At 39.9% G+C, this 72,089-nt stretch overlaps 2 protein-coding genes and 1 non-coding gene across 3 annotated transcripts; 1 reads left to right on the top strand and 2 right to left on the bottom strand.

Moving 5' to 3' along the window:
* Positions 1–12,385: 12,385 nt before the first annotated feature.
* Positions 12,386–13,700, bottom strand: LOC130981159 (chlorophyll a-b binding protein CP26, chloroplastic-like). Its single transcript, XM_057904780.1, has 4 exons — positions 13,499–13,700; positions 12,981–13,065; positions 12,832–12,882; positions 12,386–12,455 (listed from the first exon to the last, which is right to left on the bottom strand). The coding sequence occupies exons 1-4, from the start codon at positions 13,698–13,700 to the stop codon at positions 12,386–12,388; spliced, it is 408 nt and encodes a 135-aa protein (XP_057760763.1).
* An 83-nt stretch (positions 13,701–13,783) lies between these two features.
* LOC130981165 (uncharacterized) lies at positions 13,784–48,371 on the bottom strand. The gene is made up of 11 exons (XM_057904786.1): positions 48,205–48,371; positions 44,808–45,057; positions 15,904–16,361; positions 15,479–15,503; positions 15,286–15,364; positions 14,892–14,974; positions 14,696–14,801; positions 14,527–14,600; positions 14,143–14,232; positions 13,933–14,012; positions 13,784–13,825 (listed from the first exon to the last, which is right to left on the bottom strand). The coding sequence occupies exons 1-8, from the start codon at positions 48,369–48,371 to the stop codon at positions 14,554–14,556; spliced, it is 1,215 nt and encodes a 404-aa protein (XP_057760769.1). The 3' UTR covers positions 13,784–13,825; positions 13,933–14,012; positions 14,143–14,232; positions 14,527–14,553.
* On the top strand, positions 34,039–34,146 carry LOC130951302 (small nucleolar RNA R71). Its single transcript, XR_009073917.1, has one exon. It is a non-coding gene; the product is annotated as a small nucleolar RNA R71 (small nucleolar RNA).
* Positions 48,372–72,089: the final 23,718 nt, after the last annotated feature.

Below are 72,089 nucleotides of genomic sequence, written 5' to 3' on the forward strand. Positions count from 1 at the left end.
TATGCTGAAGCGACGTCGACTATAATGTAGTCGATGCTTAATGTTTTAGATTGCTCGCCTCTTCCAAAGGTAGTGTGTAGCGAGATGTATCCTAAGGGATGGATCGGAGTATCCCCTAGTCCAAATAGGTCGGTGGGATAGGCCTTTAGTTCTTTTTCTTCAAGTCTGAGCTTGTCGAAGGCCGTTTTGAACAGGATATCTGCTGAGCTTCCCTGGTCAATCAGGGTTCGATGTAAGTTGGCGTTTGCTAGGATAATGGTGATTACCATTGGATCGTCGTGTCCGGGAGTTATCCCTTGAGCATCTTCTCGGGTAAATGAGATAGTGGGTAATTCGGGCAGGGGACTGTCTTCTCGGACGTGATAGATTTCTTTGAGGTGTCTTTTTCGCGAGGATTTGGATGTTCCTCCGCCTGCAAAACCTCCATTTATCATGTGAACATGTCTTTTAGGGGTTCGCGGGGTTTGTTCGGCCCGATCTTCGTTGTCTCCCCGCCTTCTCTTCCTGGTCTCTTCTCCTTTCTCTGCTATGTATCTGTCGAGTTTTCCTTCTCTGGCTAGCTTTTCTATAACATTTTTTAGGTCGTAGCAGTCGTTAGTAGAATGACCGTAGAGCTTGTGATATTCACAGTATTCGGACCGATCTCTCCCCACTTTCTTGTGTTTAAGCGGTCGGGGCGGTGGGATCTTTTCGGTGTGGCATACTTCTCTGTAGACGTCTACCAGCGAGACTCGGAGGGGGGTGTAGTTGTGGTACTTCCGTGGCTTGTCCGAGTTGGGTTCTTCTTTCTTCTTCTGTTCCCGATCCCGATCTCGGAGTGGGTAGGTTGATTCCTTCCTAGAAGAGTCTCTTAGCTGGGAGATTTCCTCCATGTTGATATATTTTTCTGCCCGCTCCTGCACCTCGTATAGGGAGGTCGGGTATCGTTTGGATAGGGATTGGCTAAACGGTCCCTCTTTTAGGCCGTTTGCTAGTCCCATGATGGCTGCTTCAGTGGGCAAGTGTTGTATGTCCAGGCAGGCTTTGTTGAATCGCTCCATGTATTCTCGGAGAGTTTCTTGGTTACCTTGTTTGATCCCGAGTAGACTGGGGGCATGTTTTGTCTTGTCCTTTTGAATAGAGAATCTTGTTAGGAATTTTTTGGTTAAGTCTTCGAAGCTGGTGATTGATCTTGGTGGCAGGTTGTCGAACCACTTCATGGCTGACTTGGTGAGAGTGGTGGGGAAGGCTTTGCACCGAATCGCGTTGGAGGCGTCGACTAGGTACATTCTGCTTCTGAAGTTGCTGAGGTGATGACTTGGATCGGTGGTGCCGTCGTAGAGATCCATATCGGGTGGTTTGAAGTTTCGCGGTACCTTCTCCTTCATGATCTCTTGCGTGAAGGGATCGTGGTTGCCTTCGGTGGTGGTGCCGCGTTCTGTCCGGTCTTTCAGGTTGGCCTCTATTTTCCGCAGTTTTTCTTCTAATTCCCTGCGCTTTCGAGCTTCCCTTTTCAGATCTTGTTCAGTTTCTTTCTGCTTTTTTATGTCCTCCTCGAGTTGTTTTAGTCGGTTTTGTTGTGCTCGGACTGCTTCTAGAATTTCCGAGTTCTTCTCTTTTTCGAAAATTTGTGGATCTTTGTTTGGGAGTGATGTTTTTGGGCGATTCTGTTTGTTTCCTCCTGGAGTGCGTGGTGATAGAGGGCTGTCCGGTCGTTCTCCGGTGTCAATTTCGTCCTCTTGTTCAGATGCAGCGTGGTCATTGTTGAGAGGGTCGTCCGCCATGGTAGAGAGATGACTTCCAGGGTCCCCGGCAACGGCGCCAATGTTCCGAGGGTTTGCCTGAAACGTGTAGCTCGGTCGTCTGGAGAGGCCCGAGGTGGGGGGTTCAGTGACCCGAGCTTGATATGCAGAATGGTTGGTGGTTGTATGACACTCCGATGCTTAAGTTAGCATGGGTCCAAGCAGATATGTGTAGATTTGAAATGGAATGCCATACCTGGGTGCTCCAGTGTATTTATAGTAGTTGGCGGTGATCTTCCCTGGATAAGATATTCTTATCTTATCTTATCTTTGGGAGTTTTATCTCTATCTTTGTGGAACCGCCTTTCCTAGGCCTTTTCGGCCTTTAGGTTTTGGGCTTCGTTCCTTTTGATGGGCCTTCCTTGTTTATTGTCCGAGGTCCGACCTTTAGGTGTGAGCTTTAGGACAAGGTCGGACCTCTTATGGATTTGCCGGGTTGGAGGACCTCGGTCAGGGTATGAACAGTATCCATTCTGGCGTTTAACGCCCAAAATGCTACCTTTTTGGGCGTTAAACGCCCAGCCAGGTATCCTGGCTGGCGTTTAAACGCCAGTTTTTCCTTCTTCACTGGACGTTTTGAACGCCCAGCTTTTTCTGTCTAATTCCTCTGCTGCATGTACTGAATCTTCAGTTCCCTGTATTATTGACTTGAAAACAGAACCAAGATCAAATAAACAATGCATGCAAGACACCAAACTTAAAATGAGACACTGGACTCAACAAGAAACATAAAATATTTTTGGTTTTTATGATTTTGTAATTTTTTTGGTTTTTTTCGAAAATTAAGTGGAAGAAGAAAATAAAGGTATCAAAATTCTTAATGAGAATTCCAGGAATCATGCAATGTTAGTCTAAAGCTTTAGTCTAAAGGAATTAGACATGAATAGCCAAACTTCAGCCGGACATTGCATTCAAGAGCTAAATTGATGATAATCAATCAGTTTTGGTGATGATAAGAACATCACCTTGAAACACTAGAATTCATTCTTAAGAACTCTGAAAAATACCTAATCTAAGCAACAAGATGAACCGTCAGTTGTCCATACACGAAACAATCCCCGGCAACGGCGCCAAAAACTTGGTGCACGAAATTGTGATCACTACTTTTCACAACTCAAATAATCCCTAGTAATGGCCCCAAAGCTTGGTGCTCAATACCATGGCATAAATACAACTTCGCACAACTAACCAGCAAGTGCACTGGGTCGTCCAAGTAATAAACCTTACGCGAGTAAGGGTCGATCCCACAGAGATTGTTGGTATGAAGCAAGCTATGGTCACCTTGTAAATCTCAGTCAGGCAGACTCAAATGGTTATGGGTGATATATGAATAAAACATAAAGATAAAGATAGAGATACTTATGTATTTCATTGGTGAGAGCTTCAGATAAGCGTATGAAGATGCTTTGTCCCTTCCGTCTCTCTGCTTTCCTACTGTCTTCATCCAATCCTTCTTACTCCTTTCCATGGCAAGCTGTATGCAAGGGTTTCACCGTTGTCAGTGGCTACCTCCCATCCTCTCAGTGGAAATGTTCAACGCACCCTGTCACGGCACGGCTATCCAGCTGTCGGTTCTCGATCATGTCGGAATAGAATCCAGTGATTCTTTTGCGTCTGTCACTAACGCCCCACAATCGCGAGTTTGAAGCTCGTCACAGTCATTCAATCATCAAATCCTACTCAGAATACCACAGACAAGGTTTAGACCTTCCGGATTTTCTTGAATGCCGCCATCAATTCTAGCTTATACCACGAAGATTCCGGTTAAAGAACCTAAGAGATAAACATTAGAGCCTTGTTTGCTTGTAGAACAGAAGTGGTTGTCAGTCACTTGTTCATAAGTGAGAATGATGATGAGCATCACATAATCATCACATTCATCAAGTTCTTGAGTGCGAATGAATATCTTGGAACAAGAACAAGCTGAATTGAATAGAAGAACAATAGTAATTGCATTAATACTCGAGGTACAGCAGAGCTCCACACCTTAATCTATGGTGTGTAGAAACTCCACCGTTGAAAATACATAAGAACAAGGTCTAGGCATGGCCGTAAGGCCAGCCCCCAGTGATCTAAGAACCAGATGTCCGAAGATGAAAATACAATAGTAAAAGGTCCTATTTATAGGGAACTAGTAGCTTAAGAATTACAAAGATGAGTAAATGACATAAAAATCCACTTCCGGGCCCACTTGGTGTGTGCTTGGGCTGAGCATTGAAGCATTTTTGTGTAGAGACTCTTCTTGGAGTTAAACGCCAGCTTTTGTGCCAGTTTGGGCGTTTAACTCCCACTTTGGTGCCAGTTCCGGCGTTTAACGCTGGAAATTCTTAAGGTTACTTTGAACGCCGGTTTGGGCCATCAAATCTTGGGCAAAGTATGGACTATCATATATTGATGGAAAGCCCAGAATGTCTACTTTCCAACGCCGTTGAGAGCGCGCCAATTGGGCTTCTATAGCTCCAGAAAATCCACTTTGAGTGCAGGGAGGTCAGAATCCAACAGCATCTGCAGTCCTTTTCAGTCTCTGAATCAGATTTTTGCTCAGGTCCCTCAATTTCAGCCAGAAAATACCTGAAATCACAGAAAAATACACAAACTCATAGTAAAGTCCAAAAAAGTGAATTTTAATTAAAAACTAATAAAAATATACTAAAAACTAACTAAATCCTACTAGAAACATACTAAAAATAATGCCAAAAAGCGTATAAATTATCCGCTCATCATCTAGCAAAGCTGAGTCACAATCTTAAAAGGTTTACCCAGTTATGTGTCTGTGCCATTTATGTATCCAGTGGTAATACTGGAAAACAAAGTGCTTAGGGCCACGACCAAGACTCATAAAGTAGCTGTGTTCAAGAATCAACATACTGAACTAGGAGGATCAATAACATTATCTAAATTCTGAGTTCCTATAGATGCCAATCATTCTGAACTTCAAAGGATAAAGTGAGATGTCAAAACTGTTCAGAGGCAAAAAGCTACTAGTCCCGTTCATCTAATTGGAGCTAAGTTTCATTGATAATTTGGAATTTATAGTATATTCTCTTCTTTTTATCCTATTTTATTTTCAGTTTCTTGGGAACAAGCATCAATTTAAGTTTGGTGTTGTGATGAGTGGATAATTTATACGCTTTTTGGCGTTGTTTTTAGGTAGTTTTTAGTAGGATATAGCTACTTTTTAGTATATTTTTATTAGTTTTCAAGTAAAATTCATATTTCTAGACTTTACTATGAGTTTGTATATTTTCTTGTGATTTTAGGTATTTTCTGGCTGAAATTGAGGGACTTGAGCAAACATCTGCTTCAGAGGCTGAAAAAGGACTGCAGATACTGTTGGATTCTGACCTCCCTACACTCGAAATGGATTTTATGGAGCTATAGAAACTCAATTGGCGCGCTCTCAAGTGCGTTGAAAAGTAGACATCCAGGGCTTTCTAGCAATATATAATAGTCTATACTTTGTCCGAGTTTTGATGACGCAAACTGGTGTTTAAACTCTAACTTCCTGCCCTATTCTGAAGTTAAACGCCAGAAACAGGTTGCAAACCAGAGTTAAACGCCACAAACAGGCTGCAACTTGGCGTTTAACTCCAAGAGAAGTCTCTACATGTGTAAAGCTCAATGCTCAGCCCAAGCACACACCAAGTGGGCCCCAAAAGTGAATTTCTGCATCACTTACTTATCTCTGTAAACCCTAGTAGCTAGTTTAGTATAAATAGCACTTTTTACTATTGTATTCGTAGGCGAGGAGGCTGGCCACACGGCCATTCCTAGGTCTTGATCATTCTGGTTCCCTCTCTGGGGCCGAAGCCAATGAACACCATTATCACTTATGTATTTTCAACGGTGGAGTTTCTACACCCCATAGAATAAGGTGTGGAGCTCTGCTGTTCCTCATGAATTAATGCAAAGTACTATTGTTTTTCTATTCAACTCAAGCTTATTCTTATTCTAGGATATTCATTTGCTCACAAGAATATGATGAATGTGATGATCAAGTGACACTCATCACCATTCTCACTTATGAATGCGTGCCTAACAAACACTTCCGATCTACATGAAAACAAGCTTGAATGCGTATCTCTTGGATCTCTTTTCAACAATTCATATCATCTCCCCTAACAACAGAGCATCTGAATCCGAGATTAGAATCTTCGTGGTATAAGCTAGAATCAATTGGCAGAATTCCTGAGATCCGAAAAGTCTAAACCTTGTCTGTGGTATTCTGGGTAGGATCTGGGAAGGGATGACTGTAACGAGCTTCAAACTCGTGACTGTGGGGCGCAGTGATAGTGCACAAAAGGATCATTGGATCTTACTCCGACACGATTGAGAACCAACAGCTGATTAGCCATGCGGTAGCTGTGCCTGGTATTTTTCATCCATGACGAGAAATCCGACAGTTGATTAGCCATACAGAAACCATAGAGGACTATTTTCACTGAGAGGACGGGAGGTAGCCATTGACAACGGTGATACCCAACATACAGCTTGCCATGGAAAGGAGTATGAATGATTGAATGGAGGCAGTAGGAAAGCAAAGATTTAGAAGGAACAAAGCATCTCCGTACGCTTATCTGAAATTATCACCAATGAATTACATAAGTATCTCTATCTTATCTTATATTCTATTTATCTTTTAATTATCAAAACCTTATAACCATTTGAATCTGCCTGACTGAGATTTACAAGGATGACCATATCTTGCTTCACGCCGACAATCTCAATGGGATCGACCCTTACTCACGTAAGGTTTATTACTTGGACGACCTAGTGCACTTGCTGGTTAGTTGTGCGGAGTTGTGAAAAAGAATTGAGATTATGAACGTGCGTACCAAGTTTTTGGCGCAGTTGAGATCACAATTTCGTGCACCATATAGCTAGATAATAACTACACACACACACACACACACACACACACACACACACACACACACACACACACACACACACACACACACACATATATATATATATATATATATATATATATATGTATGTATATATACATACAACATCCCAGACCCTGACCTGTTCAAGAAGTCCTTAAGCTGGCACCCAGGCTAGCCTAGACTCTATACTTATCTAGTCCCTCTAAACTACTAAAGTGAGGGAAAGTGTTATCTAGGTCTTCAAGACTCAAGTCAGGTGAAATTTCATCAAAAGGTGGAACATCATCTACCACTCCTCTGCATGATTATATATTGCTATATGACGTCTCACTGGTACTCCATCAAGTAGTCACGTAACAGGAGTCTCACACACAGGATTTAGGTTTAAGTTCATATACAAACAGGATACAGACGTAGGCTGGTCTCACAGTATATACATATTAACAGAGAACGAGATTCACCCTAGACTTAGAAGACTATCTAGAGCAGAATCCTCTTTGCAAACGGTCATCAGCGAACTACGGAAGGATACTTATGCTTCCATCTGAAGGAGGAAGGGAGAGAGAAGGGGTAAGAACTGGGGAGCTCTTAGTAAGGCCGGGGTTATTAGTTAATTCATTAATTCTGTGTCACTTAGCAGACAAATAGCAGAATACAGAAAAGCAGTAAACAGAAAATATAGATAAATAAAGAAACTAAGAAGTCAGAAAGCAGAACATAACAAAGAATACAAGAAAATATAACACAGACACAAATAATAGAATACAAACAAAGAAATCACACATTCATACAACAATCATAACAGAGGAAATGCACAACCAAGTATGATGCATGTCTGTCCTATGCAGGCCATGAGCTCACGTGTCGGTTTACACCCTACAGCCCGACATTACCTAGGAACTAGTCCTAGATATAGCTTTATCTATGTAGGTGAACTTTGGCCTACAGAAATAGCACTCCTGTAAGTGAACTTTGGCTTACAGGAATACTCTAACCACAACACAACAGCTTTCTGTAGGTGAACTTCGGCCTATAGAAATGGTACCTCTGTAAGTGAACTTCGGCTTACAGAAATGGCACCCATGTAAGTGAACTTCAGCTTACAGGAATCATAACTCTCTGTAGGTGAACTTCGGCCTATAGGAGCAACACCCTAAGATACACAATTGATATTCACTATAGGTGAACTTCGGCCTACAGGAATAACAACTTTCTGCTTATTCTGTGAGGTAAAAAACACAGCTATATAGCTTTAACTCTTTTCCTTTCTAACATGTCTGCAAGTTTCTAAATCCTTTTTCATTACCTAACATACCTCAATACCTTCTCTTATACCTTTTCTTAGGTGTTTAATAAAGAGAATTAAGAAATTCTGGACTCAATACTGCCTTCTGAGGCTTTTAGGAAAAACTGCCTTTTTATTAATATTTTATTATTATTATTATTAATAAAATAATATTTTTAATATTTTAATATTAAAATAATAATATTTTATTCAACTTTCACAAATTACATTTTGACACCTTAACTTTTAATATTTGAACTTTGGTCCCTTAACTTTTCTATAATTAACTTTCAACCCCAAACTTTTTAATAATTGCAATTTGACCTCAAAATCATCAAAATAAACGTTTTCACATCCTTCCAAAAACCAAAAACATTTTTCCAAAAGTTCATCAAATTTCAGCTTAATTTTCGACCAGTTTTTCAAACTTTTCGGTAACCGATTTTTACCTGATTTTGACCAAACCAAAGAGCAACATTTCAGCCATCAAATACACATCAAATATCATGAATTTCATGTCTGGAAAGCCACGTTTTCCAGCAGTAACAAAACAACTTCAGAACCATCAAAAACTTGATTTTCAAGCATTAAACAACAAGATCTCATGATCAAACCATCACACAAACACTCAAAATCAAGCCTCAAGCAACAAGATCTGATTTAGCACTTCAAGAACACAACCAATCATTGATTAATTTACCAAACCTTACCTCCTTTGCTGCTGCCCAAAAGTTGAACACAAAACAAGCTTCCAAAAGCACTTTTACGCCTATTTTAACATAAAAAACAACTTTAGAACCATATGAACCATGAAGGCTGAAGCTTCATGATGATGAAAAGAAGATTATTCTCACCTTAAAACAGCTAGAAATCACGTTTTCTTAGAGCTTATGGTGAGTGAACAAGAGATTCTAAGAGAAAACATGAAGAAAACATCATTAGCTTGATTTCTCCACCATGGCTGAAACTTCAAGGAGAAGGATTTGCCATCATACCTTGATTTACTCCTTGAAAATTGTCATAGAAATGAAGAGGAAGAAGAGATGAACACTTTGGTCAGATTAGATTTTTTATAGGGGTTTTAGTTTGAGAAAGAACGAAGGTTGAATCTCAGGTGTTCATGGAAGTTTCATGGAAGTTCTTCCATTTTTCTCTCAAGAAATTTCAAAAATTCTAGCTTGTTTGGAAGAAAAGTTGATGGTGATGATGAGCCTAGGGACCCGTCGGGTTAGGATAAGCATTATCCTAAAGTTTGGTGTAAAAATATCTCACGAAAGGATAATAACTGAAGCTAGATGTGTTAGAATACAAGTGTTTCTTACTTTTCCTTTAAGAAACCTTTGCTTGGAGAGCAAGAAAGAGAACATGTGGTGGCTAACTCTGAGAGAGCCACATGTCACTGGGTGCTGACTCATCAGAGTTTAATAATAAAATATCATTCTGAAGATAATGACTAAAACTAGATACATCGGATTACACTCCTAAAGGATAAGCATGAGCTTTACTAGTATAAATGACACTAGTAACATGATAATCATGAGGATAAAAGATATATGATGAAGCATTAGTATTGCTAAGTTCATCTAAGAATGTCGGTATTATCGATTACCAGTAGATTTCTAGCTCAGTTATTATATTACTAAACATAGATCAACATTAATCACAGTAGAGAATATAATAATATAATATTTTAAATAAAATAATAATATATTAATATTATAATAATATAATTTTTTTCTCAAAATTTGGGATCGGCTCGTCACAATGAGACTAACCACGGAAATCAAAATTTTGAAATTCGTGCCCGAAGTGCCTCAAAAATGCAACTTTTCACGATGTGCGTACTTAGATCAGGAGAGGTGTCTGTTGTAGTCAAGCTGCTGAGTCAGCAGCTTGATGACACAGCACCTGTGCAGCAGAGGTGATTATATGCACTAAAATTCCTAAAAATTCCATAAAAATTCCGTTTGATCCCGGAAAAGCGCCGTTTCTTCGAGGCTAGGCCGTTACATGAGCTAATTAAAGATCCAATCTAATAGCCCACTTAACCATATTAATCCTACCCTTACTTAAGCCCCATTACAACCCACAAAAGTCCTCATGATATTTGCATTCATGCATAAAATATTAGTTGATTGTTAGACGACTTGCAAATCTTTGAGAAACATGATTAAAGGAGGATTGAGTGATTAAACCCTACACACTGAGCGATTAGAGTGTAAACACATCTGATGAGGGTTTCAATTGCTCAATTCTATGTTCCCATTGCTTATCTTGTATCTTCTTGCAAGTTGCTGAAATGAATTTGAGAATTTCAAATCAAATCTTTGGACATTGATTATATTGCTATATTTGCTTTGCCTTAGCCCTAAGCTTTGTCTTGGATTGATTGAGATTCTTTTGTTTGTTTTTACTAAACTTAATAGGAATCACAGTATAGATATAGAAAGATAGCATTTAGTGTAGTTGCATGCATTTAGTATAGTTGCATTAAATAAAATGTTTACCCTTTCATTCATCTCCTTTTGTTGTGTTTAGCATGAGGACATGCTTGGTTTAAGTATGGGAGAATTGATGAGTCTATATTTTACGATAAATTTTGGTTTGATTTGAGTGGATTTCATCACATAAATCCACATTTATTCATTTAAATAGCATGCTTTTGAGATTTCTTCCTAAATTGTACTTGAAAGTGAAAACATGCTCTTTTGTGCTTAATTTAGTCAATTTTAATTCACTTTAATCCCATTTGGTGCCTTGATGTATTTGTTAAGTGATTTCAGGTTTTCAAGGCAAGTATGGATTGAAGAAGTGAGGAAAAGAGCATGCAAAAGGGAAGAAACCATGAAAAAATGGAGTTTGGATACTTCAGCACCCGTGCGTACGCACAAGTATGCGTGCGTCGCACAAGGAAGATTTGTGAGCGACGCGTACGCATGAACCACGCATACGCGTGGATGGATTTTTGCACAGCAACGCGTACGTGTGACCCACGCGTACGCGTGACCCGAATTACGTCAGCTCATTAATTGCAAATTGCTGGGCCAAATTTGGGCCTCTAAGACCCAGTCCAACTCATTTCTGGAGCTATATGAGGCCAAAGTGAAGCTGAATGAAGGGGGCAATTAGGTTTAGTTTTTATTATGTTTTCTCTTAGTTTCTAGAGAGAGAAACTTCCCCCCTCTCTCTAGAATTAGGGATTTTAGCTTAGTTTTCTTTTAATTTCAGCACTTTAATTCTTGCTTTAGTGTAGTTTCATTTATGTTTCTATACTTTATTGTCTTTATCTTCTTTATCTCTTTTATTATTTTCTCGTTTATGGCAATTTTCATGTTATGAACACTCTTGTTATTTTAATTTTCAATTAATGCAAATTTATGTTTCCATGTCATTTATTGCTTTCTCTAGTTATTGTTATTATTTTCTTGCTTTTGGTATTTTGGAATTTATTTTTAATACAATTTAATATTATTTTATTTTCATACACAACTCCGCCTATGTTACACTCGGGTACATAGCTGGTCCCAAGCCCGGATAAAGGAGGAGGGTTGTGTTAGGTCTTCGACAACCAACATAAAAATATAGTCGAACCCCATGATAGGAATCAAAGACATTATTGCGCTAAAGCTAGGTCGTTGCCCGGAAGTAACGCACTGTGTGACTCGAGTATGGTGTCAAATGAGCAAGAGCCACTGCATCGGTGCCCGGATGTAGTGTTAAATAAGCAAGGGTTCTCACATTTTCGTAAACGGATGAGGGTAAATAAGCTAGTTCCACTACAAGAAAATAAGCTTTCTGCCACGCTTTAAAAGCGTACCGAAAAGTGCAAAAAAACGTGCCGATAGCTTTTCGCCACGTTTTTTGAGCTTTCGGCACGCTTTTGAAAGGGTCACATCTGCCAGCGTGCCGATTGCTCTATCACCACACTTTTGTGGATCTATCGACACGCTTTTTTTGTTGGCACGCTTTCATTTCTTGCCACGCTTTTAAGCGTGGCCATAGGTCTTAACCTATAAGTATGCTTAAAAAGCGTACCGAAAAGTGCACATATCACCATGCTTTTAAAACGTCCCAGAATGATTGTTTTGGGTACTCTTTAAAAACGTGCCGATAGGAAAAGATATGACTACACTTTTTAAAGCGTGATGATAGCCAGTTATACGGCCACACTTTAAAAGCGTGGCAATAGCTTTATAAAATTTAAAAAAAAAAAATTCTTTTTCTTATTTTTACCTACAAAATATAAATTTTCAATCTTTTTTTTATTACCAAACCTACAAATATAGTATGCAACTTTTAGTACAACATAAATCAAATAATAATTAGTGACATAATTTTTGCGATAATTGTTTTATACATTAAAAAACTAATACTCAAATACAAAATAAATCTCGAGTTCGAATTCAAAACTAAAAATTGAAAAAAAATCAGAAATAATACAACTTAAGCTCAGTCTCATTACAATTAGCAGCAAGGTTTTCAACTTCAGCCAGAATCCTGCAAAACCATTCAATTATACTGCATAAATATAAGCTCAGTCTCATTAATTACGAGTAAATTTTCTAACACAAGCTCCTGAGCTAATGAGCATTCACTTAAACAAGGAGAGAACAGAGATATAGTTCTTTGTTCATCTTTTAATGCATGCATTTATACATTTATTTTCTACTTGAAACCAATTCTTGAACAAGAAAGATGATCATTCCCATTCAATAAAGTGAATTTACTTGCCAAGCATACTAGAGAGCAATTTAACATCAGAAAAAAGGGATCAACCAGTATACTTCAAATAATAAATGTATTTAAAGCAGTTCGTAAACTAATGGGACCAAAAGGATATATATCAAGTTTGAAAAAAAGTGTTAAGACATACTTGGCAAAGTCCTCCGGCTTCTTGCTAAGACCAAAAGGATCATAACCATAGCTGCATCAACAAATATCAAAGAAAATTTAAGCAAAACAAGTCAAAGTTTCACAATGTTTGGGATTCAAAGGGGACTAGCTAGAAAAGAATCCACATACTCTCCAGGCACTTCTCCAGTCAAGTATGGTGGGATCTTGGATCGGTCCAAGAGACCCTCTGGCAAGAAGATCTTTCTGTCAGGACCTGTCACCAAATGGAAGCAATGATCAGAAACTAGTTTCCTACCTTGAATTGTACAACTAGAGTATATAAAAAAAACTTTGTTAGTTCATTACAAGAACTTAATTAGGACTAATTAGGAGATTATAGGCTATAGCAATAAGTTACCCTCCTCTTACTGCTAAGTCAAACTATGTTAGTTCCTTCTCTTCCTTTCTCTGTTACCATATTTCAACAAATTACATTGTCAAAAGAACACAACCATGTCTATACTCTATGGACTTGTTAGCTACTTTGGTTCTCTCAGTTTATTTGCATATTCTATACTGAATTTTCGCTTAAAGAATACTTATAATTTAATAAAAATTAGTTCATGTAGAAGTTTTTCTAGTAACTAGATTAGATATGGTAAATAACAAAAGAAGGAAAGGATGTGAAGATAGGAGCAACCACTTACCATACCACTTGGCGAGTTCATCATTGGCAGGAGTGACAGCAGCAGCAACTTTCTTTGAAGGAGGAGGTGGTGCTGCCTTCTTCTTACCAAAGAGAGCCACAGTCTCGAAGGTGGCAGGGCTAGAAGCTGATGGTGCTGACCTTGTTGCACCACTCAACTTGATGGGGTTTCCAAGCATCTCTAACACCCCAATTGAAGCCATGTTCTAACCTCAATATCTTCTGGACCTCTTTTGGCAGATGTGTGATCTGAGTCTCATCAAAATGTACATGCATGACTTGGTTTGTCCGCTCATAAATGTGTGCTAAAGGGAGATATGATATATAACTGAAAATAAAAAGGAATCCAGAGCAAGAACATTTAGAATATTTTATGAGCCAAAATATGACAATAACTACTGTACAATATGACGTAGGCATTCAAAATGAATTCACACATCAGAAGGGCCAAATTTTTCATCCATAGTGGTCCCAGCAACATTTGCAATGAAGTTTGCATGGGTCAAGACAGCCCCCTGAAGAGAATCCGTTTAGCAGAAGGATAAATGAAGAATGTTCTATAAAGTGACCATTACCAAGGAAAGCATTTCATGCACACAACATCTACCATAAACAAAAAAAGTAATTTGGCAAGAACCTACTCACCTTTGGGGTTCCAGTTGTACCACTTGTATAGCAAATAGTTGTAACATCATCAGGTTTTGGTGGGCTAAAGGGCTGAAGATTACTGCTTCCCTACATCCAAGGCAGAAAAAGGCAAGTGGTAACAAGTACTTAGCAATGAAATCATAAATGATGCTTCTTTAATAAATAAAATTATAAATCATTAGTAACTACAGATGGTGATAAGAAACTACAATCACCATGTTAGTGCAAAGAAAAAATAGTAAAAAAAAATATTTTGTGTTTCTTTCATAAAATAGAAAATAATAAAAAGAAAAGGATTGTGTGGTGGCTAGGTAAATTAAAAGAGAGAAAGCAAGACCAGAATATAAGTGAATTTACTAAGTTGAAGGTCACAATACATACCGAATTTAATGTTTGAGACATAAAATATTATTGCACAGCAGCATGATTAACAATATACCTGACAGCATCAGGACCTATCGAGCAAAAAATTCATTGCTGTTATATATGAAGATTAATCCAAGGTTATTTTGAAAGAAATAATGCTACCTAATAGATAGAATCAACAAACCAAGAGTATCATATAAAGGCATTGATATGTATAAATATGCAGCGCAAGCATGGTCAACAATGAGCCACTCCGGTCTATTAATAAAGTATATGCCAATGCAAGCTCCCTAGAAATGCACGTACCAGTGGTTAGGTAATAATATATGCCAAGTATTGAAATAAATAATTGAGGTTCATGACTATATTATAGAATTAACCTTTGGAATTCCATAATAAATCAGACTAGAGCCTATAGCTGACCGTGCAGTACCTGTTTCTCCAAAAGTCATCCACTTGTACCCTGACAGTGGAATAAGAGTAGAAATGATGAGAAGTTAGCATAATGGATAAATAATTGAGCTGCTTACTCCCCAATTGTTCCATCAACACGGTTTCGGGTTCCTAGATACTTATAGTCTCGAAAAGTGTCAACTGAACGCCTATGATTGAAAATTTCGATAAAATCCTTTTGGAAAGCCATTATAACCAACAATTTTAGATAAGATACGAAATAAAAAGTAAAAAATAAAAAAAGGAGTTCTAATAACACAGCTGCAGCAACAAGAAGGATAATGAGATCTGATAACAATTAAGTTATGAAGAGTTACTGACCTCTGCAGGGCAGAATAAATGCAACTTCACAAGTAAAGAAGTGAATAAGCCTCTTGTTATTCTCAGAGCAGTCCTTCACCTAAAACAGAAACAACACATCAAAAATCAAAATCACACATCCCAGTCAGCTCCAACATGAATATTTGGCCTTTAATTATTTACAATTTGATCTAATCACACGAAGAACACGTACCAAAGGGAGAGCATCGGTGAAGTTGCTGTAAATTGTGTCAAGATAAGAAAAAAAAGTATGTATTTAGCTAGATTCATACTGAAAAGTCAAAAGGCAAAGAAAAAAAACCAATGCTCATGGAAAAACCTTTTTTTCTCAAATCTTTTTTTCTATTTCTCTCACCTGAGACTCAGATTCTCATGGAAAAACCAATGCTAACAACATATACCATTTTTGTTTGAAGAAAACTTAACCCAACACACAAAACAACCTTAAAACACTTTATAGCAAATGAGAACCACCCACAGAATACCTTAAAACACACAAACACAAATGTTCAATTTCAATTTCGCAATGCAAGCACAAATCCAAGAACAATAAAATCAATAATTATAGAATGCAGTTAAAAGAGGACACTAGGCTCAACACCAGAACAAGAGAGTTGCCTTGATGGTGTGACAGAAGGCCAAATAGCGAAGATGCTCCACCAAATAGCGAGGGTCAAGCAGAAGATGCTCCGCCAAACGGTATCATCGCAGCAGAGGGTTTTGCCCCAAACGGCGTCGTGGCAGAGGAAGTTCCACCAAAAGACGGTGTGGAGAACAAGGAGGAGCCTGAACTCGCGGCACCGAAAATGGAAGAACCGGAACTCGAAGCTGCCGTAGTGGAAGCTGAAGAAGCAGAGCTGAACAGAGACGGAGCTGGAGCAGAAGCCAAGCGAGATGCGGTCGGCGCGGACCCAAAACCGAAGGAAAATGACGGCGCAGAGGCTACGGAGGAGGAAGGTGTAGAGCCAAAGTCGAAGGAGGGTGTGGTAGTAGTGGCGCCGCCGCTTCCTCCTGCGTTGGAGGATGAAGAAGCGAATGAGAAAGAGAATTGACTTGGTGAGGAAGAAGCGGCGGAGCTAGGGTTTGCGGTGTTGGTAGTGGAAGAGAAGAGGGAAGAGGGTTGCGTTTATGGGCTCCACAGAGAGAGGGTCTGGTGCGAAGGTCATTTGCTTAGACATGAGGCATGAGGACAAAGGTCATTGGATTAGAGGAAAGGCATGGCCGCCATGAACGATGAACGATGAAGATGGAGGGTAACTTCTAGGATTTTCTTTGGTGGCTGGGTTACTTTTAGGTTTAAAACTAGTGTGATGTTGTTTGAGGGTTAAAATTGAAAACTAAGGAAAAAAAGGTTAAGGGTGGAAAAAAATTCGGTGGGAAATTAAATTTGGGGGGAAAAAATTCTATTGGTACGTTTTTTTGTGGGGTGTCAAAATAAATAGAATATGGGCACGCTTTAAAAATGTGACCATATCGAAACACAAACTAGCCACACTTTTTAAGTGTGCCGGTTTCTCTCTATGGGCACGTTTTTTAAGCGTGACAAAAGAAAAGGGTGGCCAAATTTTTAATCAGTGGCCACCCTCGTAAAAGCGTGCTGATTTCCCTCTATCGCCACGCTTTTCAAGGGTGGCAGTAAAAAAGCGTGGCCAAATTTCAAGTAAGTGGGCACCCTCGTAAAAGCGTGCCAATTTCTCTCTATGGCCACGCTTTTTAAGCGTGGCAAAAAAAAGCGTGGCCAAATCACAAATCAGTGGCCACCCTCGCAAAAGCGTGCCCATAGACCACTTTTGGGCACGCTTTAAAAATGTGGCAAGAAAAAAGGGTGCCGACAGACCTTTTTTCTTGTAGTGTTCACAAAGTAAAAGGTAAAGGTCGAAGCGACAGAAGGTTGAGATTTGGGACATGGAACATAGGCACTCTAACAGGAAAGTCCATGGAGGTGGTGGACACTATGACAAGGAGAAAGATTAACATTATGTGCCTACAAGAAACAAAATGGGTTGGTGCAAAGGCTAGGGAGTTGGATACTTCTGGTTTCAAATTTTAGTATATAGGAAAGGTGAAAAATAGGAACGGAGTTGGAATAATTGTAGATAAGTAGTGGAAGAAGGACGTAGTGGATGTCAAGAGGGTGGGAGATCGGATCATCTCTATCAAACTGGTGGTGGAGGGAGGTGTTTTCCATGTGATTAGCGCCTATGCACCGCAAGTGGGTTCAGATGAACAACACAAGATAAGGTTTTGGGAGGATCTAGAGAGTTTGGTTCAAGGCATACCTTTGGGAGATAAGATTTTCTTAGGAGGAGATTTAAATGGCCATGTTGGGAGAGAAGTGACTGGATATGGGAGTATTCACGGAGGCCATGGTTTCGGGGTGATCAATGCCGAGGGTAAAACTATTTTGGACTTTTCCTCAACCTTTGATCTTCTCATCGCAAATACATGTTTTAAAAAGCGAGACGAACATCTTATAACCTATAAGAGTGGCATGACAAGCTCTCAAATCGACTTCTTCTTGTTGAGGAGAGTCGACCGAAAATTTTGCATTAACTGTAAAATTATCCCGGGAGAGATTTTGACAACACAACATAGGGTGCTCGTCATGGTTTTTCGCGTTGAGCAAAAGTTGAGGAAAATACATCATACGAAGAACCCAAGGACGAGGTGGTGGCAGATGAAAGGTAAGGAACAAAGAAGCTTCCTAAGATGGATAGGAGAAGAGGCAAAGTGGGATGAGAATGGAAGCGTGGACGAGATGTGGAGAGAAATGGTAGAAGTTATTAGAAGAACAGCAAAAGAAAATTTTGGTGAATCTAAAGGAATAGGACCAAGAGACAAGTAGTCCTGGTGGTGGAATGCGAGTATACAAGAAAAGATAAAGATAAAAAGGGAGTGCTTTAAAGAGTGGTCTTTATGCCGCAACGCATATAACTGGGAAAAATACAAGGTGGCTAAGAAAGAGACAAAAGTGGCTGTAAGTGAAGCAAGAACAAGAGCATATGAGGGTCTCTACCAGTCTTTGGGCACGAAAGAAGGAGAAAAAAGTATATATAGAATTGCAAAGAGTCGGGAAAGAAGAACGAGAGATTTGGATCGGGTTAAGTGCATAAAGGATAAGGATGGAGAGGTGTTGGCTCAAGAGGAGAAGATTAATGAAAGGTGGAAGAGCTACTTCTACGAGTTATTTAATGAGGGACAAAAGACTCTTCTAAGCCTTGGTCGATTATGCACAAGGGAAGAAGATCAAAACTTTGACTACTATCGAAGGATTCGAGACTTCGAGGTAAAAGAGGCTCTAAAGCATATGAAAAATGGTAGGGCAGTAGGACCTGATAATATCCCGATTGAGGTTTGGAAGGATCTTGGAGAAAAAGGCATCAACTGGTTAACCAAGCTTTTTAATGAGATTTTAAGGTCAAAGAAGATGCCTGATAAGTGGAGAAAGAGCACCTTGGTACCTATCTACAAGAATAAGGGGGATATACAAAGTTGCGGAAACTATAAAGGGATCAAGCTTATGAGTCATACTATGAAGTTATGGGAAAGGGTGATAGAACGGAGGTTGAGAAAAGAGACACAAGTAACGGAAAACCAATTTGGATTTATGCCAGGCAGATCTACCACTGAAGTGATATACCTATTAAGAAGGATGATGGAGAGGTATCGTAGTAATAAACAGGATCTACATATGGTGTTTATTGATTTGAAAAAAGCGTATGATAGAGTACCAAGGGAGGTCTTATGGAAGGTTTTAGAAAAGAGGAGAGTAAGGATCGCATATATTCGAGCAATTAAAGACATGTATGATGGGGCCACAACTAGTGTGAAGACTCAAGGTGGTGTGACAGAGGAATTCCCTATTGGTATAGGATTACACCAGGGATCATCCTTAAGTCCATACCTTTTCACATTAGTCTTGGAAGTACTCACAGAGCACATCCAAGAGCCTGTGCCATGGTGCATGCTTTTTGCCGATGATATCATCCTTATGAGAGAGTCAAGGAAAGACCTAAATAAGAAGTTGGAGTTATGGAGAGAAGCTCTAGAAGTATATGGTCTGCGCATAAGCCATAGCAAGACGGAATATATGGAATGTAAGTTCAGTCTAAGAAGAGAAAACACTAATATAGAGGTGAAGATTGGAGAAAACATCCTATGACAAGTTAAAAGTTTTAAGTATCTTGGATGCATTATACAGGATAATGGAGAGATTGAATATGATGTAAATCATAGGATTCAAGCAGGTTGGTCAAAATGGCGGAGTGCATCTGGCTTTATATGCGACAAAAAAGTGCCTTTAAAAATTAAAGGTAAATCCTATCGCACCGCTATAAGATCGGCTATGCTTTATGGTACGGAGTGTTGGGCAGCTAAAGGGGAGCACGAACATAAGCTGAGTGTGGCAGAGATGAAGATGTTGAGATGGATGAGTGGTCATACGCGATTGGATAAAATAAGGAATGAAGATATATGGGAGAGAGTTGGAGTAGCACCCATTGTGGAAAAGATGGTTGAATCGCGTCTCAGGTGGTTTGGACATGTGAGAAGAAGACCGATAGAACATCCAGTCAGGAGGGTGGATGAGATGGAAGATGGACAAAGGGCGAAAGGCAGAGAAAGACCTAAGAAGCCCATCTAGGAGGTGGTCAAACGAGATCTACATGTAAACGGTCTCTCTGTAGACATGATACATGACAGAGCACAATGGCGTCGTTTGATTCATGTAGCCGACTCTACTTAGTGGGATAAGGCTTTGTTGTTGTTGTTGTTGTTGTTATTTTCATGCATACCAAGTTTTTAATAAAATGCTTGGCTTAGTTTTCACTTAGTTTTTCTACACTCTTGGCTTGGAATTGATGACTTTGGTGATCTTCGAGTCATTGATGTCCATTCTTGTTTGATACATTAGAGTAGTTAGTTGATTTGGTCTCCAAATACTCTATGTGACCTCTAGTGTTGACATAGGACCTATGGATTGGAATTAACTATGCCTATTTAACTTATCTTTTATGTAAGGTTGACTAAGTAGGATTAACTCTTCATAATCATCATGTGTTTGTGGTCAATGGCTAAGATAGGTAGCCTTAGTTCTCAATTACTTGCCAAGAGGTTTCTTGCATTTTAAGTTTCCTTTCCTTGCATTTAATTGCTTTGACTTTTATTGCTTTGATGTTTAATTTCTTGCATGTTTAGCTTTTCACACTCTTGGTTGAGAAATTGGATGTTTGGGTGGAATTGAGTTGTGGATGTCCATTCCGCATTGTGTGAGAATAGTTAATTAGTTTGGTTTCCATTGACGCTAGTTTTTCACTAAGTAATTAGTGAGTTCACCAGGATTTATGGATTGAGATCAATTACACCCTTTTGACTAATTCTCAAGGAGGATAGACTAATTTGGATTGATTCCACACAATTGCTATGTTTGTGGTCCATAACTAGGATAGGAATCCTAAATTCCGCAATTCTTGCCAAGAGTTGCCATTTACATTCCTTGCATGTTTATTTAATTCCTTGCCATTTACATTCCCTTGCTCTCTTGCATTCACAATCCCCATGCTCTCTCTCATAGCCAATAATTATACATTTCATTGCAACTCCTAGAGAAAATGACCCGAGAGTCTAAATACTCTCGGTTTATATTTGGTTTGAATTGTGATAACATTTGATTGATAATCAATTGTTGGGTTTGGACTATACTTGCAACGGACAAATTCTACTTTTAGTGTGAAAATCCAAACCCGTGCAATTGCTCGCATTGTCATTGCACTTCAAAGATCCTCTGGGATCCCATATTCTAGTTTCCTGTTCTCCTCCTTGTTGATCTCCATGCTTCAAGCCCGATGGACAAACTTTCAAAGTACCTTTGAAGCAACCCAACACTCTCTGGAAATCAATCAATGGGGCTTTATGATGACCGGAATTCACTCACTATATAATGAATCTGTTCCTTGGCAAGTGCACTAAAGTATCGTCAAGTAATAACCCACTAGGAGTGGGGTCGAATCCCACAAAGATTGGCAGATTGAGCAACTTTAATCAATGGGTGAATTAGTCAAGCTAAGCAATAGAGATTGTTGAGTGCAGAATTCTAAATTAGTAGAAATGTAAATGGCTTAAAGGTAAAGGAAAGCAATAGAATGTAGAAAAGTAAATAACAAGAATGTAAAGTGCTGGAACATAAATGACTGAATAGTAAATGGGGAATGGGTAATGACAGAAATTAAAGAAAGCTATAAAGAATAGGGAAGATAAAAATAGGGGAAATTCTTTGGGATTAGGAGATGTTGCTCTCTTTGGATTAGATCTAGATCACCTCTTCTTTAATCTTGCAACTCATTGACCTCTTGACAATCATGATTCATTGAACCCCAATCCCTTGGTGATTCAATCTCACAAATCTTCATAATCAGCTAATTCCCTGGTCTAATTGCTCATGAAGAGAGATATGCTTGGCCCCTGATTATACCACACATCCTCATAGATCCAAATAGTGAGTGGATTTCATATCACCATATCCAATCCCAAAACCCAGATCTACTCAAATGTGAGAAGAAATTTCAAGCATGGTTTCATGTTTCCTTTTCTAAGGTTCCCATGAAACCCATTTTGCATTCAACCTCTTTCCCAAGATGATTGAACACTATCATGAAGAACAAAATTCCTTCTAGCAAAGCAAAGAGAAGATGAACAGAAGAAAAAATTCACTATCATTAATCCATCAAGTACAACAGAGCTCCCTCTCTCAATGAAAGGGAGTTTAGCTACTCAAAGCTTAGAGAAAAGTACAAAAGATGGAGAAGATGAAGTGAAATGTAAAAGTAAAAGTAAAACTAACTCTTAATTCCAACTTTCTAACCCACTAGCTAACCCCCTTTTCAGTACTCTCAGGGGGGTATTGATGAGCGGATAATTTATACGCTTTTTGGCATTGTTTTTAAGTAGTTTTTAGTAAGTTCAAGCTACTTTTAGGGATGTTTTCATTAGTTTTTAAGTTAAATTCACATTTCTGGACTTTACTATGAGTTTGTGTGTTTTTCTGTGATTTCAGGTAAATTCTGACTGAAATTGAGGGATTTGAGCAAAACTCTGAAAAAGGCTGACAAAAGGACTGCTGATGCTGTTGGATTCTGACCTCCCTGCACTCGAAATGGATTTTCTGGAGCTACATAACTCCAAATGGCGCGCTCTCAACGGCGTTGGAAAGTAGACATCCAGGGCTTTCCAGCAATATATAATAGTCCATACTTTATTCGAAGAATGACGACGTAACTTGGCGTTGAACGCCAAGTTCATGCTGCTGTCTGGAGTTAAACGCCAGAAAAACGTCATGATCCGGAGTTGAACGCCCAAAACACGTCATAACTCAGAGTTCAACTCCAAGAGAAGCCTCTGCTCGTGGATAGATCAAGCTCAGCCCAAGCATACACCAAGTGGGCCCCGGAAGTGGATTTATGCATCAATTACTTACTCATGTAAACCCTAGTAGCTAGTCTAGTATATATAGGACCTCTTACTATTGTATTAGACATCTTTGGTCTCAGTTTTGTTTTATTCTTCATCTTAGGAGATCATTGATCACGTTTTAGGGGGCTAGCCATTCGGCCATGCCTGAACCCTTTGCTTATGTATTTTCAACGGTGGAGTTTCTGCACACCATAGATTAAGGGTGTGGAGCTCTGCTGTACCTCAAGTATTAATGAAATTCTATCTTCTTTTATTCAATTGCTATCTTAGTTTTATTCCAAGATATTCATTCGTACCCAAGAACATGATGAATGTGAAGAGTTAGATAACCCTCATTATCATTCTCACTTATGAACGCGCGTGATTGACAACCACTTCCGTTCTACATGCAACAAAGCTTGAATGCGTATCTCTTAGATTCCCCAACAGGATCTTCGTGGTATAAGCTAGATAGATGGCGGCATTTATGAGGATCCGGAAAGTCTCACCTTGTCTGTGGTATTCCGAGTAGGATCTTGGGAATCCGGAAAGTCTAACCTTGTCTGTGGTATTCCGAGTAGGATTCCGGTAATGAATGACTGTGACGTGCTTCAAACTTGCAAGTGCTAGGCGTTAGTGACAGACGCAAAAGAATCAAGGGATTCTATTCCAGTAGGCGCGGGAACCAACCAGTGATTAGCCGTACTGTGACAGAGTGCGTGAGCATTAGTTTTCACTGCGAGGATGGGATGTAGCCATCAACCATGGGTGATGCCTCCAGACTGATTAGCTATGCGAGTGACAGCCGCATAGGATATTTTCCCGAGAGGATTGAAAGTAGCCACCACTGATGGTGAACCCCTATACACAGCTTGCCATGGAAAGGAGTAAGAAGGATTGAGTAGAAGCAGTAGGAGAGCAGGCGTCCTTGAGCTCTACAGCATCTCCATCCGCTTATCTGAAATTTCCACCAATGAATCTGCATAAGTATTCTATCCCTTTTATTATGTATTTTCTTTTTATTTTATAATTTATTCCAATAATCACAATTACCCTTTAATCTCCCTAACTGAGATTTACAAGATGACCATAGCTTGCTTCATACCAACAATCTCTGTGGATTCGACCCTTACTCACGTAAGGTTATTACTTGGACGACCCAGTACACTTGCTGGTTAGTTGAACGGAGTTGTGAATTCAGCTGCTGCCCCTTAGAAGCTTCATCTCAAAATAATTAGAACAGTGATCACAATTTCGTCCACCAAGTTTTTGGCGCCGTTGCCGGGGATTGTTCGAGTATGGACAACTGACGGTTCATCTTGTTGCTCAGATTAGGTAATTTTCTTTTCAAAAATCTTTTTCAAAATTTTTCTTTTTATTTTTCGTTTTTCCTAACATTATTTTCGAAAAAAAAATTAATAAAAAAATCCAAAAAAAATTATAAAATCATAAAAATAAAAAATATTTTGTGTTCTTGTTTGAGTCCTGAGTCAATTTTTAAGTTTGGTGTCAATTGCATGCTTTAAAAATTTTTCTTGCATTTTTTCGAAAATTTCATGCTTCATAGTGTTCTTCATGAACTTCAAGTTGTTCTTGATAAGTCTTCTTATTTGATCTTGATGATTTCTTGTTTTGTGTTGTTTGTTGTTTTTCATATGCATTTTTGGTTTGTTAGAGTCCATGCATTAAAGATTTCTAAGTTTGGTGTCTTGCATGTTTTCTTTGCATCAAAAATTTTTCAAAATTATGTTCTTGATGTTCATCATGATCTTCAAAGTGTTCTTGGTGTTCATCTTGACATTCATAGCATTCTTGCATGCATCTTGTGTCTTGATCCAAAATTTTCATGTTTTGGGTCATTTTTGTGTTTTTCTCTCTCATCATAAAAAAAAAATTCAAAAATCAAAAAATTATCTTTTCCTTTTTTATCTCCTAATTTTCGAAAATTTGAGTTGACTTAGTCAAAAATTTTCAAAATTAGTTGTTTCTTACAAGTCAAGTCAAAATTTCAAATTTTAAAAATCATATCTTTTCCAATTTTTTTTTTCTATTTTTCGAAAATTTCAAAAATCTTTTTCAAAATATTTTCAAAATCTTTTTCTTATCTTTATATCAAATTTTCGAAAATTAGCTAACAATTAATGTGATTGGTTCAAAAATTTGAAGTTTGTTACTTTCTTGTTAAGAAAGGTTCAATCTTTAAGTTCTAGAATCTTATCTTGTAGTTTCTTGTTAGCTAAGTAGTTTTAAAAATTAAATCTTTTTCAAAATATCTTTTTCTTAAAACTTTTATTTTATTTTTATCTTATCTTTTTTCAAAAACTTTATCTTTTTCAAAATTTGATTTCAAAATATCTTATCTAACTTCTTATCCTCTTATCTTTTTAAATTTTGATCTCAAATCTTTTTCAATCAACTAACTAACTTTTTGTTTGTTTCTTATCTTTTCCAAAACCACCTAACTACTTTTCCCTCTCTAATTTTCGAAAATTCTCCCTCTCTTTTTCAAAAAAATTCTTTTTGTTTTAAATTTTAATTTTAGTTATATTTTGTCTTTGATTTTCGAAAATTACTAACCTCTTTTTCAAAAATTATTTTCGAATTCTTCTCCCTTTCTTCTCTTCTTCTATTTAATTAATTAATTACTAACACTTCTCTTCACCTCTCTTCATCTAAAAACCGAACCTCCTTCTTCATTCTTCTACCTCTTTCTTTTTCTACTAACATAAAGGGATCTCTATACTGTGACATAGAGGATTCCTCTTTCTTTTCTTGTTTTCTTCTCTTTCATATGAGCAGGAACAGGGATAAAGGCACTCTTGTTGAAATAGATCCAGAACCTGAAAGGACTCTGAAGAGAAAATTAAGAGAAGCTAAATTACAACAATCCAGAAGAGATCTTCTAGGAATTTTCGAACAAGAGAAAGAGATGGCAGCTGAAAATAATAATAATAATGCAAGAAGAATGCTTGGTGACTTCACTAAGCCAACGTCCAAGTTTGATGGAAGAAGCATCTCCATTCCTGCCATTGGAGCCAATAACTTTGAGCTTAAGCCTCAGCTAGTTGCTTTAATGCAACAAAACTGCAAGTTTTATGGACTTCCATCTGAAGATCCTTATCAGTTTTTAACTGAATTCTTGCAGATCTGTGAGACTGTAAAGACGAATGGAGTTGATCCTGAAGTCTACAGACTCATGCTTTTCCCTTTTGCTGTAAGAGACAGAGCTAGAATCTGGTTGGATTCACAACCTAAGGATAGCCTGGACTCCTGGGATAAGCTGGTCACTGCCTTCTTGGATAAATTCTTTCCTCCTCAAAAGCTGAGCAAGCTGAGAGTGGATGTTCAAACCTTCAAACAAAAAGATGGTGAATCCCTCTATGAAGCTTGGGAAAGATACAAGCAGCTGACCAAGAGATGTCCATCTGACATGTTCTCAGAATGGACCATATTAGATATATTCTATTATGGTCTCTCTGAATTTTCGAAAATGTCATTGGATCACTCTGCAGGTGGATCTATTCACCTGAAGAAAACGCCTGAAGAGGCCCAAGAGCTCATTGACATGGTTGCAAACAACCAGTTCATGTACACATCTGAGAGGAATTCCGTGAATAATGGGGTACCTCAGAAGAAAGGAGTTCTTGAAATTGATGCTCTGAATGCCATATTGGCTCAGAACAAAGTGTTGACTCAACAGGTCAACATGATCTCTAAAAATCTGAATGGATTGCAACATGCATCCAACAGTACTAGAGAGGCAGCTTCTGAAGAAGCTCATGATCCTGAGAACCCTGCCATAGCAGAGGTTAATTACATGGGTGAACCTTATGGAAACACCTATAACTCATCATGGAGAAATCATCCAAATTTCTCCTGGAAGGATCAACAAAAGCCTCAACAAGGCTTTAACAATGGTGGACGCAATAGGCTGAACAATAGTAAGCCATATCCATCATCTTCTCAGCAACAGACAGAGAATTCTGAACAAAACAATTCTAATTTAGCCAACATAGTCTCTGATCTGTCAAAGGCCACTTTTAGTTTCATGAATGAAACAAGATCCTCTATTAGAAATCTGGAGGCACAAGTGGGCCAGCTGAGTAAGAAAGTTATTGAAACTCCTCCCAGTATTCTCCCAAGCAATACAGAAGAAAATCCAAAAGGAGAGTGCAAGGCCATTGACATAGTCAATATGGCCGAATGCACAAAGGAGGAGGAGGACGAAAATCCTAGTGAGGAAGACCTCCTGGGACGTTTCTCAAGCAAGAAGGAGTTTCCTATTAAGGATCCTGAGGAATCTGAGGCTCATCTAGAGACCATAGAGATTCCTTTAAATCTCCTTCTGCCATTCATGAGCTCTGAAGAATATTCATCCTCTGAAGAGAATGAAGATGTGACTGGAGAGCAAGTTGCTCAATACTTAGGAGCTATCATGAATCTGAATGCCAAGCTGTTTGGTAATGAGACTTGGGAAAGTGAACCTCCCTTACTCATTAGTGAACTAGATACTTGGATTCAGAGAACTCTACCTCAAAAGAAACAAGATCCTGGCAAGTTCTTAATACCTTGCACCATTGGCACCATGAGCTTTGAAACAGCTCTATATGATCTTGGATCAGGGATAAATCTTATGCCACTCTCTGTAATGGAGAAGCTGGGAATCATTGAGGTACAACCTGCCTTGTTCTCATTGCAATTGGCAGATAAGTCCATAAGACAAGCTTATGGAATAGTGGAGGACGTGCTAGTAAGGGTTGAAGGCCTTTACATCCCCACTGATTTCATAATCCTAGACACTAGGAAGGAAGATGATGAACGCATCATCCTAGGAAGACCTTTCCTAGCCACAGCAGGAGCTGTGATAGATGTCAACAGAGGTGAGTTAGTCCTTCAATTGAATGGGGACTACCTCGTGTTTCAGGCACATGGCCATCCCTCTGTGACAAAAGAGAGTAAGCATGAAGAGCTTCTCTCAGTACAGAGTCAAGAAGAGCCCACACAGTCAAACTCTAAGTTTGGTGTTGTGAGGCCACAACCAAACTCTAAGTTTGGTGTTCAAACCCCATATCCAAACTCTAAGTTTGGTGTTGGGACCACACTAAATTGACCTGATCACCATGTGGCTCCATGAGAGCCACTGTCAAGCTATTGACATTAAAGAAGCGCTTGTTGGGAGGCAACCTGGTGCGCGAAATTGTGATTACTACAACTTCACACAACTAACCAGCAAGTGCACTGGGTCGTCCAAGTAATACCTTACATGAGTAAGGGTCAATCCCATGGAGATTGTTAGCATTGAAGCAAGCTATGGTCATCTTGTAAATCTTAGTCAGGTAAACTCAAATGTATATGATGATGAATGAAAATAATATAAAGATAAAGATAGTGATACTTATGTATATCATTGGTGTAAGAGCTTCAGACAAGTGTATGAAGATGCCTTCCCTTCCGTCTCTCTGCTTTCCTACTGCCTTCATCCAATCCTTCTTACTCCTTTCCATGGCAAGCTCATGTAGAGTTTCACTGTTGTCAGCAGCTACCTCCCATCCTCGCAGTGAAAGCTAATGCACGCACTCTGTCACAGTACTGCCAATCACCGGTTTGGTTCCCTCCCCTACCGGAATAGAATCCTTCTTTTGCGTCTGTCACTAACGCCCAGTAGGTTACAGGTTTGAAGCACGTCACAGTCTTTCAGTCATTGAATCCTACTCAGAATACCACAGACAAGGTTAGACCTTCCGGATTCTCTTGAATGCTGCCATCAAGTCCTACCTATACCACGAAGACTCTGATCTCACGGAATGGTTGGCTCGTTTGTCAGGCGAGCACTCGGTTGTCAGGCGATCAACCATGCATCGTGCAATCGGGAATCCAAGAGATATTCACTAAGCCTCAGATGCTTGTAGAACAAGAGTGGTTGTCAGTCACCTTGTTCATGAGTGAGAATGGTGATGGGCGTCAATCATCACCTTCATCATGTTGAAGAACAAGTGATATCTTGGACAAAGAACAAGCGGAATTGAATGGAAGAACAATAGTAATTGCATTAATACTCGAGGTACAGCAGAGCTCCACACCTTAATCTATGGTGTGTAGAAACTCCACCGTTGAAAATACATAAGAACAAGGTCTAGGCATGGCCGAATGGCCAGCCTCCCAAAGAGGGTTCAATCATCAAAACATGATCAAAAGATGAAAATACAATAGTAAAAGGTCCTACTTATAGAAAACTAGTAGCCTAAGGTGTACAAAGATGAGTAAATGACATAAAAATCCACTTCCGGGCCCACTTGGTGTGTGCTTGGGCTGAGCAATGAAGCATTTTCGTGTAGAGACTCTTCTTGGAGTTAAACGCCAGCTTTTATGCCAGTTTGGGCGTTTAACTCCCATTTAGGTGCCAGTTCCGGCGTTTAACGCTGGAATTTCTGTAGGTGACTTTGAACGCCGGTTTGGGCCATCAAATCTTGGGCAAAGTATGGACTATTATATATTGCTGGAAAGCCCAGGATGTCTACTTTCCAACGCCGTTGAGAGCGCGCCAATTGGGCTTCTGTAGCTCCAGAAAATCCACTTCGAGTGCAGGGAGGTCAGAATCCAACAGCATCTGCAGTCCTTTTGAGTCTCTGGATCAGATTTTTGCTCAGATCCCTCAATTTAAGCCAGAAAATACCTGAAATCACAGAAAAACATACAAACTCATAGTAAAGTCCAGAAAAGTGAATTTTAACTAAAAACTAATAAAAATATACTAAAAACTAACTAAATCATACTAAAAACATACTAAAAACAATGCCAAAAAGCATACAAATTATCCGCTCATCACAACACCAAACTTAAATTGTTGCTTGTCCCCAAGCAACTGAAGATCAAATAAGATAAAAAGAAGAGAATATGCAATGAACTCCAAAAACATCTATGAAGATTAGTATTAATTAGATGAGCGGGGCTTTTATCTTTTTGCCTCTGAATAGTTTTGGCATCTCACTTTATCCCTTATAATTCAGAATGATTGGCTTCTTTAGGAACTTAGAATCCAGATAGTGTTAATGATTCTCCTAGTAAAGTATGATGATTCTTGAACATAGCCATTTATTGAGTCTTGGCTGTGGCCCAAAGCACTCTGTCTTCCAGTATTACCACCGGATACATACATGCCACAGACACATAATTGGGTGAACCTTTTCAGATTGTGACTCAGCTTTGCTAAAGTCCCCAATTAGAGGTGTCCAGGGTTCTTAAGCACACTCTTATTTGCCTTGGATCACAACTCTTATTCTTTCTCTTTTTTTTTTTCGCTTTTTTTTTCGGTTTTTGCTTGCTTTCTTTCTTGCTTCAAGAATCATTTTTTTATGATTTTTCAGATCCTCAGTAACATGTCTCCTTTTTCATCATTCTTTCAAGAGCCAACATTCATGAACCACAAATTCAAAAGATATATGCACTGTTCAAGCATACATTCAGAGAACAAAAGTGTTGCCACCACATCAAAATAATTAAACTATTATAAAATTCAGAATTCATGCAATTCTTTTCTTTTCAATTAAGCACGTTTTTATTAAAGAAAGGTGATGGATTCATAGGACATTCATAACTTTAAGGCATAGACACTAAGACACTAATGATCACAAGACACAAACATGGATAACATAAAGCACAAAAATTCGAAAAACAGAAGAATAAAGAACAAGGAAATCAAGGAACGGGTCCACCTTAGTGATGGCGGCTCTTCCTTCCTCTTGAAGATCCTATGGAGTGCTTGAGCTCCTCAATGTCTCTTCCTTGTCTTTGTTGCTCCTCCCTCATGATTCTTTGGTCTTCTTTAATTTCATGGAGGAGAATGGAGTGTTCTTGATGCTCCACCCTTAGTTGTCCCATGTTGGAACTCAACTCTCCTAGGGAGGTGTTTAGTTACTCCCAATAATTTTGTGGAGGAAAGTGCATCCCTTGAGGAATCTCAGGGATCTCTTGATGAGAGGGGTCTCTTGTATACTCCATCCTTTTCTTGGTGATGGGCTTGTCCTCATCAATGGGGGTATCTCCTTCTATGTCAACTCCAACTGAATAACAGAGGTGACAAATGAGGTGAGGAAAGGCTAACCTTGCCAAGGTGGAGGTCTTGTCCGCCACCTTATAGAGTTCTTGGGCTATAACCTCATGAACCTCTATTTCTTCTCCAATCATGATGCTATGAATCATGATGGCCCGGTCTAGAGTAACTTCGGACCGGTTGCTAGTGGGAATGATTGAGCGTTGTATGAACTCTAACCATCCTCTAGCCACGGGCTTGAGGTCATGCCTTCTTAATTGAACCGGCTTTCCTCTTGAATCTTGCTTCCATTGTGCGCCCTCTTCACATATGGTTGTGAGGACTTGGTCCAACCTTTGATCAAAGTTGACCCTTCTAGTGTAAGGATGCTCATCTCCTTGCATCATAGGCAAGTTGAACGCCACCCTCACACTCTCCGGACTAAAATCCAAGTATTTCCCCCGAACCATAGTGAGATAATTCTTTGGATTCGGGTTCACACTTTGGTCATGGTTCTTGGTGATCCATGCATTGGCATAGAACTCTTGAACCATCAAGATTCCGACTTGTTGAATGGGGTTGGTGAGTACTTCCCAACCTCTTCTTCGGATCTCATGGCGGATCTCCGGATATTCACCCTTTTTGAGTGAAAAGGGGACTTCGGGGATCACCTTCTTCAAGGCCACAACTTCATAGAAGTGGACTTGATGCACCCTTGAGAGAAATCTATCCATCTCCATGACTCGGAGGTGGAAGCTTTTGCCTTCCCTTTCCTCTTTCTAGAGGTTTCTCCGGCCTTGGATGCCATAAATGGTTATGGAAAAACGAAAAAGCAACGCTTTTACCACACCAAACTTAAAATGTTTGCTCGTCCTCGAGCAAAAGAAAAAAGAAGAGAGTAGAAGAAGAAGAAATGAGGAAGAGGGAGAAGGTGGTGTGTTCGGCCAAGAAGGTGGGTTTGGGAGGGAAAGTGGTTTGAATTTGAAGGGTGAGGTTGGTGGGGTTTTATGAAGGATGGATGTGAGTGGTGAAGAGAAAAATGGGATTTGATAGGTGAAGGGTTTTTGGGGAAGAGGTATTGAGGTGATTGGTGAATGGGGGAAGAAGAGAGAGAGTGATGGTGGGGTCCTGTGGGGTCCACAGATCCTGTGGTGTCAAGGAAAAGTCATCCCTGCACCAAATGTTGCTCAAAATCACGTTTTGAGCTATTTCTGGCGTTAAACGCCGGGCTGGTGCCCATTCCTGGTGTTTAACGCCAGGTTGTTGCCCTTTACTGGCGTTTAACGCCAGTCTGGTGCCCCTTTCTGGCGTTAAACGCCCAGAATGGTGCCAGACTGGGCGTTAAACGCCCAACAGCTAGCATTACTGGCGTTTGAACGCCAGCTTCTTCTCCTCCAGGGTGTGCTGTTTTTCTTCCTGTTTTTCATTTTGTTTTTTGCTTTTTTCATTGTTTTTGTGACTTCTTATGATCATCAACCTACAAAAAAAGATAAAATAACAAAAGAAAATAGTTAACTATAAAACATTGGGTTGCCTCCCAACAAGCGCTTCTTTAATGTCATTAGCTTGACAGAGGACTCTCATGGAGCCTCACAGATACTCAGAGCCATGTTGGAACCTCCCAACACCAAACTTAGAGTTTAAATGTGGGGGTTCAACACCAAACTTAGAGTTTGGTTGTGGCCTCCCAACACCAAACTTAGAGTTTGACTGTGGGGGCTCTGTTTGGCTCTGTTTTGAGAGAAGCTCTTCATGCTTCTTCTCCATGGTGATAGAGGGATATCCTTGAGCCTTAAACACCAAGGATTCTTCATTCACTTGAATGATTAACTCTCCTCTATCAACATCAATCACAGCCTTTGCTGTGGCTAGGAAGGGTCTGCCAAGGATGATGGATTCATCCATGCACTTCCCAGTCTCTAGGACTATGAAATCAGTAGGGATGTAATGGTCTTCAATCTTCACCAAAACATTCTCTACAAGTCCATGAGCTTGTTTTCTTGAATTGTCTGCCATCTCTAATGAGATTCTTGCAGCTTGCACCTCAAAGATCCCTAATTTCTCCATTACAGAGAGGGGCATGAGGTTTACACTTGACCCTAAGTCACACAAGGCCTTCTTGAAGGTCATGGTGCCTATGGTACAAGGTATAGAAAACTTCCCAGGATCTTGCCTCTTTTGAGGCAGTTTCTGCCTAGACAAGTCATCCAGTTCTTTGGTGAGCAAAGGTGGTTCATCCTCCCAAGTCTCATTTCCAAATAACTTGTCATTTAGTTTCATGATTGCTCCAAGGTATTTAGCAACTTGCTCTTCAGTGACATACTCATCCTCTTCAGAGGAAGAATACTCATCAGAGCTCATGAAAGGCAGAAGTAAGTCCAATGGAATCTCTATGGTCTCATTTTGAGCCTTAGATTCCCATTGTTCCTCATTGAGGAACTCAGAGGAGATTGGTACACGCCCACTGAGGTCTTCCTCAGTGGCGTCCTCCTCCTCTCTTTCCTCTCCATATTCGGCCATGTCTATGGCTTTGCACTCTCCTTTTGGATTTTCTTCTGTATTACTTGGGAGAGTACTAGGAGGGAGTTCAGTAATTTCTTGCTCAGCTGTCCCACTTGTCCTTCCAAATTTCTAATGGAGGACCTTGTTTCATTCATGAAACTTTGAGTGGTCTTTATTAGATCAGAGACCATTGTTGCTAAGTCAGAAGTATTCTGCTTAGAACTCTCTGTCTGTTGCTGAGAAGATGATGGAAAAGGCTTGCCATTGCTAAACCTGTTTCTTCCACCATTATTGTTATTGAAACCTTGTTGAGGTCTCTCTTGATTCTTCCATGAGAGATTTGGGTGATTTCTCCATGAAGAATTATAGGTGTTTCCATAGGGTTCTCCTAGGTAATTCACCTCTTCCATGGAAGGGTTCTCAGGATCATAAGCTTCTTCCTCAGATGAAGCATCCTTAGTACTGTTTGGTGCATTTTGCATTCCAGACAGACTTTGAGAAATCAAGTTGACTTGTTGAGTCAATATCTTGTTCTGAGCCAATATGGCATTCAGAGTGTCAATCTCAAGAACTCCTTTCTTCTGACTAGTCCCATTGTTCACAGGATTCCTTTCATAAGTGTACATGAATTGGTTATTTGCAACCATTTCAATCAATTCTTGAGCTTCTGCAGGCGTCTTCTTCAGATGAAGAGATCCTCCAGCAGAGCTATCCAAGGACATCTTGGATAGTTCAGAGAGACCATCATAGAAAATACCTATGATGCTCCATTCAGAAAGCATGTCTGAAGGACATCTTCTGATTAATTGTTTGTATCTTTCCCAAGCTTCATAGAGGGATTCTCCATCCTTCTGTCTGAAGGTTTGGACTTCCACTCTAAGCTTACTCCATCTTTGTGGTGGAAAGAACTTTGCCAAGAAGGCATTGACTAGCTTTTCCCAAGAGTCCAGGCTTTCTTTAGGTTGAGAATCCAGCCATATTCTAGCTCTGTCTCTTACAGCAAAAGGGAATAGCATCAGTCTGTAGACCTCAGGGTCTACCCCATTAGTCTTGACTGTGTCACAGATTTGCAAGAATTCAGCTAAGAACTGATGAGGATCTTCCATTGGAAGTCCATGGAACTTGCAATTCTGTTGCATTAGAGAAACTAATTGAGGCTTAAGCTCAAAGTTGTTTGCTCCAATGGCAGGGATAGAGATGCTTCTCCCGTAGAAATCAGGAGTAGGTGCAGTGAAGTCACCCAGCACCTTCCTTGCATTGTTGGTATTGTTGTTGTTTTCGGCTGCCATGGGTTCTTCTTCCTTGAAGAATTCGGTCAGGTCCTCAACAGAGAGTTGAGTCTTAGCTTCTCTTAGCTTTCGCTTCAAGGTCCTTTCAGGTTCAGGGTCAGCTTCAACAAGAATGCCTTTGTCTTTGTTCCTGCTCATATGAAAGAGAAGAGAACAAGAAAATATGGAATCCTCTATGTCACAGTATAGAGATTCCTTGAAGTGTCAGAGGAAAAGAAAAATAGAAGAAGAGAAGGTAGAAGAATTCGAACTTGATTAGATAGAGTTCGAATTGTGCATTAAGAAGGAGTAGTACTCCATAAATAGAAGGATGTGGGAAGGAGGGAAGAGAATTTTCGAAAATTCAATTAAAAAGATGTTAATAATTTTCGAAAATTGAAAGTGGAAAAGAATTAAAGTGATTTTTGAAAAAAGATTTTGAAATTAGAATTTAAAAAGATTTGATTGAAAACTATTTTGAAAAAGATGTGGTTGAGAAGATATGATTGGGTAAAAAAAATGTGATTGAGAAGATATGATTTGAAAACAATTTTAAAAGATATGATTTGAAAACAATTTGAAAAGATATGATTTAAAAAAATTTGATGACTTGCCTAACAAGAAAAGATATGATTCAAACATAAAACCTTTCTTAATAGAAAAGGCAAAAAAATGTTCAATCAAATCATTAATTGTTAGTAAGTATCTTTGAAAAAGGAAAGAAATTGATTTTGAAAACATTTGATTGAAAAGATATGATTTGAAAAAGATTTGATTTTGAAAAACTTTGAAAACTTGAAAAAAAAATTGATTTGAAAACAAAATTCTCCCCCTAGCACCATCCTGGCGTTAAACGCCCAGAATGGTATACATTCTGGCGTTTAACGCCCAAAATGCACCCTTTTTGGGCGTTAAACGCCCAACCAGGTACCCTGGCTGGCGTTTAAACGCCAGTCTGCCTTCTTCACTGGGCAATTTTGAATGCCCAGCTTTTTCTGTATAATTCCTCTGCAGTATGTTCTGAATCTTCAATTCCTTGTATTATTGACTTGAGAAGACACAAATAAAAAATATTTTTGGATTTTTAATAATCAAAATGCAACAAGAATCAAATAACAATGCATGCAAGACACCAAACTTAGCAGTTTGTATACTACTGACACTATATGAGACATATAAACACTCAAGCCAGAAGAATTCAAAGATCAAAACAAAGAAATACATGCATGGATTCGAAAAGTATAACAAAAACATGCATTTGACACCAAACTTAAGATGAGACACTAGACTTAAGCAAGAAACATCAAATATTTTTGGTTTTTTTATGATTTTGTAAATTTTTTGTGTTTTTCGAAAATTAAGTGGAAAAAGATATCAAAATTCTTAATGAGAATTCCAGGAATCAGTGCAATGCTAGTCTAAGACTCCGGTCCAGGAATTAGACATGGCTTCTCAGCCAGCCAAGCTTTCAAAGAAAGCTTCGGTCCAAAACACTAGACATGACCAAAGGTCAGCCAAGCCTTAGCAGATCACTGCTCCAAAAGCAAGATTGATTAAAATCAACAAGCTCTTGTGGTGATAAGTTAAAACCTCGGTCCAATCAGATTAGACATGGCTTCTTAGCCAGCCAGATTTCAACAAATCATCATGAAACTCTAGAATTCATCTTCAAGAATTTCGAAAAAAAATAAATACCTAATCTAAGCAACAAGATGAACCGTCAGTTGTCCAAACTAGAACAATCCCAGGCATTGTTACCAAAAGCTTGCTCAAAACTTGAACAATCCCCGGCATTGTTACCAAAAGCTTGCTCAAAACTTGAACAATCCCCGGCAACGGCGCCAAAAACTTGGTGCGCGAAATTGTGATCACTACAACTTCACACAACTAACCAGCAAGTGCACTGGGTCGTCCAAGTAATACCTTACATGAGTAAGGGTCGATCCCACGGAGATTGTTAGCATTGAAGCAAGCTATGGTCATCTTGTAAATCTTAGTCAGGTAAACTCAAATGTATATGATGATGAATGAAAATAATATAAAGATAAAGATAGTGATACTTATGTATATCATTGGTGTAAGAGCTTCAGACAAGTGTATGAAGATGCCTTCCCTTCCATCTCTCTGCTTTCCTACTGCCTTCATCCAATCCTTCTTACTCCTTTCCATGGCAAGCTCGTGTAGAGTTTCACTGTTGTCAGCAGCTACCTCCCATCCTCGCAGTGAAAGCTAATGCACGCACTCTGTCACAGTACTGCCAATCACCGGTTTGGTTCCCTCCCCTACCGGAATAGAATCCTTCTTTTGCGTCTGTCACTAACGCCCAGTAGGTTACAGGTTTGAAGCACGTCACAGTCATTCAGTCATTGAATCCTACTCAGAATACCACAGACAAGGTTAGACCTTCCGGATTCTCTTGAATGCTGCCATCAAGTCCTACCTATACCACGAAGACTCTGATCTCACGGAATGGTTGGCTCGTTTGTCAGGCGAGCACTCGGTTGTCAGGCGATCAACCATGCATCGTGCAATCAGGAATCCAAGAGATATTCACTAAGCCTCAGATGCTTGTAGAACAAGAGTGGTTGTCAGTCACCTTGTTCATGAGTGAGAATGGTGATGGGCGTCAATCATCACCTTCATCATGTTGAAGAACAAGTGATATCTTGGACAAAGAACAAGCGGAATTGAATGGAAGAACAATAGTAATTGCATTAATACTCGAGGTACAGCAGAGCTCCACACCTTAATCTATGGTGTGTAGAAACTCTACCGTTGAAAATACATAAGAACAAGGTCTAGGCATGGCCGAATGGCCAGCCTCCCAAAGAGGGTTCAATCATCAAAACATGATCAAAAGATGAAAATACAATAGTAAAAGGTCCTACTTATAGAAAACTAGTAGCCTAAGGTGTACAAAGATGAGTAAATGACATAAAAATCCACTTCCGGGCCCACTTGGTGTGTGCTTGGGCTGAGCAATGAAGCATTTTCGTGTAGAGACTCTTCTTGGAGTTAAACGCCAGCTTTTATGCCAGTTTGGGCGTTTAACTCCCATTTAGGTGCCAGTTCCGGCGTTTAACGCTGGAATTTCTGTAGGTGACTTTGAACGCCGGTTTGGGCCATCAAATCTTGGGCAAAGTATGGACTATTATATATTGCTGGAAAGCCCAGGATGTCTACTTTCCAACGCCGTTGAGAGCGCCCAATTGGGCTTCTGTAGCTCCAGAAAATCCACTTCGAGTGCAGGGAGGTCAGAATCCAACAGCATCTGCAGTCCTTTTGAGTCTCTGGATCAGATTTTTGCTCAGATCCCTCAATTTCAGCCAGAAAATACCTGAAATCACAGAAAAACACACAAACTCATAGTAAAGTCCAGAAAAGTGAATTTTAACTAAAAACTAATAAAAATATACTAAAAACTAACTAAATCATACTAAAAACATACTAAAAACAATGCCAAAACGCATACAAATTATCCGCTCATCACAACCCAATTTTATTTATCTAATTTTATTTTATTTTGTTTCTTGTTTATTTTTGTGTTTTATTAGGTACATGATCATGAGGAGTCACGAAAAATTCAAAAAAAAAAAAATTAAAAACAGAGTCAAAAACAGAAGAAAAAATTTTTCACCCTGGAGGCAGCGCAGACTGGCGTTCAACGCCAGTAAGGTGCATCTGGCCGGCGTTCAACGCCAGAACAGAGCACCATTCTGGCGCTGAACACCCAAAACAAGCAACAACCTGGCGTTAAACGCCAGGATGGTGCACAGAGAGGACAAACTGGCGCTGAACGCCAGGAACAAGCATGAAACTGGCGTTCAACGCCAGAAACATGCATTACATGGGCGTTGAACGCCCAGAACATGCATCAATGGGCGTTTGAACGCCAGAATGATGCATGAAGGCATTTTACATGCCTATTTGGTGCAGGGATGGAATTCCTTGACACCTCAGGATCTGTGGACCCCACAGGATCACCTCAGGATCTGTGAACCTCACAGGATCCCCACCTACCTCGCCCTTTTTCTCTCCATTCATGGTCATCCCTTCTATTTTTCATTCACCACTCACTCTTTCCCGTAAACCCCACTCACCTTCAAAATTCAAAATTCTTTCCCACCCAATCCCACCCATATAGCCGAGTCCATCTCCCCTCACTCTCCTCCATTTTCATTCTTCTTCTTCTTCTCTTCTTTCTTCTCTTGCTCGAGGGCGAGCAATATTTTAAGTTTGGTGTGGTAAAAGCATAGCTTTTTTGCTTTTCCATTACCATTAATGGCACCTAAGGCCAGAGAAACCTCAAAGGGAAGACAAAAGCTTCCACCTCTGAGTCATGGGAGATGGAAAGACTCATATAAGCTGGAATAGCTCAGTTGGGTAGAACATGTCGGAGATACCTCAGGGGATAAGTTGTCCTCCACACAAATATTGAAAGCAACTAAAGGGGAGGAACACCAAAATTACTAGGAATCATTCAACAGAAGCAAGGAAGAGACATAAAGGAGCTCAAAGAGCACCATTGGACCTTCAAGAAGGCACCACCCTCACTCAGGTGGATTCATTCCTTGTTCTTTATTTCTTTCTGTTTTCGGTTTTTAATTATTGTGTTTATCCATGTTTTGTGTCTTTATTTCATGATCATTAGTATGTAACCATGCCTTAAAGCTATGAATAAAGTCCATTAATCCTTCACCTCTCTTAAAAGAAAAATGTTTTAATTCAAAAGAACAAGAAGTACATGAATTTCGAATTTATCCTTGAATTTAATTTAATTATATTGATGTGGTGACAATGCTTTTTGTTTTCTGAATGAATGATTGAACAGTGCATATGTCTTTTGATCTTGTTGTTTATGAGTGTTAAAATTGTTGGCTCTTGAAAGAATGATGAACAAAGAGAAATGTTATTGATGATCTGAAAAACATCATGAAATTGATTCTTGAAGCAAGAAAAAGCAGCAAAAAAAAAAAAGGGGGCGAAAATTTCAAAAAGCAAGGATCCAAGGCTTTGAGCATCAATGGATAGGAGGGCCCAAGGAAATTAAATCCAGGCCTAAGCGGCTAAATCAAGCTGTCCCTAACCATGTGCTTGTGTCATGAAGGTCCAAGTGAAAAGCTTGAGACTGAGTGGTTAAAGTCGTGATCCAAAGCAAAAGAGTGTGCTTAAGAGCTCTGGACACCACTAACTTGGGGACTCTAGCAAAGCTGAGTCACAATCTGAAAAGGTTCACCCAGTTATGTGTCTGTGGCATTTATGTATCTGGTGGTAATACTGGAAGACAAAGTGCTTAGGGCCACGGCCAAGACTCATAAGTAGCTGTGTTCAAGAATCAACATGCTTAACTAGGAAAGTCAATAACACTATCCGAAATTCTAAGTTCCCCAGAGACGCCAATCCCTCTAAACTACAAAGGAAAAAGTGAGATGCCAAAACTGTTCAAAAGCAAAAAGCTACAAGTCCCGCTCATCTAATTATAATTAATATTCATTGATATTCTGGAATTTATAGTATATTCTCTTCTTTTTATCCTATTTGATTTTCAGTTGTTTGGGGACAAGCAACAATTTAAGTTTGGTGTTGTGATGAGCGGATAATTTATACGCTTTTTGGCATTGTTTTTAAGTAGTTTTTAGTAAGTTCAAGCTACTTTTAGGGATGTTTTCATTAGTTTTTATGTTAAATTCACATTTCTGGACTTTACTATGAGTTTGTGTGTTTTTCTATGATTTCAGGTAAATTCCGAATGAAATTGAGGGATTTGAGCAAAACTCTGAAAAAGGCTGACAAAAGGACTGCTGATGCTGTTGGATTCTGACCTCCCTGCACTCGAAATGGATTTTCTGGAGCTACAGAACTCCAAATGGCGCGTTCTCAACGGCGTTGGAAAGTAGACATCCAGGGCTTTCCAGCAATATATAATAGTCCATACTTTATTCGAAGAATGACGACGTAACTTGGCGTTGAACGCCAAGTTCATGCTGCTGTCTGGAGTTAAACGCCAGAAAAACGTCATGATCCGGAGTTGAACGCCCAAAACACATCATAACTCAGAGTTCAACTCCAAGAGAAGCCTCTGCTCGTGGATAGATCAAGCTCAGCCCAAGCATACACCAAGTGGGCCCCGGAAGTGGATTTATGCATCAATTACTTACTCATGTAAACCCTAGTAGCTAGTCTAGTATATATAGGACCTCTTACTATTGTATTAGACATCTTTGGTCTCAGTTTTGTTTTATTCTTCATCTTAGGAGATCATTGATCACGTTTTAGGGGGCTGGCCATTCGGCCATGCCTGAACCCTTTGCTTATGTATTTTCAACGGTGGAGTTTCTGCACACCATAGATTAAGGGTGTGGAGCTCTGCTGTACCTCAAGTATTAATGAAATTCTATCTTCTTTTATTCAATTGCTATCTTAGTTTTATTCCAAGATATTCATTCGTACCCAAGAACATGATGAATGTGATGAGTTAGATAACCCTCATTATCATTCTCACTTATGAACGCGCGTGATTGACAACCACTTCCGTTCTACATGCAACAAAGCTTGAATGCGTATCTCTTAGATTCCCCAACAGGATCTTCGTGGTATAAGCTAGATAGATGGCGGCATTTATGAGGATCCAGAAAGTCTCACCTTGTCTGTGGTATTCCGAGTAGGATCCTGGGAATCCAGAAAGTCTAACCTTGTCTGTGGTATTCCGAGTAGGATTCCGGTAATGAATGACTGTGACGTGCTTCAAACTTGCAAGTGCTGGGCGTTAGTGACAGACGCAAAAGAATCAAGGGATTCTATTCCAGTAGGCGCGGGAACCAACCAGTGATTAGCCGTACTGTGACAGAGTGCGTGAGCATTAGTTTTCACTGCGAGGATGGGATGTAGCCATCAACCATGGGTGATGCCTCCAGACTGATTAGCTATGCGAGTGACAGCCGCATAGGATATTTTCCCGAGAGGATTGAAAGTAGCCACCGCTGATGGTGAACCCCTATACACAGCTTGCCATGGAAAGGAGTAAGAAGGATTGAGTAGAAGCAGTAGGAGAGCAGGCGTCCTTGAGCTCTACAGCATCTCCATCCGCTTATCTGAAATTTCCACCAATGAATCTGCATAAGTATTCTATCCCTTTTATTATGTATTTTCTTTTTATTTTATAATTTATTCCAATAATCACAATTACCCTTTAATCTCCCTAACTGAGATTTACAAGATGACCATAGCTTGCTTCATACCAACAATCTCTGTGGATTCGACCCTTACTCACGTAAGGTTATTACTTGGACGACCCAGTACACTTGCTGGTTAGTTGAACGGAGTTGTGAATTCAGCTGCTGCCCCTTAGAAGCCTTCATCTCAAAATAATTAGAACAGTGATCACAATTTCGTCCACCAGGTATATATACTACTCTTATCACTAGAATTAAAAAGTACAAAGGAGAAAAGAAAATTACAACTGAAAAGAAAAGGAAAAACTAATAAAAATAAACCATGTGCCTGGCGTTTGAGTGGCGTGCCACGCCTAGCTCCTTAGCTTGGCTTTGCGCGCCACGCTTGGCTTCCAAGTGGCACGCTTCCTTTGTCCAGCTAACCTGGCGTGCCACGCCTTCGAGCTCAAGTGGCACGCCCAGGGTCTTTCCTTTCCTCTTCCTCTCTGGAATCTTAAACTGGCGTGGCGCGCCCATGTCTGGCGTGCCACGCCCATAGTAAACACTTCATCCTTCTTGTTTGGAAAGTAATACTGGCGTGCCACGCCCTTGATAGAGACTTCCTTCTTCTTCTTTGGAAAGTAATACTAGCGTGCCACACCCAGTAGCTGGCTTGCCACGCCCTTGATGGAGGCTTCATTCTTCTTCTCTGGAAAGTAATACTGGCGTGCCACGCCCTTGATGATGCATGAATAAGTCCTACTTGGTCAGTAACTGGCATGCCACGCCTAGCATTCAAGTGGCACACCCATAGTTATCTTGTCTTGGCGTGCCACGCCTAAACTCCTAAGTGACATGCCCAGTCTTCTTCTTCCTTGTAGGCTTGTGCTGGTGTGCCACGCCTTCGAGCTCAAGTGGCACGCCTAGTGTTAGAGTTGTATCCTCCCTTTCTGGATCAATGAATTGGTGTGCCATGCCTTCGAGCCCAAGTGGCACGCCCATTGTTTATAATGGAGTTGGCGTGCCACGCCCAGCCTGGTGTGCCACGCCCCCCTTGTGGTCTTCAAAAGTGCTCTCTGGAAAGTATAGTTGGCGTGCCACGCCTGACCCTGGTGTACTACGTCCATAGTAAAGCTCATTGTCCTTTCTCTGGTCTTTATAGTTGGCGTGCCACACCTGGGCTTGGCGTTCCATGCCCATTGAAAGCTTCATGGACTCTTTTCTGGTCTTGACAAATGGCGTGCCACGCCCCTTGGCTGGCATGCCACGCCCATTCATTTTGTTGGCGTTTGCACCAAGTGGCACGCCCAGCACACACACCCAGCTCTCTTTCTTGCTTCATTCTTCTTTTGTTGCTCTTTTCACTTGAAATTCAACAAAACTTATTTCAAAGCAATATACCATAATATTCATCATTTAGTTCATGAAATTGCATTGATTGAATGAGATTACACTCTTTTTATAGTCCTTTTAGATAAGAGAAAGAGGTAGATGATGCAAGTCATCATAACACCAAACTTAAGTTTTACTTGTCCCCAAGCAAATCAATGTGGATTATTCTTAATTGATTGAGACTTGACCCTAAAGAGATGCATTCATAAGTAAGGATAGAGGCTAAGTATCAACTCATGCATGAATCTTATCATTCGCATACCACAATGAACTCCTAGACCCTTGAGGATTCTTTTTAAGTGTTTGCCTTAGGAGCCCTATCTATTGATTGTCACCTTGAAGTAGTAAGACTTGTTCTTTTTCTTTTGATTGTTCTTTTTTTTCACTTCTCTTTTGTTATTATTTGATTGACCACGACTCTAAGTGTTTTATCTCAAGACGACCCTTTAGATTAAGCTTTCAATTAGCACTCCCAAACTAGTTGGTTTTACAGTACTAGGTGTTGAAACACCCTTAAGAATTTACATGTCCAGGTCCCTCTTCTTGACACATCTTCACCACAAGCATCTACTAGGATCTTGGCTCTTTGAGCTATTTGTTTCTTTCTTTTATCCTAATAGTTGATGCTCAGAGCCTTGGCTCTTTTACTTACTACCTCTTGGTTCTATGGATATTGAAGGGTCATCCTTAGCATCTACTTGTTATATCCTCTATGTCTAATTGTTCATTATGGTTTATTTACTTCTATATGTTCAATCATGAATCCATACTCTATTCCTTATCTCTTAATCTTGAATTATCTTACTTGGGTCTTAGTCTTTTTCTCTTGTTTTTGCAACAACTCATCATTGATTCTTTGAGAATAAACTACTTTTATTGATGTAAATGAATACTTAAACAAAGACATTTTCTTTCTCAAATTTAAACATAAACATAAAGGACTCATAAAAAGACTCTAAAACATAAGAAAACTAAACAACAACTATCATAATAATGCAAACTTCTAAACAGAAATTCAGAGATGAAATTTTTAACCATGAGACTCAACAACCTTGTATTCCTTGAGCAGCTTCAATTCATAGGCCCTTTCCCTTTATCCTTTTTATTTGAGGAAGACTCATCACCATCCTTCTTCTTGGATGCTCCTTCTTGTGCAGGGGTGTCTTTTGGCTTCCAAAAGCCTAGCCTCCTCATATAAACTCTTTCATCTTCTTTTTGCTTGGCTAGTATCTCTTCTTGCCTAGCACTCAGCTCTTCCATACCTTGCATGAATGTTGGATAACCGGGGTTCAAGGTGGCCACAGCATTACACAAGTGATTCAGCTTCGCTTGTGTGTTTATATCAAACTACCTCCTTGAAGTGGTTCTAGCCTCATAGAGATTCCTAAATTCAGCAAGGTTCCTTTGCTGCCATTGATTTTACTCTATGATTTTGTTGAGGCTACCTTGCATTTCTCCCCAGTGGAATTGGCCTTGTTGCTCCTTCATGTACTCTATATTCCCTTGGAGTTGCTGAATACTTTCTTGCATTTGGTCTCATTGTTTCTATTGCTCCCTAAGTTGACTTACATCCTCTCTCAAATGGTTGATATCTCCTTGCATTTATTGAATATTTCCTTGCATTTCCTCATAGTTGAAACCTTTAGGGAATTGTGAATATGGTGCTGGAAGTCACATATATGGTGGTTGAACATAAGCTTCTTCTTATTGTGGTGGCCCTTGTGCCCTTGGCACATGAGCCCTATGCTCCCTTGCTCTTTGCAGTGGGTTGATGGCCACCACCTTTTCCATCTTTTTGGCTGTGATTGGTTTGTCCTGCTCCACCAAGATCTCATCAATCACCTTCTCCACTCCAGTCTCATCACAAAGCCTCTGGATGATGCTTGGGAATGCAAGTCTTGTGCTATCCTTGGTGCTCTTCAGCACCCTATGAATATTGTTCGCAATCATCTCCCCCACATTGATGTTTTTCCCTTTCATGATGCTGTAGATTAACACATCCCTTTCCAATGTTACCTCCGAAGTGTTGGAGGTGAGGTTGAGGGATCTTCTCACAAAGTCTAGCCACCCTCTAGCTAGAGGGCTCAAGTCTCTCTTTCTCAGCTGGTTTGGCCTTCCATCTTTGCATTGATCCAGTGGACATTGATGACACAAATCTCATTTAGGATTCGTTCAAACCCAGGGTCAAGTTGTTTCACCCTTTCTTCATAGCTCCGGATGGAACTTGTGTGCTTCACCATCAACATCTTGTTTATGTTGGCAGGGCTATAATCAATACTCTTCCCCCTCACATAGCTTTGGTAGTCATATGGTTGCCCAGGTTGGGGGACAGCATTGGCATAGAATTTCCTTACCAAGCTTTCCACCACCTTCTTTGGTGAGTTACACAAGAGTGCCCAGCCTCTATTGCTGATCTCAATGTTAATTTCCCTATACTCATCTCTCCCAAGTTGGAAGCCCACCTCAGGGATTATCTGCCTCTCACTCACCCACCCATAAAACTAGTTTTGGTGGAAGAATGAGAGGAATTTGAATTCATTGAAGCTTGATGATCCAGAGCCAGCTTTCTTAATCTTTCTTTTCTTTGATGAAGTGGCTTTTGGTGGTACCATTTGGGTGAGAAGAGAAGAATTGGAAGTGTGATGAAGGGATAAATAGAGAAGCAAAGAAAGAAAGCAAATCAAAGGTTTGCTCTAACACCAAACTTAGGACTTGATTGTCCCAATCAAGAAAACAAGAATAAGGAAAGAAAGAAAGAAAGAAAGAAAGAAAGAAAGAAAGAAAGAAAGAAAGAAAAAAAGAAAGAAAGAAATGCAGAAGGGGTGTTTCAGTTGTGAGGAATGAGGTTTGTAGTGTGGGGAAGTGGGAAGGGAGAGTGCAATATATATAGGGGTGAGAAGAGGGATCTGGAAGGTGGGAATTGAAGATAAAAATTGAATATTTTCCCACTTGGGAGTGGTGCCCAACGTGGATAGAGGTGCCAACCCCTATCTCTTCAGCTTTTTTATGATTTTTTAGATCCAAAGTGTGAAGTACACTTTGACTCCCTGACTTGATGAGTTATCAATGTCCTGTGGGCCCCACCTCCTTCCTGAAAATTCAGTTCAAATCCCCCATCAGTAATCACAAAAAATTGCTTCATATTCTTCTAGTTAAATTGTATTTAATGGGTGTCTTTTGGACACCAAACTTGGTTTCATTGCATATAGTAATTGGTCTCATGATTGTATCTTTTACATTCTTCCACTTCCATTTCATATGTACACAATAAATTGGCCGTTTTATGCACCCACCAATTTACTAATTGGCTTCAAACATAAATCAATTAGGCTGTACGTATGAATCTCTTATGATGGTTGATGATGCCCCAAATGAATTGGGTTTGGATTTTTCTTTTTCATACTAAAAATAGAATTTGTCCGTTGCAAGTATAGTCCAAACCCAACAATTGATCGTCAACCAATTGTAATATTCAAATCAATTATAAACCGAGAGTAAAAGTAATTCAACCTCGGTCGTTCTCCATTGGAATGCAATTGAAAGTGCTACGCTTTCGATTGTTAAGAGCAAATGGAGGTTTTGTCATCAAAGGACAAAAGATTAAAAGAACTAAGCAATAAAAAAACTAAGGGATGATCAAAATTGTAATTAATGCAAGCAACAAGGAAACAAGATCAAAACTAGTGAAAACGCTATAAATGCAATAAAAAAAGCCCTTGACTTGGGAATAAAAGGATCCAAAGAATCCTTTCATCTCCATAACCACAACTATGATAATTATGATGAGTCAATCTCGCTTAGTCAACCCCTAACATCGAGGAGTAAGTCAAGCAAGCATAATTGACCTTAATCCATAAGTCCTAGCTAACTTACCAAACTAGTTGATAAAAAGCTAGCGTCAATGGAAACAAGAGTCAACTAACTACCCAAGAATTATCACTAAATGTCGGACATTATGACTCTAGTATCATAGGGACTCAAATCCCTAGCCAAGGTGTAAAAATATACTCAAGATTCAAAGTTGACATTTTCACAAACACCTTGTATGCATAAAAGTAAAACATGAAAAATTACAAGGAAAAATAGAAAACTATAACCAACTATCAACAAAACCAAATATAAACAAGCAATCAAGCATAAAGAAAGCATGAAACAATAAATTCATCAATCAAAACTTCAAGAAACTCAAAGTTGCAAATATAAACAAGGTAACTTGAACCAAAGGAAATTGAAGATAAAGACAATGTAATTAAAAAGGAATTAAAGAGTACTTACAATTAAAGAAGCAGAATCCAAAATTAAACTTGCTATAAAATGCTACATGAAGATGGAAATAAAACCCTAGGAGAGCAATTTCTACTCTACTCCTACTCCTACTCCTATGGAAGCTTTCTAACTAATTCTCCTAATGAAAACCTCCTCCTTCATATGTGTTGATATCCCCTTCATATAGCACTTCCATTCAACATTGGAGCCTCCAAAATTGGGCCAAGAGCCCTCAGAAATCGTGCAGCACATGTTTCATTAATGAAACCACGTGTAGGCGCATACGCACACTTTGCTATTTTGGCTCCTGTGCGTACGCATAGATACTCGTGCGCACGCACGCATACAAATTTCCTCTTGTGCGCACGTACACTTGTTTGTGTGTCCTTTTCCTTGTTTTCTTCATGTGTTCTCCCTTCTACATGCTTTCTTCCACTTTTGCCTAGCCAATCTTGCCAAAATAGCCTGAAATCACTCACAAAATATATCATGGTATCGAATGACATGAAAGTGGAATTAAAATCACTAATTTAGGCACAAAAACGTATGTTTTCACATTTAAGTCCAAATCAGGGAGATAACACAAAAGTATGCTATTTTGGTGCTTAAGTGTAAGTTTATTTGATGAAATCCATTCAAATCAAGCTAAAATATATCAAAAAATATGGACTCATCAATGGTAGCCACATTGAAGCTTGTGTCATGGTGGCTTATGCTTCCACTCATCCTTGAGTTGCCACCCATGCTTGCTCTTCCAAAATCCTCCGGGATCCCATACAAAGTACATTAAGCTCTCAAGCAACTTCAAGCAAGAATTTGGGATCCAAAATTATTGGTTGTAAAGATGTATGCCCAGATCCCACACCTTGATTTCTCTATCATCCTCTTGTTGCCCTTCACTTGTGCCCTTGGATGAATAACCTTCCCAAGCACCTTTGAAGCACCCACTTGAGTGTTGGACTCCTCCAACTTGGACCTTGCACCATTTATGCCTTGAATTTCTTTGACAACTAACACCCATTCCTTCACCATTTAACACCCCAAAAAGCACCTTTAGTTGATAATCCGTTTTCAAGAGAGCAAATTGTTGCGGACCTAAGAAGCTCATTGAAGATATTGTTACCTACTCAATTTGTCTTTGGGGTGGAATTATCCTATTAAGTTCTTGCATAATTGCTTCCACTTCTTGGGCATCCACCTCTTCCTCACCACCTTTTTCAAGCTCTTCCCTTTCTATCTCGAACTCCAAGGGGAAGGCTTCCTCAAGACCATTGAGGGGGTTGACCAAGGTGGACAAAAAATCATTAATGATGCAATCCACTTCTTGATCAAATTCCCTCAATTCTCCATTTACCTCTTCCGGTTCACTAGTTCTACCTTCCTCATATTGTTGCAACTCTTGTTCTAACTCTTCTACCTTCCCTTGAGGCTCCATGCTCTCCTCCTTGCTACACTCCATACTTGATCCTCCACCTTCCTCAAGGGGAATGTCTTGACTGCTTAAGTGTAGCAAGGTCAAGCAGTGCACCGCTTCAGCTATGGTGTCCATGAACTCCCCTTGCTTCCTTCGGAACCCTTCTTGCTCTTGGAAGAATGCTTGAAGGTCTTGTTCTTCTTGAGGCAAGGGTTAGAAAACTTCATATTGGGGTGGAAGAAAAGGTTCAAAAGTTGGGAGAAAGGTTGTATATGTGGGAGGTGTGTCATGTGGGCGGGGATATTGAGGTGGTGTATAAGGAGGTGACGGTTCATATGGTTGATAACAAGGTGTATAGACATTTTGGTTCCATGGAGGTGTATGGTGTGGTGCTTGAAGGTTTGGTGGTCGAGGATTGTGTATGGGGTATCCTTCATATCTTGGGGTTTGATATTCATATAGGGGAGAGTTTGGCTCGTTGTAGCATGAGGGAGGTGTTTGCCATGAGTGTTGCTCATACACAATTGGTTCCTCCCTAAATTGATTCTCCCACTCTATGAAGCAATTCCAATTTGGATTCATCATACCCTACAAAACATTCACAACCAAGCTCCAAGCAATAAGGGTGATAACTTATAGAGAAAAGAGAAAATAAAAGCAAAAGAGATCAACAAAACAAGAAAGCAAACACCTAAATATTAGCAAAAATAACCAAATAACCAAGAAGGAATCTATTTACACTATCAACATATTTACAACAACCTAAGATATAATACCAATTGCATCCCCGGCAACAGTTCCGAAAACTTGATGAGAAGATTATTTCTAGTCTAGAATTTCTCAAAATAGAATATGTTCGTTGTAAATATAGCCTAGATCAACAAACAATCCTCTCAAATAAAGTTTAATTTTCAAATCAATAATTAACCGAGATCAAGAGTATTTCAACCTCGGGTCGTTCTCCCTAGGACGTAATTGGAAGTGTTTCTCTTTTGGTTGTAGAGGCAAAAAGGGGTTTTGCAATCAAAGAATGAAAGATTAAAGAAACTAAGAAATCAAAGAACTAAGAAATGAGCAAAAGTGTAAATTGATGCAAGTAAAGAGAGAACAAGATAAAAACTAGTGAAAATGCTATAAATGCAATAAAGAGAGCCTTGATTTGGGAATGAGGATCCAAGGAATCCTATCATCGCCATAACCACAACTATGGTAATTATGATGAGTCAATCTCGCCTAGTCAACCCCAACCATCAAGGAGTAAGTCAAGCAAGCATAATTGACCTTAATCCATAAGTCCTAGCTAACTTACCAAACTAGTTGATAAAAAGCTAGTGTTAATGGAAATAAGAGTCAACTAATTAACTAACCAAGAATTACCACTAAATGTCGGACATTATGACTCTAGTATCCTAGGAACTCAAACCACAAGCCAAGATGGAAAAATCTACTCAAAATCTAAGGTTGGCATTTTCACAAACACCTTGTGTGCATAAAAGTAAAACATGGTAAAATTGGTAAATTAATGAAAGTTATGAACCATAGATGATCAAAATCAATAAAAGCAACTCAAACAAACATATAAAAGCCATCAAACATCAAATTAAACAACTAAGAATCCAAAATTACAACACTATGTATATTAACAAAGGAAGCTAAAAATATATGAAAGTGTAGACAAGGCAATGTAATAAAAGAGACAATTAAAGAAATACTTACAATGTAAATTGCAAAATCCAAAAGCAAGACTTGAAGTATAAAATGCTACAAACCCTAATTAAGAACCCTAAGAGAGAATTTTCTAATCTACTCTACTCCTACTCCTACTATGTGTTTTTTCTATTCTAAGATGGCTCTCTTGTTAAGTGTTGAATTTCCCTTGATATAGCACTCCAATTCAGCCTTCAAGCCTTCCAAAATGGGCCAAGAGACCTCAGAAATCGTGAAGCACGTGTTTCATTAATAAAATCACGTGCAGGGACCTGTGCGGACGCCAGATGTGTGCGTCCGCACACTTGGCTGAAAATCCTCCTGTGCGTATGCACAGGTACTTGTGCGCATGCACACGTCGCTGTGTGTGCTTCTCCTTGTTTTCTTCATGTGTTCTCCCTTGTACATGCTTTCTTCTACTTTTGGCCATCTATTCTTGCCTCTAAGGCCTGAAATCACTCAACAAACATGTCATGGCATCAAATGGAATAAAAATGGAATTAATTTGTTCATTTCAAGCACAAAATTGCATGTTTTCACATTTAGGATCAAATTAGGGGCCAAACATAAAAGTATGCTATTTGGGTACTTAAGTTTAGGTTCATGTGATGAAATACATCCAAATTGAGTCAAAATATATCGAAAAATATGGACTCATCACACACCAAACTTAATTTTGGGCTTACTCCTAAGATTAATTCAATTGTTTTATGTTAGCTCAAATTAAGTGGGTTAGTGGCCACACCAAACTTAGCTCTTTAGCTAGTTTTATAGCCCAATTAATCAACCTCATATAGTGTAGCAACAAGGATTGCACTTGCAGCAAACTAGAAAACTTTTGAAACTTAAATCAAGGAAACTATCAACTACTTTAACTGATAACTAAAAATGAAAATCAAACAACCTTAGTTACAAAACATAAACTACTTTAGAAAGCATGAAGTTGAAAGGATGTGAGTGTTGGGGTGCCTCCCAACTAGCGCTTCTTTAACGTCACTAGCTTGACGATTCTTCTTCTTCAGCTGAGGGTATAGTTCACTCTTTGCTCATCCAATGATTCCCCCAAGTAGTGCTTAAGCCTGTGGCCATTGACAGTGAAAGTCCTCCGTGTTTTGCCCTCCATAAGCTCCACACGACCATAAAGAGAAGCCTTGATGATTGTGAAGGGTCCAGACTTTGAGCCTTGAGTTGTATAATAGCACTTTTTGATCTTCTACAAACTCTCTTCTTGCTAGCCTTTGATCATGCCATTTCTTTGTTTTCTCCTTGTGAATCTTGGCATTTTCATAGGCTTGAGTTCTGAATTCTTCTAACTCATTGAGTTGTAGCAATCTTCTTTCTCCAGCAGCTTAATTATCAAAGTTCAACATCTTTAGAGCCCAAAATGCTCTATGTTCAAGATCCACTGGTAGATGACAAGCCTTTCCAAACACTAATTGGTACAAGACATGCCAATGGATGTCGTAAAAGCTGTTCTATAGGCCCATAGTGCATCATTTAGCTTCTTGGACCAATCTTTTCTTGAGTTTCCAACAGTCTTCTCAAGGATTCTCTTCAGGTCTCTATTTAAAATTTCAGCTTGACCATTGGTTTGTGGGTGGTATGGGGTTGCTATCTTGTGCTTGACATCATATTTTAGGAGGAGTGTCTCAAGTTGCTTGTTGCAAAAATGAGTTCCCCCATCAATTATAAGAGCTCTTGGAACCCCAAACCGGCTGAATATATTCTTCCTCAAGAAATTAATCACCACTTTGTTATCATTTGTTGATGTAGCTATGGCTTCTACCCATTTTAACACATAGTCCACAGCCACCAATATGTAGTTGTTTGAGTATGAGGGTAGGAATGGTCCCATGAAATCAATCCCCCAAACATCAAACAACTCCAACTCCATGATGAATCTCTGTGGCATTTCATTCTTCTTAGGTTGGTTGCCAACTCTTTGACATTCATTGCACTTTGTCACAAACTCCTTTGCATCTTTGAATATTGTGGGCCAAAAAAATCTACATTGTAGCACCTTGGCTGCAGCCCTTTCTCCACTAAAATGTCTTCTATATGTGGATCCATGGCAATTCCAAAGGACCTCTTGTCCTTCCTCATGAGAAATGCGTCTTCTTAAAATCCCATCAACACACTTCTTGAAGAGATAGGGCTCATCCCAGATGTAGTGCTTGGCATTATTGATGAGCTTTCTTCTCATGTGCTTGTTGATGTTGGAAGGTAGCTCTCCAATAGCCTTGAAATTTGTTATATCCGCAAACCAGGGAGCTTCTTGGATCATCATCAACTGTTCAACCAGAAAGCTCTCCTTCACTGTAGGGCTATGTGCTTCATCTTCCTCATTTGGGATTCTTGATAAGTGGTCAGCCACATTGTTCTCTGCTCTACTTCTATCCTTAATCTCAATATTAAACTCTTGAAGTAGCAAGATCCATCGTATCAGTTTAGGCTTAGATTCTTGCTTGGTTAACAAGTACTTAAGAGCTGCATGGTTAGTAAAAACAATGACTTTAGAACCAATAAGATAAGATCTAAATTTATCAAATGCAAAATCTATAACAAAAAGTTCTTTTTCTGTGGTGGTGTAGTTCCTTTGGGTTTCATTAAGAACCTTGCTAGCATAATAGATGACATGTACTAGCTTATCTCTCCTTTGTCCTAGAACAGCACCAATAGCAAAATCTGATGCATCAAACATCAGTTCAAAAGGTAGATCCCAGCTAGATGGTGCTACAATAAATGTATAGGAGAGCCTACTTTTTAACTTATTAAAGGCTTGCATACATTCTCTATCAAAGATAAAAGGTACATTAGAGACAAGCAAGTTACTTAAAGGTTTGGCAATCTTTGAAAAATCTCTAATGAACCTTCTATAAAATCCAGCATGTCCCAAGAAATTTCTAATTGCTTTGACATTACAAGGTGGGGATAATTTCTCAATCACTTCTACCTTGGCCTTGTCCACCTCTATGCCTTTCTTAGATATTTTGTGGCCAAGGACCACCCCTTCGGTGACCATAAAATGACACTTTTCCCAGTTTAAAACTAGGTTGGTCTCTTGGTATCTCTTTAGCACCAAGGCAAGATGGTGTAAGCACTTGGAAAATGAATCACCAAATACAGAAAAATCATCCATAAAAACTTCAATAAACCTTTCAATCATGTTTGAGAATATAGATAGCATGCACCTTTGGAATGTGGCAGGTGCATTGCACAATCCAAAGGGCATTGTCCTATATGCAAAGACACAATAAGGACAAGTAAAGGAAATCTTCTCTTGGTCTTTAGGGTTCACTACAATTTGATTGTAGCCTGAGTATCTGTTCATACCCTGGGTCGAGCTGTCCGACCCAGGATGATTAACGACAAAGCGACCGACTTCCTCAGGTCAAACCATTCGACCTCTTCTCAAAGAGCTCGACCAAAGTCGACAGGAAAGCCCAAAAAAGGGCCCAACTCGAGGAATACGACCCAAATCTAAAGGCAGCCCAAGCCTATAGAGATAAGGGCGGTTCACTTGAAGATAAGCTAACCTCACCGAAAGATGAGATAAGATATAATAAGATAAAGATAACTAACTTATCTTATCTAAGAAGGTCACTTCTCACCATTATAAATACACTGGAGCACACAAGTATAACTCATACTTTGATTCTACTAAAAACCTGCTCAATACCCTTGCTAACTTAAGCATCGGAGTCCCTTGCAGGTACCCCCCACCCTCTGGTGGTGATGGATCAGTAGTGCAGCCAAGCTCAACAAGCCGGACACGTCATCTCCGATCAACACAGAAGATCTCATCCAAGATCGACCTACAGTTTCAGGTAACCCTCGGAATATTGGCGCCGTTGCCGGGGAACCTAAAAGTCATCCCATCACCATGGCAGACGACCATCACAACGACCACAATTCAGATCTAGAGGATAGAATGCCGCACAAAAACGCAGACACTACACTGAAGGATACCCCGGAATCTAACGGGACAAAAACTCATCAAATTCGGGAGCGATAGAGGCGCTTCAATATCGTTTAAAGCAACTTGAAAAAGAAGTCCAGCATCAGAGAGAAGCTGGAAAGGATCTACAAAGGAAGATAAGGCGATGCCGAGAATTAGAAGATAAACTTCTAAAACTCGAAGCCGGTTTCAAAGCCAAAGCTACTCGATCCACCCCTGAGAACAACTCTCGCAAGGATCAAGATCCGTTCACTAGGGAGATCATGAAGACCAAAATCCCTAAGGAGTTTAAACTTCCTGATATGACTTTATACGATGGCACTACAGATCCCGGCCATCATCTCAGCAATTTCAGAAGTAGAATGTATCTCACCGACGCCTCAGATACAGTTCGCTGCAAGGCCTTTCTAACTACTTTAACAAAGACAGCCATTAGGTGGTTCGACAATCTACCTCCTAGATCCATCTCAAGCTTCGACGACTTAGCCAAAAAGTTTCTGATCAGATTCTCCATCCAAAAAGATAAGGCTAAACACGCCCCAAGTCTGTTAGAAATTAAGCAAGGAGATCGGGAAAGTCTTCACAGTTACATGGAAAGATTCAATAAAATATGCCTGGACATACAAAGCTTACCAACAGAGGCTGCCATTATGGGCCTCATCAATGGCTTGCGAGAGGGACCTTTTAGTCAATGTATATCGAAAAAACACCCCATATCTCTGAACGAAGTACAAGAATGAGCAGAGAAGTGCATTAACATGGAGGAAAACTCTCGACTAGGAGAGACCTCAAAATCTGGATTCACTTATCCCTCCCGGGACAAGGATAAAGAGTCCAAAAAGAAGGAAGATTTACATGGGGAAAAATAAAAATATCACAATTACACCCCTCTTCGGGTGTCCCTTGTGGATATCTACAGAGAAGTTTGCCACACTAAAAAAAATACTCCCAGCTCGACCACTCAAAGGCAAAAAAGGGAGAGGAAAACGGACCGAATATTATGAATACCATCGAATCCGCGGGCATTCCACCAACGAATGTTTTGACTTAAAAAATGTCATAGAAAAATTAGTAAGGGAAGGAAAACTAGATTGGTATCTGGCCACCTGGGACGATGAGCAAAGAAAAAGACGAAGGGACGAGGATGTCGGACGAACCGAGCGATCACCTCGTACACCAGAAAGACATGTCTATATGATACACGGAGGGTTTGTAGGAGGAGGAATGTCCAAATCATCTCGCAAAAGGTATCTCAAAGAAGTATATCATGTCGAGGGGAAGGAAGAAGCACCCGACATCCCTGCAATTACTTTCACCAAAGAAGACGCATCCGGTGTCATCTCAAGACACGATGATCCCGTGGTCATCACCATTATACTGGCAAACACAAATCTCCACCACACACTAATAGACCAAGGGAGCTCCGCCGACATCTTATTCAAAACTGCCTTCGACAAGCTCGGCTTGGAAAAAAAAGAGCTTAAAGCATATCCGAACAGCCTGTTCGGACTGGGAGACAACCCAGTACAACCACTTGGATACATCTCACTACATACAACCTTCGGGAAGGGAAACCAGTCCAGAACACTCAAAATAGACTACATCATGGTCGACGTAAGTTCTGCCTACAATGTGTTAATAGGCCAGACAACATTGAATCAGCTCGGTGCAATAGTCTCGACTCCACCTCTGTGCATGAAATTCCCAACTACATAAGGGATAGCTACAATAAAAACAGACCAGAAGATGGCGCACCACTGTTACAACGAAAGTTTGAACCTCAGAGGCAGAGGAGAAGAATTTCACACAATTGAACTCGGTGGAATTCAAAGGAGGGAAGAACTCCGCCCACAACCCAAAGGTGAAGTAGAAAAAGTCCAGATCGGAGACATCCCAGACAAAACAACCAATATTGGTATGACTCTAAGAGGAGATATAAAAGAATCACTTATACAGTTTTTACGAAACAACGTCAACCTCTTTGCAAGGAAAGCTACAGACATGCCAGGCATAGACCCCAAACTAATGTGCCACAAGTTGGCAGTCTAACCAGGATCTCAGCCAGTACAACAGAGACGAAGAAAGCTTAGACCAGAATGATCCCGAGCTACGGAAGAGCAGGTACAAGCTCTATTGGAGGCAGGATCCATAAGAGAAGTCAAGTACCCACTATGGCTAGCTAACGTTGTCTTGGTGAAAAAATCAAATGGAAAGTGGCGAATGTGCACCGACTACACTGATCTAACAAAGCTTGCCCAGAAGATCCTTATCCACTCCCAAGTATCGACGCCCTGGTGGATGCCTCCTCCGGATATAAATACCTCTCGTTTATGGACGCATATTCAGGATACAACCAAATCCTAATGTATTCACCCGACCAAGAAAAAACCTCATTCCTAACACCAAAAGCAAACTACTACTACATCGTAATGCCTTTTGGTCTTAAAAATACGGGAGCTACTTATCAAAGGTTAATAAATAAAGTCTTTTCGGAGCATATCAGAAAAATCATAGAAGTCTATGTGGACGACATGTTAATAAAGACACAACGTAAAGAGACGCTATTGTCCGACCTAGCCCAAGTGTTCGACACTATAAGAAGGCATGACATGCTAATCAATCCAGCAAAATGCACCTTCGCAGTAGAAGCTGGAAAATTCTTGGGTTTTATGCTCACACAAAGAGGAATCGAGATAAATCTAGATAAATGTCGGGCCATACTCGACATGAAGAGCCCAACTTACGTCAAAGAGGTACAACAACTCAATGGGAGATTGGCAGCCTTGTCTAGATTTCTAGCTGGATCGGCAATAAGGTCTCTCCCCTTCTACGCCACCCTAAGGAAAGGAAAAAAGTTTGAGTGGACAACGGAGTGCGAGCAAGCCTTCCAAGATTTCAAGAGATTTCTGGGACAACCACATATCCTAACTCAGCCACGGGAAGGAGAACTACTCATATTGTACCTTGCAGTAGGAAGTTAGGCAGTAGCCTCAGCACTAGTTCGAGAAGACGACAGTGGGCAACAACCCATATACTTCATCAGTAAAGCATTACAAAGATCCGAGCTGAACTACCAAAAAATAGAAAAATTTACCTATGCTCTCGTACTAACATCTCGACGACTTCGTCCATACTTCTAAGCTCACACCATTAGGATTCAGACCAACCATCTCATAAAGGGGATTTTGCAAAAAATGGACTTAGCAGGTAGAATCTTGCAATGGGCCATCAAGTTGTCAGAATTTGACCTTCAATACGAAGCTCGGACAGCCATTAAATCACAATACCTGGCCGACTTTATTGCAGAATTTACAGACACCCCGGAAACCCCCACAGAATGGAATCTCTACATGGAGGGTTCCTCAAATGAAAATGGAAGTGGCGCGGGCGTGATAATTGAAAGCAACCAATGGACTCAAATTGAACTCTCCCTTAAATTCGGGTTCCCTGCGTCGAACAACCAAGCCGAATATGAGGCACTACTAGCTGGTTTAAAACTGGCTAGGGAAGTTGGAGCTCAAAAGCTTACCATCTTCAACGACTCCCAAGTGATCACTTCACTGATAGCAGGAAGCTACCAAGCCAAAGACCCCACCATGAAAAAGTACTTGGACAAAACTAGGGAACAGCTCAGACAACTTGGAGAATATGAGGTCCGTCACATACCCCGAGAACAGAATGCCCGAGCTGACGCACTCTCAAAGCTAGCCAACACCAAACCAGGGGGCAACAATAGAAGCCTCATCCAAGAAATACTGCAGAGTCAGTCAATCTCGGAAGAAGAAAAAGTCCTAGCCATAACAGGTCAGGATCAAGGATGGATGACTCCCATAATTAACTACCTCAAAATAGAAACACTTCATACAGATGAAAAGGAGGCAAAGAGGTTAAAACGAGAGGCGCAACATTACACCATCATAAACAATACCCTATTCAAGAGAGGGATTTCAATACCATTGTTAAAATGTGTGCCAACTTCCAACACAAAGGAAGTTCTAGAAGAAGGACACAATGGCATTTGTGGCAATCATCTCGGAGCACAAGCTCTCACCAAAAAGTACTCTGGGCAGGATTTTATTAGCCAACTCTACAAAAGGAAGCTACAGAGTTTGTAAAGACATGTCTACCATGCCAGAAACATGCCAACTTTCACATCACCTCGCCGGAGGAACTCATCAGCGTGACCTCACCATGGCCATTTGCAAAATGGGGACTCGGCCTTTTTGGACCCTTCCCCTAGGGATCGGGACAAGTTAAATTCCTCATAGTATGGGTAGACTACTTTACAAAGTAGATCGAGGCAGAACCCCTAGCTAATGCCATTGCTCAAAGAAGTCGAAAATTCCTATATAGAAATATTGTCACAAGGTTCGGGGTCCCATACTCCATCACCACAAACAATGGCACCCAATTCACAGATGCAGGCTTCAGAAAGTTAGTGGCCGACTTGAACATAAAGCAACAATTCACTTCCGTAGAACATCCCCAAGCCAATGGACAAGCCGAAGCTGCCAGCAAAGTCATATTGGTTGGGATAAAACGGAGATTACAGGACGCAAAGGGAGCCTGGGCCGAGGAGCTCCCACAAGTCCTGTGGGCATATCAAACAATGCCACATTCCACCACAAAGGAATCACCCTTCCGATTAACATTCGAAATGGAGGTAATAATCCTAGTAGAGATTGAAGAAGGGTCGCCTAGAGTGATCCACTATAATGAAGAAGTCAACTCCCAACTTCAAAGGGAAGAACTCGACCTACTTCCGAAAATCCAAGAAAGAGCTCGGATCAGGGAAGAAGCACTAAAGCGCCGAATGGCTTCGAGATATAATCAAAAGGTAGTGCCATGAGATTTCACTGAGAACGAGAAAAGCTGGCAGCAAACTAGAAAGGACCCTACCGAGTCGTAGAAGTACTTGGAAAGGGCTACTACAAACTGTCCGAACTCGATGGACGAGAGCCTCCTAGGTCATGGCACGCCTGCAACTTAAGAAGGTACTATAGTTAGGGATGATAAATGATCTTAGAATGAGGCGAACTCTTTTTCCTGAAAAGGTTTTTTAATGAGGCGTCAAGCCAAGACCTATAAATCGCTCGACTTAGAGGGATAAAGCTCTCACATGTATATATTTGCATTTTTCTTTTAAATAAAATCTGTTTAGATCCTCTACAAATTCTCAAGACGCATTAATCTGAAACATTCATCGTTCGATTACAAAGCTACAGATCGGCAGAAAGTGAAAATCAAATTCACTGCACGATCATGATAAAGACCAACAAAAATGAAAACCAAATTCATTAAAAGGTCGACCAAACGGGAATTAAACCTAATTTCTACAAAATCGGCAAAGATGAAAACAGAATAATGCAAGAAGTTATCAAAAGTGATCCATAGAAAGGACCTGATGAGGTCTTAATAAAAATGGGTTGCTAAATAATAACTTAAAGACTCGTCGACGTAAAGAAAGCAGACCAGTCCCAATAACCCATGTTATGAGTAAATCCATGTAAAGAGGTCTGGCCAACCCTATAAAAGAGGATTGCTATAACTTAGAAGAGATTGACATGACGAAGTTGGTCTCCTACAAAACATAATAAGTTATAAAAGTAATCCCTGAAAGAGACCCGAACAAGGTCCAAGAAAGAGGATTACAAAAATAACTTAAAAAGGCCCGACATGGGGAAGTCGGCCCAAACCATAAAAGTTATAAAAGTAATCCCTGAAAGAGACCCGAACAAGGTCCAAGAAAGAGGATTACAAAAATAACTTAGAAGGGCCCAACATGGCGAAGTCGGCCCAAACCATAAAAGTTATAAAAGTAATCCCTGAAAGAGACCCGAACAAGGTCCAAGAAAGAGGATTATAAAAATAAATTAAAAGGGCCCGACATGGCGAAGTCGGCCCAAACCATAAAAGTTATAAAAGTAATCCCTGAAAGAGACCCAAACAAGGTCCAAGAAAGAGGATTAGAAAAATAACTTAGAAGGGCCCGATACAATGATGTCGGCCCGAAACAAGAATAATCCCTAACAGCGACCTAAAACAAAAAAGAAGGTTGCTAACAAAACCAACAGGACGAAAAACCTTAAGTGTTATACAAGGCAATTACTAATAAAGACCTGAGCAAGATCCAAATAAAGCGAAGTACTAGAAATAACATCAGGCAAAGGAATCAAGCCAATCAAAAGAGGTCAGATAACGAAAGGGTCCAACATTTCCAAAACCTAGAAAGGTGCAAAGTCGAGTGCAGACAGACATGATATAAAAGACAAAAGTTATAATAATAACAAGCTTCAAAGGCCACCAAAATCAGCCCCAAAAGCTTGGAAACTACTTTGTTTTTCAAAATAAAGTTGTTAAACAAGCAACTAAAGGAGTGTCAACAGTCAGCAAACATCACTTACAAAGAGTTTAAAAAAGCCCACAAACCGGCGTATCTACACAAGCAGTTAGAAAATTCAGTTAACATTCGAGGGCTTCTCGGCAGTATCAGCACGGGGCGAAGGAGGGCGATTCTGGAGAGACACTGCATCTATAGTCCCATCATCCCGATTCAAGATTCGACAGCCAGGTTCTGACTCAGGATGACCGGCACCAGCCGAAGGAACTGAAGAAATCGGCACCACAAAGGTCTTGGCAGCGGGCACAGAAGGAGGCTCAACATCATCATCATCAGGGTCGTCAGTGACAATCTTGCCATTCTTCACAACATTATCCAAACTGAATAGAGCAAGGTCGACCTCCGGGGCAAGAACCCGAACCTGTTCCTTTAGGTTCTCATAAGCAGCATTCACGCTGCCTACAAGATGACCCTGGAGCTCGGAATAATCAACCCTGGCCGACTCTAACTCCTCCCTGAGACGCATCACTTCCCGGTAGGTCGTGACATAGCTTTCTTTGTGCCTCAATGCCGTGTCCTCAGCTAACCTCACAGAAGCCGCCAAGGCAAAGGAGCTAGCCTTCTCCCCCTCCATCTCCTTCTCCAGTTTGGTCACTTTCACTTTGAGCTCCTCCTTCAAGCCCTTCATCCGATCGAACTCTCACTTAGCTTCCTCCATAAAGGCTTTGGTAGCATGTAGAGGAAGGTCATGGGCAGTTTGGTACAGGGCAGCTCCCATATGCGCCATCTTAATGCTACTCCGAGTTATAAAGTCTAAATGTTGAAGGAGTGATACATCATCTATAGGGAGGGCACCAAAAGGACCGATCTGCTGGTCGACAAATCCAACAGCATCAAAATCAAGGGCATCTAGATTGAAAGGTTTAACAGTTTGAGGTATTTTGAAAGGTGGAACGACCGGAGGAGAAGATGCAGCAGCAGCAGAAGACTGCGGAGGATCCACTACACAGACTCGAGGAGTAGGGATCATTCTCCTCGGGCCGGGAGAGCTCGGCACGGATGGTTTCGACGTCACCTGAGAATACCCTTCCCCATCCGTCTTGGTCGAGATATTCTGAGCTGCAGTGGCCTTTCTTGCCTTCTTGAAAGCTTTCATCGCATCATTATTCTTGGCCATCTCTGTAAAATAGAAACTAGTAGTTTTACAGACCAGGAAAAGAGAAAAAAGCAAAGTAAAAACAAGAAGCAATATACATCAAGTAATACCCAATGCAGTTCGAACAAGAGAGGGGTCCCCCAAGGATTTTTTAGTATCCAGATGAGGAGGTTCCCCCCAAAGGTCCTCCAAAACTGTTACAAAAGTCTACTCAATCTTGTCGAGCATTTTCCACGTATATCGGGATACCACTATATTCTGCTGCCAATGCAGAGGGAAGGATGGCTCATCATTCGCTCCTAGAAAAAAGGGGCGAGCTTGAAGCATGAAAACTTGTCTCTCAACAAATTTCCCTTCGGCAAGTATACCGAATTGTTGTCAAGTAAAACTCACAATAGAGTGAGGTCGAATCCCATAAGGATTGATTGGTCAAGCAACTTTAGTTAGAAGAATATGCTAGTTGAGCTAAACGGAATTTAGATTGAGATGAAGAAATTTAAATGACAAGAAAGTAAATGACAGAAATTAAAGTGCAGAATCTTAAATGGGGATTTGGGGTAATGAGCATGAAATTAAATGGCAGAAAGTAAAGAGAATGGGTAAGATCAGAAATGGGGAAATCATTGGGTTTAGGAGATGTTGCATTCTCCGGATCAAGTTCATTCTCATTTCTTCCTCAATCAATGCATTCATTGACCTCCTTGGCAATCTTAAGTGATTGGATCCCAATTCCTTGGCAATCCAATCTCTCTAAGCTTGAACAATTGCCCAATTCCTTGATTTAATTCCTCATGGGAAGAGATGAAGTGTGGTCACTAATTATACCACATGTATTTCCAAATCAAAGTGTTGGGAGGATTACATGTCACTATATCCGCCCAGACCCCAATTTGGTCCAACATGAGAAAGCATTTCTAGCATGATCTCCTCATCCCTTTTCCAAGGCTCAAAGGAGATCCAATTATGGAGAGTTTCTTTTCCAAGACAACTAACCAATTGAATTAAGATCAAAAGCTTTCTAGTAAGATCAAGAGAAAAGAAAGAAGAAGAAGAATGAAAACTACAATTGATCCATCAAATTACAACAGAGCTCCCTAACCCAATGAAAGGGGTTTAGTTGTTCATAGCTCTAGAAATGAAAAATGGCAGAAAAGAAGAATCCATGCTAAAAGTGCAGAAAAATAAATCTATAGAGAGTAGTTCCCAAAAGTGCCAAGCTTTTCTATAGTTCAAAACTACTCCTATATATACTACTCCTCGTGATCTTCTAGTGAGTTCTTCAAGTCTTGGATGTGGGCTTTGGATCTTATGTTGAAGCAGTTCTCATCTTTAGTGGGCCCAACTTACAGAGAAATATGAATTAGGCTTTGGGTATTTTGTAAGATTTAACGTTGATTGCCATTGTGGGTTCGAGAACGTTAGTGGCATTCACTTTTTCCACTAACATTCCAACCTTATATATCCACGTTAAATCCAATGTTAGTGGTCTTAACGTGACCACTAACGTTGCTTTCTCAAAGATTGGCCAACGTTATTGGGACTCACTTTTCCCAATAATGTTGGCTTGTATCCCTTCGCGAACGTTAATGGGAATCACTTTTCCCATTAACGTTGCTTAGTGCCCTTTTGTTCCTACGTTAGAGTCCACGTTAGTATAGCTAACGTGACTCTTAACGTAGGTGTGATCCACCATCGAGAGCATTAGTGACACTCACCTTTGTCACTAACGCTCCAAATGCCCAAATTCTCTACGTTAGAACTCACGTTAACTTAGTTAACGTGGCTCTTAACGTAGTAGTGAAGCCATCTCCCAACGTTAGTGACAAAAGTGAGTGTCACTAACGTTGGTTCCTTGATCTCAACTCCACGTTAACTTTCACGTTAATGGTCTTAACGTGAAAGTTAACGTAGGCAATGTTAGTTGGTCCAACGTTAGTGACAAAAGTGAGTGTCACTAACGTTGGCTTTTGTTTTCCTCTTCCACGTTAGAGTTCACGTTAACTAAGTTAACGTGACTCTTAACGTGGATCATTGCCAAGTCCTCCAATGTTAGTGATGTTCACTTTTTCTATTAACGTTGGAGTTTTTTTCTCTTCTATGTTAACTACCACGTTAACTTAGTTAACGTGGCAAGTAATGTGAGCTTTGGATGGCTTCGCAGGCATTATTGGTGATCACTTTTCTCATTAACGTTGCAAGCTTTACCATTCCACGTTAGTGTTCACGTTAACTAGGTTAACTTGAACACTAACGTGGTTCTTCCTTGCTTCCTTTGCCCTGAAAACAAGCAATTAAAGTGCATCAAAGCTCTAGCCAAAGTCATGAGATTATACATCATCAATTTATCATGAAATTCTAGCAAAATACTCATGAAATTATGCAAAGTTCACAAAAGCTGCTTGAATCAAGGTGTAAGTGTAATTTCATCCAAAACTTGCCTTATTCACTAAGAAAATGCATGAAACTACCCTAAAACAGTAAAGAAAAGGTCAGTTAAACTGGCCTAAATGCCCTGGCATCATAACACCAAACTTAAAGCTTGCTTGTCCCTAAGCAAGTACTGAAGCATAAGAAGAATGAAATGAAATAACAAGAAGATAAGATAGAAGTGGCATTCTTGGTTTATGGGGTTTCATGCAAAGCAACTTAGGTTCTTTCCCTCTAGGTTTCAAGCCTTTATCAAATCCTTAGTCACCTTCTTGATTGCATCCTTTGAGATTTCTTTCTTATTGATCCTTCCTTCTTTTTCAAAGTTATTTTTCTTTTTGCTAAGTGCTTTGTAAGAGGGTGACTCTTTATGATAAGCTTTCAGCCAACACTCCCAAACCAGTTGGTTTTAAGGTGCTAGGTGTTAAGACACCCCTAAGGACTTACTCCCTCAAGTCTCTTTCCCTCATACATACACACCACAGGCATATGGTTTGTTATTTTTCCTTTCTTAAGACCTTGGTGTCCAGCACCTCTTTGGGTTACTAAGTGTTTTATATCAAAGGTTACTCTTGATAGTGGACTTTCAGCTGATAATCCCGGATTAGTTAATCCAAGTTACCAAGTGATAATGCACCCCTAAGAGCTTATTCATCCAAGTATATCCTTTGTACATAAACACCACAAACATATGCCTCAGTTTTGAAACCCTTGATGCCTAGCATTGTTTCTTATTGTGTTTCTTTCCTTTTCACTTTTATTGCTCTTTCTCTTTTCTTATTGGGATCTTATTGTTTAGCTAGTCTCAAAGGGTGTGTCTCAAACAAAGGACTTAGGATAGATAGTTGCTTTCTTTCCTTCTTTGGTGACCCAACTTAGCTTACTAATCAACCTACCACAAACATTCAGAATGCACTTCATAAAATAACTCCACTCTTGTTCTTTTCATAACATTTTCTTTTTGATTAACTTAAAGAGACAAGCATACAAGTAAGAAAGGTGAAAGTGAACACTTAAGACATTGAGCTAGCACACTTAGCCTAAGCAATAAAACTTAAATGCATAATTGAAAGTCCTAAGCAACCATGGAAGCATGTTCTATTTCATACATGATTTTTCTTATTAAAAACTTTGAAAAAGATAAACTAAGAAGGAACTTCACCACCTTTCACTTATTGGTATGCTCATGTTCTTCTGCTCCCTTGGGATTCTCCTTGATTACTTGAGTCTCCATTCCCCTTGCGCTTCCCCATCAGCTTTTTCCAGAAACCGGCATCCTCCATCTTCTTCTTCAATGCTTCCTTTTGCTGTTTCACCTTCCCCTCTTCTTGTTCTGTTAAGTTCTTGCGAACTTCCTCATAACTTGGGATGTCGGGGTGCAAGTGATGCATGTGCTCAGTCATATAGTTTAACCTTGCCTGAGTGTTGATGCTGAATTCTTCTCGATGCAGTTGCCTTCCTTCATTTAGCACGCTGAATTTGCTGAATGCTTTCATCTGATTCATCTGGCGTTGATTGAGTTCCTGGAGGCGTTTATCTTGGCTTTCTTGCCTTTTAGACACTTGATTGATGGCTTGAGTAAACTGGGAGTAGTGCTCTTGTTGCTGCTCCATTAGCTGTTTCTGCCATTCCCTTTGTTGATTCATCCAATTTGTTAGCATTTCCTCTTGACGATCCATTCTTTGAGATTGAAATTGCAATTGTTGTTCTTGTCCTTCCATGTATATTCTTGATAAATCATCAATGGCTCCTCGGATGTGACCCAAATTGATGTTGGTTGGGTCATAATACCCTTCTTGATGATGTTCTGTTGGTTGGGTTTCTTCTGGGACAGGTTCTTCCTCTTGTGCTTCTTTTGATGCCCTCTTCCTTAGATGGGATCTTTTCTGCTGTTGAGCTGGAGTCACATGGGTTATGCATTGGAGTGTAAGTGATCTCCCAAGACCTACCCAAGTTGGATTGCTATCTTCAAAGACAACCTTAGCTTTCATGCATAATCTAAAGATGGTGCTGGGGTACCAAAGTCTAGCACCCGAGTCTTTCTTCTCGGCTGATTCTTGAATTCCTTCAGCTATAATTTCATGCACATTGATGCTTCCACCCCTTATTAGACAATGTACCATGGTAGCTCGAGCAATATTGACCTCAGAATTGTTTGCGACTGGAAGGATATATCGTCTCACAAGCTCAAACCATCCCTTGGCTTCTGGGATGAGGTCTCCTCTCCTGATGAACTAGGGCCTCATATCTGAATATATTTCCCAGTCAGATCCCACAATGCATATGTCACCTACAATTTCTCCCAATTCATCATTGTTGGGGCCATTGTTCATTCTTTCTTGGTACCCGAGCTCAACAAATTGTAGTGATTTCAGATGAAGAGTTCTAATTATAGCATTTGGGCTGAAATCTACCTCTGTTCCTCTTACATAGCTTTTGAAGGTGGGGGTTATGGTCTTGTCTTCTCTAACCACATTTGTATAAAATTCCCTGATGAGAGTTGCATTTACCCTTGCTTCTGGGTTAGTGAGCTTTTGCCAACCCCTTTTCTCAATCTTCTCCCGAATTTGTGGACATTCATCTTCATTGAACTGGAATGTTGATTCGGGTAGTATCTTCTTGTCCTTTATTCGTTCGAATTCGAGCTCATGGAAGGCTGTTTTGAATCTCCCGGCGTCGAAGGAAGGCTGCTCCATGGCTTTCTTTTCTCTTCGCCTTTTGGAACTTGATGATGCCATGAGTGAGATTTGAATTGCGAAGATAGTAAAGATTAGGGGTTTAAAGATAGAGTTCGGTTGGGTTGAGGCAGAATGTGTTTTGGAGAAATGTGTTTTGAGATAAGGAAGAGAAGTGGGTTGGATGAGTATTTGAGAGGGACTAGATTGGTGAGGATTTTTTATATAGGCTGGTGGTGATAGTTGAATGGTGTAGATCAATGGTATGGCCTTGATAGTGAACGGTTGGGGTTTGGTGCAAGGTAAGCACAAGGATTACCTCCTTTATGGAGTCTTGGTTCGGTCTTCGAAATGATCTATTCCCAATGTTGCATGGCAACACTTCCAAGGACATTCCCCATGAAGATAAGTGTGAAATTTCCTTGGCCGAATCTCCCTTCTTCAATTGCCCCATCAAGTACCATCAATGTACTTTTTGATTCCCTATATACGAAAAGAAAATGTAATGGGTTATTTGAAATTTTTGGTGGGAAAAATTTGTGAACTAACAAAATATTTATTTTTCTTTTGTTTTTTCATGACTAAATGCTTTCCATGAATGCAAATCAATCAACTATTAAGCTTCCCATGCATGCACGTTGATACACCAAACTTGTTTGTGATCACATGGTGCAACAAGTTTGGGGAATAAATCTTCCTCATAGGGTGTGTTCAAACCTCACTTGATGTGTTTTGAACACCAAACTTATCATGTACTATACGTTGCATGTAGAGGAGCTTTATATTAATTGTCAAAATTGATTTGAAATTCCATGGAATATTGTCTTATTACTATTATTAGAGATTTAAGAAAAGAGGTATAGAATATGGGTTGCCTCCCATGAAGCGCTTCTTTAACGTCATTAGCTTGACGGTTGACCCTTGTCAGGGTGGTTGGTGGTGCTTGAAATCCTCTCCTCTTGCAGTGAACCTATGTCCATTGGCTTTGTTGATAAGCTCCATATGCTCCAAAGATAAGATTTTGTTCATAGTGTACACAGGAGGCAGCTGAGATGGAATAGTGGGGAGGTGAGGTGGTATAGATGGAAAGTATGTAGAAATTATTTCATCACCTGGCGAGAAATTTTCTATAGGAATTTTCTTATTTCTCCATCTCCTTGGGACTTTCTTCTTTGTATCTCTTGATGCTTGCTTGTTCTCTATAGCTCCTTTCTTTAAGGGATCCTTGTTGTTTCCTCTGTATGAATCTGGTAGTTCTGGTTCCCTTTGGATTACCTTTGAATGAGGTTCTTCTTGAATATGTGACTTCCCATCCAATGTGGTTTCCAATTGTGTTGTTTGTGCTTCTTTGTTTGTTTTTTGCATCAGTGCTTCATTCTGCTCTTTTGTTAATTCTTTGTTTTCTTGACTTGATTCTTGTGAGAGGTTGAAAATATTGAAAGTGAGCTACTCATCATGTATTCTCAGTACTAGCTCTCTTCGCTCTACATCAATGAGTGCTCTGGCTGTGGCTAGGAATGGTCTTCCCAGAATGATGGGATAAATAGGATTCTCATCCATTTTCAGAACAACAAAATCTGTGGGAAGCTAGTAGCTCCCAACCTTAACCAGCACATTTTCAACCACTCCTATTGCTTGTTTTTGAGTTTTGTCAGCCAACCTGATAATTACATCAGTAGGAGTTAGTTCATTGATTTGGAGCTTCTTCATGAGGGAGAGAGGCATTAAGTTGATGCTTGCTCCCAAGTCACAAAGTCCTTTGTCAATCATTGTTCCTCCTATGGCATAAGAAATGTGAAAACTCCCTGGATCCTCCTTCTTTGTGGGTGGCCGTGGTTGAATGAGAGCACTGCAATCCCTGTTCATCTTTATTGTTTGTCCACCCTTCAATGGACTTTTTTTTGCTAGTAGCTCCTTTATATACTTGATGTAGAAAGGCATTTGCTAGAGAACTTTAATAAATGGTATATTTACATCAAGAGGTGCAAACATATCAAGGAACCTTGACTATATTCTCCCTGCTACACCACCTTTAAGCTTGTGGGGAAAAGGTGCATATGGGTTCAACACCTCCTTCTTCTTTAGCTCTTCCTTGGATGTAAGTTGAGTTGTATAGCTTCCTTCCTCCTGGCTTTCCTTTTGGTTATTCTGGAGGTGTTCTACTCCATTCATACTCCCCTCATTACTTATGGTTATCATTTTGCATTCTTCCCATCTCACCTTCTTTGTTTCTCCTCTTGGATTCTTCTTTGTATCACTGGGGAATCCATTAGTGGGTTTGGGAATTTGTTGAGATAAATACCCTACTTGGGACTCCAATCTCTTGATGTTTTCTCCTTGGTTCTTGATATTGGCTCGCACTTCTTCCTTGAAAACTTTGTTGTCTTGGACTTCTCTGCATAAGTTTTCAAGTAGAGCTTCAATCTTTGAGAGCCTATCATCTGTTGATGATGGTGGGTTGAGATTAGGTGGTTGAGAAGGTGGATTAGATGGATGTTGGTAATATCTCTGTGAGGTTTTTTGATGAGTTGCATTGTTGTTGGAGTTGAGGTTGTGGCGTATCTGATCTTGCCCTTGGTCTTGTTGGTTTCCCCATCCAAAGTTGGGGTGATTTTTCCATCCAGAATTGTAAGTTTTGGAGTATGGATCATGGACTTGTCTAGGTGAGTTTCCAACATAGTTGGCTTGCTCCCAAACACCTTCTTCTCTTATGTTTACTCCTTCTTGAGCTGATGATGAGGTGATGGCTGCTGCAACTTAGTTCTCCTCCACCTTCTTGGTAAGATCTGCTAGCTGCTTGGTGATCATCTTGTTTTGAGCTAACAATGCATCCATGTGGTTCAGCTCCATTACTCCTCTGGTGTTACTTCTTTCGGAGGCATAGAAGTAGTCATTTTCAGCAACTGTTTTAATGACATCTATGGCTTCTTTAATGGTTTTCTTCTTGTTTAGAGAGCCTCCTGATGAATGATCTACAGCCTTCTTTGACTCATAGGAAAGACCTTCATAGAAGATGTGAAGTTGAACCCACTCATTAAACATCTCTGGTGGGCATCTCCTTGTCAGGTCTTTGAATCTTTCCCATGCTTCATAAAGTGTCTCACCATCTTGTTGTCTAAAAGTTTGCACTTCAGTTCTTAGCCTATTGATCCTTTGAGGAGGGTAAAATCTTGCCAGAAACTTGTTCACCACTTCTTCCCAATTAGTTAAGCTCTCCTTTGGGAAGGATTCAAGCCATTTGGATGCCTTGTCCCTGAGTGAAAAAGGGAACAAGAGCAACCTATAGACATCTGGGTGGACTCCATTGGACTTCACTGTGTCACAAATCCTCAGGAAGGTGGTCAAATGTTGATTAGGATCTTCTTGAGCACCTCCTCCAAATGAGTAATTATTCTTCACAAGAGTGATGAGCTGGGGTTTTAGCTCGAAATTGTTGGCATGTATGGTGGGCTTCTGAATGCTGCTTCCACAGTTTCCTGGATTAGGATTGATATAGGAGCCTAAGACTCTCCTTTCTTGCCCATCCCGAATTGCATGGCCTTCTCTGACATGATTATGAGCTTCTTCTTCATGATTGTTCTCCAAATTCTCTTCCATGTTGGGTTCAAAATACTCTTCCTCTCCTTCCTCAGCACCAATAATACTTTTCCCTCTTGCTTCCCTTCTTAGTCTCCAAAGGGTTCTTTCAGGTTCTGAATCAAAGGATGTTGAAACTCCTTCTCTTCTCCCTGTCATACAACAAACAGATTGTACAACAAGAGATAAGATAAAGAAACTATTCTTGTTTGAGTAATTGTTAGTGTGAGTGATGCAAATTATCAAACAGTTAGTGGGTTAGTGAGCAGAATTGTAATCAAAGGAAGAAAGAACGAAAAAAATAAAAGAGGGTGTAGGGGATGAGGAAGAAATTAAAATAAACTAAAAGAAATTGACTGAATAAACTAAACAAAAAGAAAAATGCTCAATCTAGTGATCTTCAAACTTAATCATTGTTGATTCAAAATCAATCCCCGACAACGGCGCCATAAACTTGATGCATGAAAACTTGTCTCTCAACAAATTTCCCTTCGGCAAGTATACAGAATTGTCGTCAAGTAAAACTCACAATAGAGTGAGGTCGAATCCCACAAGGATTGATTGGTCAAGCAACTTTAGTTAGAAGAATATGCTAGTTGAGCTAAACAGAATTTAGATTGAGATGCAGAAATTTAAATGACTGGAAAGTAAATGACAGAAATTAAAGTGCAGAATCTTAAATGGGGATTTGGGGTAATGAGCATGAAATTAAATGGCAGAAAGTAAAGAGAATAGGTAAGATCAGAAATGGGGAAATCATTGGGTTTATGAGATGTTGCATTCTCCGGATCAAGTTCATTCTCATCTCTTCCTCAATCAATGCATTCATTGATCTCCTTGGCAATCTTAAGTGATTGGATCCCAATTCCTTGGCAATCCAATCTCTCTAAGCTTGAACAATTGCCCAATTCCTTGATTTAATTCCTCATGGGAAGAGATGAAGTGTGGTCACTAATTATACCACATGTATTTCCAAATCAAAGTGTTGGGAGGATTACATGTCACTATATCCGCCCAGACCCCAATTTGGTCCAACATGAGAAAGCATTTCTAGCATGATCTCCTAATCCCTTTTCCAAGGCTCAAAGGAGATCCAATTATGGAGAGTTTCTTTTCCAAGACAACTAACCAATTGAATTAAGATCAAAAGCTTTCTAGTAAGATCAAGAGAAAAGAAAGAAGAAGAAGAATGAAAACTACAATTGATCCATCAAATTACAACAGAGCTCCCTAACCCAATGAAAAGGGTTTAGTTGTTCATAGCTCTAGAAATGGAAAATGGCAGAAAAGAAGAATCCATGCTAAAAGTGCAGAAAAATAAATCTATAGAGAGTAGTTCCCAAAAGTGCCAAGCTTCTCTATAGTTCAAAACTACTCCTATATATACTACTCCTCTTGATCTTCTAGTGAGTTCTTCAAGTCTTGGATGTGGGCTTTGGATCTTGAGTTGAAGTAGTTCTCATCTTTAGTGGGCCTAACTTGCAGAGAAATATGAAT

Source organism: Arachis stenosperma, chromosome 1 (genome assembly GCF_014773155.1).
Source record: "Arachis stenosperma cultivar V10309 chromosome 1, arast.V10309.gnm1.PFL2, whole genome shotgun sequence".
Lineage (NCBI taxonomy): Eukaryota > Viridiplantae > Streptophyta > Magnoliopsida > Fabales > Fabaceae > Arachis > Arachis stenosperma.

Excerpts from the sequence above, each read along its gene's own strand:
- LOC130981159 (XM_057904780.1), bottom strand. The coding sequence starts at position 13,700 with ATGGCTTCAATTGGGGTGTTAGAGATGCTTGGAAACCCCATCAAGTTG. Across the intron at positions 13,066-13,498 it reads TGAACTCGCCAAGTGGTATG|GTCCTGACAGAAAGATCTTC; the intron begins GTAAGTGGTTGC and ends ATTTGGTGACAG. Across the intron at positions 12,883-12,980 it reads ACTGGAGAAGTGCCTGGAGA|CTATGGTTATGATCCTTTTG; the intron begins GTATGTGGATTC and ends TTGTTGATGCAG.
- LOC130981165 (XM_057904786.1), bottom strand. The coding sequence starts at position 48,371 with ATGGTGAAGGAATGGGTGTTAGTTGTCAAAGAAATTCAAGGCATAAAT. Across the intron at positions 45,058-48,204 it reads AGGATGATAGAGAAATCAAG|CATCATGAAAGGGAAAAACA; the intron begins GTGTGGGATCTG and ends GTTAATCTACAG. Across the intron at positions 15,365-15,478 it reads TCACCGATGCTCTCCCTTTG|GTGAAGGACTGCTCTGAGAA; the intron begins GTACGTGTTCTT and ends TTTCTGTTTTAG.